Source organism: Gigantopelta aegis, chromosome 5 (assembly GCF_016097555.1).
Source record: "Gigantopelta aegis isolate Gae_Host chromosome 5, Gae_host_genome, whole genome shotgun sequence".
Taxonomy (NCBI): Eukaryota; Metazoa; Mollusca; class Gastropoda; order Neomphalida; family Peltospiridae; genus Gigantopelta; species Gigantopelta aegis.
Genome location: NC_054703.1, coordinates 39,817,054 through 39,887,129, shown reverse-complemented (window position 1 = coordinate 39,887,129; position 70,076 = coordinate 39,817,054). Strand labels below are relative to the sequence as shown.

Genomic DNA, 70,076 nt, shown 5'->3' with positions numbered 1-70,076 from the left:
AACATAACCGAGTTAATAATAATCATACGATGCACACGTGTAATAACAAGTGTAATGACGTAATTTTGGGAAGCGACGTCATAACACGACGTTGTTTCTCCAGTCCTAACGCAAACTCTGCATTTGAAATATGACGTCATTTCGTCGTCTTCTAGTTGTGGCTGAAACATTTTGAGTTGGGTCTTGCTATTCATAATATGGATAATAAAGAAATTATTATACTCGCGTGTGAGTCGTACTGATTTTACGAAACTCGTGTCAGGATTCATGTATTACCCTCGCTCTCGCTCGGGCAATACAAAAATCCTGACACTCGTTTCGTACAATCAGTACGGCACACACGCTCGTATAATAATATCTATGTATTAACCCTGTTAATAACGGTGTGCAAATTTGCAAGGTCTCAAGGTAATGTATTGCTGTGGATGGGTCATTTGCTTACAAGCCAACAAGACCCGTGTACCTAAGGGTAACATTTTCAAAGATTTAATTACAATGCGTGACGTCAAACTAATTTGTGCCAATCGTGATGACGTCATATTACCGATGGCGGCGACTTTAGTACTGTGATTTAGTAAAAACTGAATTAAAATATTATTTTAGAAGTGGTGTAGGTAAATAGAATTCGCTACTCGTGTTACCAGTACAATTTTTACAGTCCTTGTTACCAATACAAGTTTATAGCCCTAGTTACAAATACACGTTTACAGGCCTAGTTACCAATACAAATTTGTAGGCCTAGTGATCAATAAAAGAGTATAGACCTAGTTATGAATGCAAGCGTATAGGCCTAATTAACAATACAAGCATTATGGGTCTAGTCACTAATACACGTTTATAGCCCTTGTTACCAACAAACGTCTATAGGCCTAGTTACCAGTACAAGTTATAGGCCTAGTTACCAGTACAAGTTATAGGGCTAGCTACCAGTACAAGTTATAGGGCTAGTTACCAGTACAAGTTATAGGTCTAGTTACCAGTACAAGTTATAGGGCTAGCTACCAGTACAAGTTATAGGTCTAGTTACCAGTACAAGTTATAGGTCTAGTTACCAGTACAAGTTATAGGGCTAGTTACCAGTACAAGTTATAGGGCTAGCTACCAGTACAAGTTATAGGTCTAGTTACCAGTACAAGTTATAGGTCTAGTTACCAGTACAAGTTATAGGGCTAGCTACCAGTACAAGTTATAGGTCTAGTTACCAGTACAAGTTATAGGTCTAGTTACCAGTACAAGTTATAGGGCTAGTTACCAGTACAAGTTATAGGGCTAGCTACCAGTACAAGTTATAGGTCTAGTTACCAGTACAAGTTATAGGTCTAGTTACCAGTACAAGTTATAGGGCTAGTTACCAGTACAAGTTATAGGGCTAGCTACCAGTACAAGTTATAGGTCTAGTTACCAGTACAAGTTATAGGTCTAGTTACCAGTACAAGTTATAGGTCTAGTTACCAGTACAAGTTATAGGGCTAGTTACCAGTACAAGTTATAGGGCTAGTTACCAGTACAAGTTATAGGGCTAGCTACCAGTACAAGTTATAGGGCTAGCTACCAGTACAAGTTATAGGTCTAGTTACCAGTACAAGTTATAGGTCTAGTTACCAGTACAAGTTATAGGGCTAGTTACCAGTACAAGTTATAGGGCTAGCTACCAGTACAAGTTATAGGTCTAGTTACCAGTACAAGTTATAGGTCTAGTTACCAGTACAAGTTATAGGTCTAGTTACCAGTACAAGTTATAGGGCTAGTTACCAGTACAAGTTATAGGGCTAGTTACCAGTACAAGTTATAGGGCTAGCTACCAGTACAAGTTATAGGGCTAGCTACCAGTACAAGTTATAGGTCTAGTTACCAGTACAAGTTATAGGTCTAGTTACCAGTACAAGTTATAGGTCTAGTTACCAGTACAAGTTATAGGGCTAGCTACCAGTACAAGTTATAGGTCTAGTTACCAGTACAAGTTATAGGTCTAGTTACCAGTACAAGTTATAGGGCTAGTTACCAGTACAAGTTATAGGGCTAGCTACCAGTACAAGTTATAGGTCTAGTTACCAGTACAAGTTATAGGTCTAGTTACCAGTACAAGTTATAGGTCTAGTTACCAGTACAAGTTATAGGGCTAGTTACCAGTACAAGTTATAGGGCTAGTTACCAGTACAAGTTATAGGGCTAGCTACCAGTACAAGTTATAGGGCTAGCTACCAGTACAAGTTATAGGGCTAGCTACCAGTACAAGTTATAGGGCTAGCTACCAGTACAAGTTATAGGGCTAGCTACCAGTACAAGTTATAGGCCTAGTTACCAGTACAAGTTATAGGGCTAGTTACCAGTACAAGTTATAGGTCTAGTTACCTATACATGACAAGTTAGTCTGGCTCCATCTTTGTGTGACATCACATGTCGACGTTGTTGTTCCGTTAAACATGACGTAACCAACGCTGCAGCTGTAGATTGCCACCGAATTAAGGACGGTTCCATTCACAGTCTTACTGGTGTTTGGAACATCAGGGGGTTCACCGCAATTAATTTCTATAATATAATATAATATAATATAATATAATATAATATAATATAATATATATAATATAGCATAGAATAGCATAATAATACAATATAATGTAATGTAATGTAACGTAACGTAACGTAACGTATCATAGCATAGCATAGCATAGCATAGCATAGCATAGCATAGCATAGCATAGCATAGCATAACCATAACATAACATAACATAACATAATATAATTTATACCCTAGTTACCAATACACTTTTATAGGCCTAGTTACCAATACAAATGTATGGGCCTAATAACCAATACACGCCCATAGGCCTAGTTACCAATACACGCCCATAGGCCTAGTTACCAATACACGCCCATAGGCCTAGTTACCAATACACGCCCATAGGCCTAGTTACCAATACACGCCCATAGGCCTAGTTACCAATACACGCCCATAGGCCTAGTTACCAATACACGCCCATAGGCCTAGTTACCAATACACGCCCATAGGCCTAGTTACCAAGACAAGTTCATAGGCCTAGTTACCAAGACAAGTTCATAGGCCTAGTTACCAAGACAAGTTCATAGGCCTAGTTACCAAGACAAGTTCATAGGCCTAGTTACCAAGACAAGTTCATAGGCCTAGTTACCAATACACGCCCATAGGCCTAGTTACCAATACACGCCCATAGGCCTAGTTACCAATACACGCCCATAGGCCTAGTTACCAATACACGCCCATAGGCCTAGTTACCAATACACGCCCATAGGCCTAGTTACCAATACACGCCCATAGGCCTAGTTACCAATACACGCCCATAGGCCTAGTTACCAAGACAAGTTATAGGCCTAGTTACCAAGACAAGTTCATAGGCCTAGTTACCAAGACAAGTTCATAGGCCTAGTTACCAAGACAAGTTCATAGGCCTAGTTACCAAGACAAGTTCATAGGCCTAGTTACCAATACACGCCATAGGCCTAGTTACCAAGACAAGTTCATAGGCCTAGTTACCAATACACGCCCATAGGCCTAGTTACCAATACACGCCCATAGGCCTAGTTACCAAGACAAGTTCATAGGCCTAGTTACCAATACACGCCCATAGGCCTAGTTACCAATACACGCCCATAGGCCTAGTTACCAATACACGCCCATAGGCCTAGTTACCAATACACGCCCATAGGCCTAGTTACCAAGACAAGTTCATAGGCCTAGTTACCAATACACGCCCATAGGCCTAGTTACCAATACACGCCCATAGGCCTAGTTACCTAATACACGCCCATAGGCCTAGTTACCAATACACGCCCATAGGCCTAGTTACCAATACACGCCCATAGGCCTAGTTACCAATACACGGCCATAGGCCTAGTTACCAATACACGCCCATAGGCCTAGTTACCAGTACAAGTTCATAGGCCTAGTTACCAATACACGCCCATAGGCCTAGTTACCAATACACGCCCATAGGCCTAGTTACCAATACACGCCCATAGGCCTAGTTACCAATACACGCCCATAGGCCTAGTTACCAAGACAAGTTCATAGGCCTAGTTACCAAGACAAGTTCATAGGCCTAGTTACCAAGACAAGTTCATAGGCCTAGTTACCAAGACAAGTTCATAGGCCTAGTTACCAGTACAAGTTCATAGGGCTAGTTACCAATACACGCCCATAGGCCTAGTTACCAAGACAAGTTCATAGGCCTAGTTACCAATACACGCCCATAGGCCTAGTTACCAATACACGCCCATAGGCCTAGTTACCAATACACGCCCATAGGCCTAGTTACCAATACACGCCCATAGGCCTAGTTACCAATACACGCCCATAGGCCTAGTTACCAATACACGCCCATAGGCCTAGTTACCAATACACGCCCATAGGCCTAGTTACCAATACACGCCCATAGGCCTAGTTACCAATACACGCCCATAGGCCTAGTTACCAATACACGCCCATAGGCCTAGTTACCAATACACGCCCATAGGCCTAGTTACCAATACACGCCCATAGGCCTAGTTACCAATACACGCCCATAGGCCTAGTTACCAATACACGCCCATAGGCCTAGTTACCAATACACGCCCATAGGCCTAGTTACCAAGACAAGTTCATAGGCCTAGTTACCAATACACGCCCATAGGCCTAGTTACCAAGACAAGTTCATAGGCCTAGTTACCAATACACGCCCATAGGCCTAGTTACCAATACACGCCCATAGGCCTAGTTACCAATACACGCCCATAGGCCTAGTTACCAATACACGCCCATAGGCCTAGTTACCAATACACGCCCATAGGCCTAGTTACCAATACACGCCCATAGGCCTAGTTACCAATACACGGCCATAGGCCTAGTTACCAATACACGCCCATAGGCCTAGTTACCAAGACAAGTTCATAGGCCTAGTTACCAATACACGCCCATAGGCCTAGTTACCAATACACGCCCATAGGCCTAGTTACCAATACACGCCCATAGGCCTAGTTACCAATACACGCCCATAGGCCTAGTTACCAAGACAAGTTCATAGGCCTAGTTACCAAGACAAGTTCATAGGCCTAGTTACCAAGACAAGTTCATAGGCCTAGTTACCAAGACAAGTTCATAGGCCTAGTTACCAAGACAAGTTCATAGGCCTAGTTACCAATACACGCCCATAGGCCTAGTTACCAAGACAAGTTCATAGGCCTAGTTACCAATACACGCCCATAGGCCTAGTTACCAATACACGCCCATAGGCCTAGTTACCAATACACGCCCATAGGCCTAGTTACCAATACACGCCCATAGGCCTAGTTACCAATACACGCCCATAGGCCTAGTTACCAATACACGCCCATAGGCCTAGTTACCAATACACGCCCATAGGCCTAGTTACCAATACACGCCCATAGGCCTAGTTACCAATACACGCCCATAGGCCTAGTTACCAATACACGCCATAGGCCTAGTTACCAAGACAAGTTCATAGGCCTAGTTACCAATACACGCCCATAGGCCTAGTTACCAATACACGCCCATAGGCCTAGTTACCAATACACGCCCATAGGCCTAGTTACCAATACACGCCCATAGGCCTAGTTACCAATACACGCCCATAGGCCTAGTTACCAATACACGCCCATAGGCCTAGTTACCAAGACAAGTTCATAGGCCTAGTTACCAAGACAAGTTCATAGGCCTAGTTACCAAGACAAGTTCATAGGCCTAGTTACCAAGACAAGTTCATAGGCCTAGTTACCAAGACAAGTTCATAGGCCTAGTTACCAATACACGCCCATAGGCCTAGTTACCAAGACAAGTTCATAGGCCTAGTTACCAATACACGCCCATAGGCCTAGTTACCAATACACGCCCATAGGCCTAGTTACCAAGACAAGTTCATAGGCCTAGTTACCAAGACAAGTTCATAGGCCTAGTTACCAAGACAAGTTCATAGGCCTAGTTACCAAGACAAGTTCATAGGCCTAGTTACCAATACACGCCCATAGGCCTAGTTACCAAGACAAGTTCATAGGCCTAGTTACCAATACACGCCCATAGGCCTAGTTACCAATACACGCCCATAGGCCTAGTTACCAAGACAAGTTCATAGGCCTAGTTACCAAGACAAGTTCATAGGCCTAGTTACCAAGACAAGTTCATAGGCCTAGTTACCAAGACAAGTTCATAGGCCTAGTTACCAAGACAAGTTCATAGGCCTAGTTACCAATACACGCCCATAGGCCTAGTTACCAAGACAAGTTCATAGGCCTAGTTACCAATACACGCCCATAGGCCTAGTTACCAATACACGCCCATAGGCCTAGTTACCAAGACAAGTTCATAGGCCTAGTTACCAATACACGCCCATAGGCCTAGTTACCAATACACGCCCATAGGCCTAGTTACCAATACACGCCCATAGGCCTAGTTACCAATACACGCCCATAGGCCTAGTTACCAATACACGCCCATAGGCCTAGTTACCAATACACGCCCATAGGCCTAGTTACCAATACACGCCCATAGGCCTAGTTACCAATACACGCCCATAGGCCTAGTTACCAATACACGCCCATAGGCCTAGTTACCAAGACAAGTTCATAGGCCTAGTTACCAATACACGCCCATAGGCCTAGTTACCAAGACAAGTTCATAGGCCTAGTTACCAATACACGCCCATAGGCCTAGTTACCAAGACAAGTTCATAGGCCTAGTTACCAATACACGCCCATAGGCCTAGTTACCAAGACAAGTTCATAGGCCTAGTTACCAATACACGCCCATAGGCCTAGTTACCAAGACAAGTTCATAGGCCTAGTTACCAATACACGCCCATAGGCCTAGTTACCAAGACAAGTTCATAGGCCTAGTTACCAAGACAAGTTCATAGGCCTAGTTACCAAGACAAGTTCATAGGCCTAGTTACCAAGACAAGTTCATAGGCCTAGTTACCAATACACGCCCATAGGCCTAGTTACCAAGACAAGTTCATAGGCCTAGTTACCAATACACGCCCATAGGCCTAGTTACCAATACACGCCCATAGGCCTAGTTACCAAGACAAGTTCATAGGCCTAGTTACCAATACACGCCCATAGGCCTAGTTACCAATACACGCCCATAGGCCTAGTTACCAATACACGCCCATAGGCCTAGTTACCAATACACGCCCATAGGCCTAGTTACCAATACACGCCCATAGGCCTAGTTACCAATACACGCCCATAGGCCTAGTTACCAATACACGCCCATAGGCCTAGTTACCAATACAAGTTCATAGGCCTAGTTACCAATACACGCCCATAGGCCTAGTTACCAAGACAAGTTCATAGGCCTAGTTACCAATACACGCCCATAGGCCTAGTTACCAAGACAAGTTCATAGGCCTAGTTACCAATACACGCCCATAGGCCTAGTTACCAAGACAAGTTCATAGGCCTAGTTACCAATACACGCCCATAGGCCTAGTTACCAAGACAAGTTCATAGGCCTAGTTACCAATACACGCCCATAGGCCTAGTTACCAATACACGCCCATAGGCCTAGTTACCAAGACAAGTTCATAGGCCTAGTTACCAAGACAAGTTTCATAGGCCTAGTTACCAAGACAAGTTCATAGGCCTAGTTACCAAGACAAGTTCATAGGCCTAGTTACCAAGACAAGTTCATAGGCCTAGTTACCAATACACGCCCATAGGCCTAGTTACCAAGACAAGTTCATAGGCCTAGTTACCAATACACGCCCATAGGCCTAGTTACCAATACACGCCCATAGGCCTAGTTACCAAGACAAGTTCATAGGCCTAGTTACCAAGACAAGTTCATAGGCCTAGTTACCAAGACAAGTTCATAGGCCTAGTTACCAAGACAAGTTCATAGGCCTAGTTACCAAGACAAGTTCATAGGCCTAGTTACCAAGACAAGTTCATAGGCCTAGTTACCAATACACGCCCATAGGCCTAGTTACCAAGACAAGTTCATAGGCCTAGTTACCAAGACAAGTTCATAGGCCTAGTTACCAAGACAAGTTCATAGGCCTAGTTACCAATATTAGTTATAGGTCTAGTTATCAATAAATGTTATATGCATAGTTACCAATACACGTTTATAGGCCTAGTGACCAATTCAAGTTTATAGGCCAAGTTACCAGTACACTTTTATAGCCCTTGTTACAAATACAAGTTTATAGCCCTAGTTACCAATTCAAGTTTATAGGCCTAGTTACCAGCACGCGTTTATAGCCCTTGTTACAAATACAAGGTTTTGTTGCCTTAGTTACAAATACACGTTTACAGACGTAGTTACCAATATGAATTTCTAGGTCTAGTAACCAATACAAGCGTACAGGCCTAGTTACGAATAAAAGACATAGGCATAATTACAAATACAAGCTAATAGGCCTAATTATCAATACACGTTTTTAGCTCTAGTTATTAATACACGTTTATAGCCCTAGTTACCAATACACGTTTATAGCCCTAGTTACCAATACACGTTTATAGCCCTAGTTACCAATAACTGTTTATAACTCTTGTTACCAATACAAGTTCTCAGGCCTAGTTGCCAACACACGTTTATAGGGCTAGTTACCAATACACGTTTATAGCCCTAGTTACCAATACACGTTTATAGCCCTAGTTACCAATACACGTTTATAACTCTTGTTACCAATACAAGTTCTCAGGCCTAGTTGCCAACACACGTTTATAGGGCTAGTTACGAATACAAGTTATAGGCCTAGTTACCAATAACAGTTATAGGCCCAGTTATCAATATAAGTTTATAGCCCTAGTTACCAATAAAAGTTATAGGTCTAGATACCAATACAAGTTTATAACCCTAATTACCAATACAAGTTATAGGCCTAGTTACCAATACAAGTTATAGGCCTAGTTACCAATACATGACAAGTTGGTCTGGCTCCATCTTTGTGTGACGTCACATGTCGACGTTGTTGTTCCGTGAAACACGACATAACCCACGCTGCAGCTGTAGATTGCCACCGAATTAAGGACGGTTCCATTCGAAGTCTTACTGGTGTTTGGAATATCAGGGGGTTCACCACAATTAATTTCTATAATATAATATATATATAATATAATATAATATAATATAATATAATATAATATAATATAATATAATATAATACTTTATCCTATAACTTACCCATGATATCCATGTCATAAACTCATGTGATAATTTACTTTATTAACCCGGTTAATAATGGTATGCAAATTTGCAAGGTCTCTAGGTAATGTGTTTCTGTGGATGGGTCATTTGCTTACAAGCCAAGAAGACCCGTGTACCTGAGCGTAACGTTTTCAAAGATTTGTTTAAAATGCGTGACGTCAAACTAATCTGTGCTACTCGTGATGACGTAATATTATCGACGGCGGCGACTTTAGTACTGTGATTTACTAAAAAATTAATTAGAATATTATTTTAGAAGTGTTATAGGATAAATAGAATTCGCTACTCGTGTTTTTTAATATGTAAAATATCAACCTCATCTAGTTAATCGGTATTTGTCTCGGCAGAGCCTCGACAAATACCGATTAACATAGACTCGGTTGATATTTTCCATATTAAAAAATACTCGTGACGAATCCTCTATATACAATACTATACTACTATAATGTACTATACTATACTATACTATACTATACTATACTATACTATACTATATTATACTATACTATACAATACTATACTATATACTATACTATACTATACTATACTATACTATACTATACTACTATAATGTACTATACTATACTATACTATATATATACTATACTATATACTATACTATACTATACTATATACTAATGTACTATACAATACAATACTATACTATACTATATACTACTATAATGTACTATACTATACTATACTATACTATACTTATACTATACTATACTACTATAATGTACTATACTATACTATACTATACTATACTATACTATACTATACTATACTATACTATACTATACTACACTATCTTATACTATACTATACTATATACTATACTATACTATACTACTATAATGTACTATACTACTATATACTATACTATACTATATCATACTATACTATATTATACTATACTATACTACTATAATGTACTATACTATACTATACTATACTATACTATACTATACTATACTATACTATACTATACTATACTATACTACTATAATGTACTATACTATACTATACTATACTATACTATACTACTATAATGTACTATACTATACTATACTATACTATACTATACTATACTACTATAATGTACTATACTATACTATACTATACTATACTATACTATACTATACTACTATAATGTACTATACTATACTATACTATACTATACTATACTATACTATACTATACTATACTATACTACTATAATGTACTATACTATACAATACTATACTATACTACACAATACAATACTATACTATACTATACTATACTATACTACTATAATGTACTATACTATACTATACTATACTATACTATACTATACTATACTATACTATACTATACTATACTATACTATACTATACTATACTATACTATACCTATGGTATGGTATGGTATGGTATGGTATAGCATAGCTTTAATAATATACTATAATTTTTATAAAGTTTATAGGCCTAGTTACCAATATTAGTTATATGCCTAGTTATGAACAAATGTTATATGCATAGTTACCAATACACATGTATAGGCCTAGGTACCAATTCATATTTATATGCCTAGTTACCAGTACACGTTTATAGCCCTTGTTAAAAATACAAGTTTATAGCCCTAGTTACCAATACAAGGTTTTTGTGCCCTAGTTACAAACACACGTTTACAGGCCTAGTTACCAATATAAATTTCTACGTCTAGTAACCAATACAAGCGTATAAGCCTAGTTACGAATACAAGACATAGGCCTAATTACAAATAAATGCTAATAGACCTAATTATCAATACACGTTTATAGCCCTAGTTACTAATAAAGGTTTATAACTCTTGTTACCAATACAAGTTTATAACTATTGTAACCAATACAACAAACGTTTATAGGGCTAGTTACGAATACAAGTTATAGGCCTGGTTACCAATAAAAGTTATAGGCCTAGTTACCAATACACGTTTATAGCCCTAGTTACCAATACAATTTATAACTTAATAGGCCTAGTTACGAATTCAAGTTATAGGCCTAGTTACCAATAAAAGTTATAGGCCTAGTTACCAATAAAAGTTATAGGCCTAGTAACCAATAAACGTTATAGGCCTAGGTACCAATTCAAGTTTATAACCCTAGTTACCAATACAAGTTGATAACCCTAATTGCCAATACAGGTTTATAGCCCTAGCTACCAATAAAAGTTATAGGCCTAGTTACCAATAAAGATTATAGTGTAGTTACCAATACAAGTTTATAACCCTAGTTACCGATACATGACAAGTTAGTCTGGCTCCATCTTCGTGTGACGTCACATGTCGACGTTGTTGTTCCGTTAAACACGACGTAACCAACGCTACAGCTGTAGATTGCCACTGAATATAGGAAGGTTTCATTCGCAGTCTTACTTGTGTTTGGAACATCAGGGGGTTCACCGCAATTAATTTCTATAATATAATATATAATATGATGTGATGTGATGTGATGTGATGTGATCTGATACAATATAATATAATATAATATAATATAATATAATATATAGAGGTTATTACCCTCGTGTGTTTCGGTATGGTCAATATTATATTAGACATACATATTGTATTATGCTCGTCTCTATAATACATTATGTTATTCCTAATATATGATATTGACGATACCGCAACACACGAGGGTAATAATCTCTTTATCTTATAATCTCAAACTTAATGCAACGTATTTTTGTCAATTGTATAAACCTCTAAAAACCGGACCCTCTGTAAACCGGACTTCCCTCAAAACCGGACGTTTTTCATGGTCCCATTTTAAATATCTTTACAGAAGAGAACCTCTCTAAATCAGATATTTCTTTAAACCAGACTTTTTATTTGGTCCCGAAGGTGTCCGGTTTAGAGGAGTTTCACTACACACACACGCACGCACGCACGCACGCACGCACGCGCACGCACACACACACACACACACACACACACACACACAGGCATACAGCCCTATAATTCCAGTTAGACAGACACACACACACAGACACACACACCTATAATTCCAGTCAGCCATCGATTGATATTCAAATGACGTATGAATATGTGATGAGGTGGCGTTTTGAATGGAAACGACGTCGGATATCCTTACATACAAATAAAGTAGTGCATGACGGTTGCTTGTTTTCATAAGATTTAATGTAAAGTTGCTATTGACTTGTCTTTGTTTGACGACTGCATACGTCAATTCTGAAGTGTCGCCGTAGTACGTTTGGTTAAATGTCAATAAACTTTACGTCGCGAAATTACTACCGTACTATTCCATAATTTATGTATGCATTCATAGTCGTCATTCAAAAACATTTAATTAGCAACCTTACATTGAAAGCTGTCCAGCGTTCAGAAAAAACAAAACGTTCAGCACTAGTTAATATTTATGTAAGGGTATCCAAAATGACGTCATTCAAGTTTGAAGTCATTTCCATTCAAAAAGACACCACATCACATATTGTTACGTCATTTAAATATAAAGTAATGGCGGACTGGAATTAAAGTTGCATGTACAGTTTACAAAAAGAAAACACGTTCTATTAAGTTTGAGATTATATGATAAAGAGATTATCATCCTCGTGTGTTTCGGTATCGTCCATATCATATATTAGGAATAAAGGTAATGTATTATGCTCGCCGTCTGCTCGCACAATACAATTTATATTCCTAATATATGATATTGACGATACCAAAAAACACTCTGGAAGGACTATTGGGGTCAGAAGTGAAATTTGAAAGTCGACTGTTTTTTTATCAGTAGATCACAAATTCAAACAATTAAAAATGACTACAAACAAAACATTAACAACTGTATGATCAACAGAATAAAAAAAAATTGACAGAAATAATGTTCCACAGTGATTAATGGACCTTCCTGGAAATGGTCGAAATCGAGAATGACACCCCACGCACGTGTACGGGACAACTGCGTGACGCAAGTGCAAACTATGGAGTGTATTTCTGTGTGTTGATAAACTGACCTGAACGTTCTTTACTAGGGTGTCTGTGGTCAAAACGTATGTTCGGTGTAATAGTTGATATTAATATTAATATGTCAGGTTCTCGTACTTTGTTTTAAGAGTGAGGAGGTGTGGGTTCTTGAAAAATAAGTGTCGTGAGTGCTAGCCTCCACACGTCTGTGCACAGGTAACCATACAACATACACTTACATATATACATGTTTATTGGTGTATTTTAAGTGGGGAATATCTTCACAACTCTCCATTCCTGACAAATAATGTAATCTACACCTAGAACAATAGTGTGACGTCACAGATATGAGTTAAAACATACACTTACATATATACATGTTTATTGGTGTATTTTAAGTGGGGAATATCTTCACAACTCTCCATTCCTGACAAATAATGTAATCTACACCTAGAACAATAGTGTGACGTCACAGATATGAGTTAAAACATACACTTACATATATACATGTTTATTGGTGTATTTTAAGTGGGGGATATCTTCACAACTCTCCATTCCTGACAAATAATGTAATCTACACCTAGAACAATAGTGTGACGTCACAGATATGGGTTAAATTTCGCGTATTGATACCTTCTGTCAAGCAGTTCTGTCGGGAATCCACCTCAGTACAGGCTTGAGTGTCTTCACATAAGTTGCGTTCACAAACACCGGTATTCTGAAGAAGAAAACAGTAATAACAAAGACAACACCATTAGCTTGAAATAACAGAAGTGCTTGTGAATATGGTAGTACTAAACAAATAACTTCCGGCTGGGTCAAAGTTCGAGGTGCACCGAACTTTTCATAGAGAAGTTAATACCACAAGTCCTGTGATTGGTGATAAAATTAATGTGAGTGTGTTGGTTGTAAAAACAATGAGTTTCATCTGGGCAAAAAATGTATGCAATTTTATTTAATCATGTACTACTGTGTCAAATAGCCCTGTGCTTGAAACATGTATGGGATACCTGTAAACAAAGTACTCAAATTTTGTGTGGAACTAGGGTTGTCATATATGCCACCAGTTATCTCAGAAATGAGCAGCTTGACCCCCAATTATTTTCTGATTCACTTTAAGAGTGATAGATGGCAGTATTCATATGCATAGTGTTTATGTCGATTGATACGCTGCAGGTAGGAGTTTTAGTCTGATATGTTAGTACACCCATATGAAAGACTATTTAGAGAAAAAAAACTAAACAAAACAAAACAAAACAAAACAAAACTTCCCTCAAATTGTTTTAAAACTTTGTTTTGTTTAACGACACCACCAGAACCCATCGATTTATTAATCGCGGCTATTGGATGTCAACCATTTGGTAATTCTGACATATCATCGTAGAGAGGAAACCCGCTTCATATTTATATTAGTAACAACGGTCTTTTATATGCACCTTCCCACAGACAAGACAGCACATACCACGGCCGTTAATATAACATTTGTGGTGTACTGGTTGGAATGAGAAATAGCCCAATGGGCCTACCGACTAGTAGACCAAGCGTGCACTTTAGTACTGGGCTTCGTCCCACCCCTATATGAGAGAGAGAGAGAGAGAGAGAGAGAGAGAGAGAGAGAGAGAGAGAGAGAGAGAGAGAGAGAGAGAGAGAGAGAGAGAGAGAGAGAGAGAGCGCGAGAGAGAGAGAGAGAGCGCGAGAGAGAGAGAGAGAGAGAGAGAGAGAGAGAGAGAGAGAGAGAGAGAGAGAGAGAGAGAGAGAGAGAGAGAGAGAGAGAGAGAGAGAGAGAGAGAGAGAGAGAGCGAGAGAGAGAGAGAGAGCGAGAGAGAGAGAGACACACACACACACACACACACACACACACATAAAGACACACAGCATACATAATATACTATTAAAATATGAAGAAACATCTTTAAATACTGCTAATAACTAACAACTTATTACCTGTGGCATTAGAGGTTTTTCTGCATACACTATTGCTGGTACGTCATACTGCAAGGATGTTGTAGACGTCGTGACGTCACGGAAGTTTGACGTACACTCTCGTGTTCTCGTATTGTAGTTGACAGATTTACACAGAGATCGGCGATCACACAGACTCTTACACTGTAGAAAATTCTTCACAATCTCAGTAGCGAACTCTGACCCCTCCAGACGATGAGATCGTCCTTGAATGCCATTAAGTGAAAATCCAGTCACCAGTGTAAGAACTGCAGAAATCAAGAGCACTGTTTGAAAAGATTTCATTGTAGAAAGAAAGATAAAGAAAGAAAGAAAAAAAGAAACAAAGACGGATCGACTGTTTTCAAGAGCAACGGCGGATCTTCCTTCTTTCAATACTGAACGACACTTCTAACTGATTGGGCTCCTCTACAGGGCACAAATTTATCTTCAACTTATCAAAGTGAATTTTTCAGAAAAAAATAACACTGTTTGGAATCCTCTGTGTTTTGCGATGGAATCAACCACTCTTTTGCGATGGAATCAACCACTCTTTTGCGATGGAATCAACCACTCTTTTGTAATGGAATCAACCACTCTTTTGCGATGGAATCAACCACTCTTTTGCGATGGAATCAACCACTCTTTTGCAATGGCATCAACCACTCTTTTGCCAAATTCCCATTCAACTCTGTTTTGTACAGAGATACGGTATTGATCGCGGATTTACGGTTTCTCGTTCAAATTGTGAGAGGCGGGTTTAGCTTTGTTGGTAAAACGTTCGGCTGAAGCACTTTGGTCTTGGGTCGAACGTTCCAGGAGAAACCATTTTGTTTTTCACCGTCTCAACCAGTTTTCCCACGATTGGTTTATCATAGTCCGTGGTGTGTGCTGCCCTGTCTGTGAGAAAGTACTTACAAAATATCCGTTGCTGCTAATGGAAGGAACAAATGTAGCCGGTATGGTATGCAGTGTACGTGTTACAACTGCTGGACAAGATACTTTCATACAAATGTTTGACATCCAACAGATGACGACTACTTAATCAATGTGCCCGGATATTGTTAGACAAACAAACACACTTGAACTATCGGTGATGAGTATTCCAGCATGATGTTTGAAATGCTACATAAAGTGATGACAGCTTGAACCCGTTTCTACCTCTTGCTTCGTTTAATCGTGTTCAACAAATGTGGTCATACATTCAAGTGTTAATCGCCAACTAATATAGAACCACACCCAACAAAGTACTTTATGAATAATTGAACCGAGTTTGATTAAATATATACCTTATACGACTATTGATGTTGAAATTCTTTGTAATAAGCTTCACCCCGTGACCACTGTAGCTGCGAAAACAGACAGCCGGCTACTGCATCCTTCTCTGAAACTTTGTTCTTTTGGCGAACTCTTTGAAATGGAACAATATATATATTATTCAATACCCATACAATATTTTCTGGAGATCAATGTCCTTGAGTGTGTCGCTATTATCGAATTCTTCTCATCTATAGATCCTTTTTTAACGATTAAAAGTATTATTAAATGCATTTCCCACCCCCTTTCCATCTCCGCTTCTCTTTTCATGTTAAATTCTATACACACGTATGAACTTCACATACGTTGTTTTGGGTTCCTATTTATTGAACGAGTTTATGTTGAAAGTTCTTGTGCAAAATAAACGAGTGTAATAAACAGGAGTCGAAAACAACGTATGTGACGTTCTGTATTTATTAAATACCATTTTTGTTTTTCTGGGTATCTTTTTACAAAAACGATTTTTAATTTAACGTCATAACTACACTTACTTCAATCTATAATCAATGTTCCTTTCAAAGATTTATTTTGGATGTCCTTACATAAAAATAAACTAGTGCTTAACGCTGGACAGCTTTCAGTGTAAAGTTGCTATTGAAATGTTTTTGTGTGATGACTATGAATGCACACGTCAGTTATGAAGTGTCACCGTAGTATGTTTGCTTAACTATCAATAAACGTAGTGCCGTGACCTACATTAATTTACATCTAATTTGCAAAGTTATCAAATTCCGAAAATATGTGATCTGAAAAATATAAACTCATATACTTTGATTACACTGGATATGCTGGATATGCTAGAATATATATATATACAGTCGAACTGCCACCTGCCCATAACGGACACCCAGACCCCCCCCCCCCAACGCATTTCTTTCTTTATTTGACCTCTCTAGAGCGGCCACCTGTCCAACGCGGCCAGCGACCACTATTTTTCAGCAAAAATTAGGTCTGAACCTGCATTAGCGGCCAAAATATCCCCCCCCCCCATTTTTTTCAAATTCTTCCCACCATATATAATCGTACAGCGATTTAGTTCCCGATAAATCCCATCGTTTTCTGCAGTGCCGCTATTGTTGTGTCACGTGACCGGAAAGTTTGGCGATTTGATTCGACCCAACAAATAATAAATTATTTTGATGTTATCATATGATGTTATTGTCGTAAACAAATATACGTTTACTAATAGTAACCATTATTTTAATCCTAAATTTAGCAAAGATGAAGCAGGACGTGTGTGCCTGCTCTCTCGAGCTAGCCCCCCCCCCCCCCCCCCCACCTGGGGGGACTCATTGCTTCATACGGGACGTTACTGGAATACCGCGTCGCGTACACCGGGTCACGGGCAACCGTGACTTTGGTGTACGACGACCCGGTAAAGAAACCAACTAGGAGGAGAAGGAGGAGGAAGACGGACGCGCCAGGGGCGGACCGGGGGAGGTCAAAACCGGTAGCTCAACTACCGGCGGCGACTTTTCCCGTTGAACCCCCCAAGCCCAAGTCAATACCAGCGAGGCCAGCTGATCCAGCTTTGCAGGATACAGTCGTCGACTCGCCAGTGGCGGACACGGTCCCTAACCAGGCCCAGATGGAGTCGCCACCAACAACTCCGACTACTTCAACCCCCGGGATTCCAGCGATGCCACCCCCACCCAGGAAGAGTGGCGCTGTAGAGACCCAGGCCCGACTGGTACTCGTTGGAAAACGAAAGGCGATGGTGTCACCAGGCGACCAGACAGCCAAGCCAAGTCCGCCGATACAACCGCCCCCACCTACATCATCTCCAGTGAACGACCAGCCCCCTGAAGAACCTTGGTCACTGCAGGCCGGCAAGCTCCCAACACGCTACTCCAGGCTGGTCAAGACCAACATTGGGGATGTCCGTCAGCTCCTTTGTGGACCGACTCCGGAGTCCTACCAACCTCTGCCACGAACTGAGGGAGAGTTCTCGGTGCGTAGGATCACGATAAACGATGGGCGAGGGATCTGCCTTACCGTTCGCCGGAAGGGACTTTTCAACCAAGGGATGCTTCTCGATGAAATGGACAACCCGACCATCCACCGCGTCATCAAGACCGTTGCCGGGGATGACTACCGTCCAATCACCGAGAGCATCGCCAAGTCCGCAAACCGGTACGCCCTCACCCATCTGGACTCGTCCCTATTCATCGCCTCTCCGTGACGACATCCCCGCTAACAACCTTTCCTAGGACAGGTAACAACCTCTTTTTTTTGGGCTAGTTAGACTTTAAACGTTTTGGAAGCAGTTCTAAATTCTTATGTTTATTTTTTTATAAGTAGTCTAACGCATTTTATTTTGGCGCCCGTTCAATTGCTCAAAATCACCTTAAAAACCTTTTGGCTGAGCAGTCTTAACTATTTTTGGTTAAATTTTAGAGTCCGGACATGTTTTGGATGCAGTTACTCTTTGTAGACTTAGGTAAAATACAGGCTTCACCGAGGAATCGAAATTCAGCCAATCAGAGCACGGCTCCCACTCGGTGTACTTCAAGTTTACGAAGTGTCTGCTATTTGGTCCGCGCTCGCGTCGACCTTACTAAATGGCTTTATTCCAAATTCCGCCCACCTCAAACTTACCCCCCCCCCCCCCCCCCCCCCCCCCCCCTCCTGCTCCGGAGTTAGTCACTGGCGAAGTCAGAGGCTAAATCCGTGGTGGGCGTGCCTGAACCTCTGTGGATAGGGGCACGTAAAAAGAGTTTCCCAGTTCCCATTAACTGGTCATAATTGTTGTTCACAAGCAGTTTGCACCAAGCGGCAAACATTAATGAATTTAGTTAAGCCGGTATGCTTTGGCAAATCGCGACCTTTGTTTACCAAAATTGTTTTGTTTGCGGTTCGCGACGTAATCCCAGTGCAAGTACCGTACCAACGGATTAGCGGCAACATAAAACTAATAATGAGTAGAACATGTCACTTAAGTAATACATCCCAATTAAATAAAAGTAAATTTCAGTTTTGTTTTATTTATTTATGAACAAACTATCAAACAAAATGCCACCGAAAAATCGTTCTGCCTTAACTTTAGAACAACGAGTAGAAGTTATCAGGATGTCCGAGAAAGAACGTTTAAGTGCTAGAAAGATAGCAGAGCAATTTGGAGTGGGTCGTACGCAAATTGCCGGCATTTTGAAAAGGAAAGCAGATGTTATAGCCGACTTTGGTAAATTATATTGATTGAAAGTGCTTATTTTATTATCTTAAATGATATGGAGGCAAACGTGCAAAATGTTTTAATAAATACAATTACATGTACTTTTATTGTTTTATGTTGTTTTTCTTTTCTTGAGGGTATTGGAATTAACAAAGGAACTCAAACTGTTACAACAGTTAATAATAAGATTTTATAGAGAAATAAATCAGGGTTTCGATTGATTATTTTGGGACCTCTATATAAAGGCCACCTGTCCATAACGGCCACTTTCTGTTGGTCCCTTGAGTGGTTGTTATATACAAGTTCGACTGTATATATATATATATATATATATATATATATATATATATATATATATATATATATATATATATGTTATTACCAGAGTGTTTTTCAGTATCGTCATTATCATATATTAAGAATAAAAATTGTATTATGCGAGCCTCCTAATACTTGCATATGATATTGACGATACCGAAGCACACGAGGGTAATAATCTCTTTATCATATAATCTCAAGCTTAATACAACTTGTTTTTGTAAACTGTACACGCAACTTTAATTCCTGTCCGCCATTACTAGATATTCACATGACGTAAGGATATGTGGCGCGGTGTCTTTTTTAATGGAAATGACGTCAAACACGAATGACGTCATTTTGAATGTCCTAGCATCAAAATAAACTAGTGCGTAACATTTTTTGTTTTCAGAACGCTGGACAGCTTTCAGTGTAAAATTACTATTGAAATGTTTTTATTTGATGACTATAAATACGTCTATTATGGAGTGTCACCGTAGTACGTTTGCTTAAATGTCAATAAACCTAGTGCCGTGACCTCGATAATATTACATCTAATTTGCAAAGTTATCAAATTCTTAAAGTATGTGATCTGAAAAAAAATCACATACTTTGATAGCACTGAAAATGTAAGATATATCTATCTATATATCTATATATATCTATCTATCTATATCTCTCTCTCTCTCTCTCTCTCTCTCTCTCTCTCTCTCTCTCTCTCTCTCTCTCTCTCTCTCTCTCTCTCTCTCTCTCTCTCTCTCTCTCTCTCTCTCTCTCTCTCTCTCTCTCTCTCTCTCTCTCTCTCTCTCTCTCTATATATATATATATATATATATCAGGGTTGAAAATTAGCAATCGCCCGGTCGCCCGTGGCGACCGTTATTGGCTAAGGGCGAGTATGGTACCAGTTGAAAATGAAAGACACTGAAACTGAATCGAATGCGACAAAATACACTGTGTCTGTGTTGGCGCGAACTACAGATCTGGCAGAAGAGACATAGAACATGCTCTATATTTTGACAGTGCCAGACTCAGCTTCTGTGATTATGTGTCGGGTCTTTCTAAAAATGTATTGCATGTTTTTTTGAAAATCTGGAAGTCGTCGGCTTATAATTGGAGTGGACAAAATAAGCCATAATTATCTAGTGGAGCTACTATTTCACAATTGTTATTCAATGTTATGGTAAAAAGGAATCATATTTAATTAGCTTACATTATTTTGGAACAAAATCAAATTCTATTTTGTAATTTTAACTCACACTAAAGTGAGCGCATGTCAGCATATAAAAATAACAATGACATTTTCCATTACTACAGGGCTTATTCCCAAGGTCAATTAATTGACAGACAAAGTACAGTTAATAACTAACAATAATAATAATAATAATAATAATAATAATAGTAATAATAAAACATAATTGTAGATGAATAACACAAAATTGAGCTACAGAAACGAATGGTACGTACATAGAAATAATACAGGTAGAGAAATGTAACAGTACTAATAAGTTTCAAAATGTTTAGTGCTTACAATAAAGTGATGAAGGGATTTATAAATGTCTATATTTTCCTGATTAGTTAAGTGTAGATGTTATAGTTAACATGTAGATATTTCTGTAGATGGGTATTTCGATGCACCCTGAACAGAGAGCAATGACACAAGAAATGTTCGGCATCTTCCACATGATGCCCACAAACACATATTGGATTATCCAAGATATGACGCTTAAAGTTATGACCATTTAGGTTACTGTTACCCATTCTAAGTCGACAGTGAAGTATCTGCTGACGTCTTTCACCATAATAAAAGTATGATGGAATAGGTTCAGTTACATTAATTGCATGTTCGAACCTAGTTAGTGATTTACAGTTTTTGATGTTAGAAGACGTATTATTCCATAATTTAACTGACGAAGGGAAGACGGAATTTGCAAAGAGTGTTGTACGACAAAAGTAAGTATTCAAGTGAGCTGCATTACGTAAAGAGTATTGATTTGTTTCACCGATAGGTCGTGGTAAATGAAGAGCTAAATAAGTAGGTAGCAAGTTATTTGACAGTTTAAACATCATGCATAATTTGTGTTGTTCACACGCCTTTTTGAGAGTGGTGCGAAACCGGTTTCTTTATAAATAAGATCGTGTGAAGTTCCCCTAACAGCACCACAAATTGTTCTGAGAGCATCTAACTGAATATTTTCATGGTTTTGTGCTAACTGAAAAGAACAGTTATCCCAATAATATCAGCATAATCACATACGGGAAGAATAAATGACTTATATATTATTTCTAATGACTTTCTAGAAAGACGATATTTAAAAGACCTGAGGCAGTTTATCATTTTACTTGTTTTATCAATAAGACTGTTTATGTGATAATGCCAGTCTCCTGATCGCTGAAATCTGAGGCCCAGATGCTTATGAGATTAAACGTCCGATATCGGTACGTTATCTAAAAATAGGGGTGGATTATTTGTAGCAGAACATTTTCGACTAAATATGATAGTTTTAGTTTAGTTAAATTTAACCAACCACGTTTTGGCCCAAGTATTAATTAGCTCAGGATCTGTGTTAAAAATATTTGCACAGGCCTCTGAGTTTTCGACTGAGATATAAAGAGAAGTATTGTCAGCGAAAAGTCGTATGTTGGATGTAATTCCATTTACAATGTCATTGGTATAAATCAAGAACAAGATTAGACCAAACACAGAACCCTGAGGGACACCAGAAGGAATTTCCTTTGCACTCGAAGAATGGCCATGTATTACTACACACTGTTTACGACCAAACACAGAACCCTAAGGGACACCAGAAGGAATTTCCTTTGCACTCGAAGAATGGCCATGTATTACTACACACTGTTTACGACCAAACAAATAGCTTTCAAACCATTTTAGAGGTTTACCATTTATACCAACAGATTCCAGTTTGTGAATTAGACCCTTGTGCCAGACCCTATCAAATGCTTTACTTATATCACAGAATACTGCTCTGGCCTTTTCACCTCCATCCATTTCTTGACAAATGAAGTAGTTAAAATCAATAACTTGGTTAACTGTTGAATCACCAGGAATGAAACCAGATTGGAACTGTGTTTTGATTTTATTATCTTTAAAGAAGTTAAAAATACATTTGAAGATACATTTTTCAAAACGTTTTGAAATATTACTCGTAAGAGAAATTGGCCTATAGTTAGAAAGATCATATATACTTCCTTTTGTGTGAATGGGGCTCACATATTGAAATTTCCAAGAGGACGGAAACAGAGACTGTTCCAAAGATAAATTGAAGAGACGAGTAAGAGGATAAGATATTTCAGTAGCGAGTTGAGGTCAATTAATTGATTGGTGTTGTTGGTATTGTTTTAATTTTATAGCGATCTACATGAAATAAGAACAAATCACAAGAAAACTGAGAATGTTTTAATATTGGATAAAATTACGTAACACTACAAATTGTATTCTAGGGGGTATATATGAAGAAATGGCACACTATAACGATAATTGGTTAATTAACATTAGGCACGAATTGTATTCACTTGGATTGAACTATATTTGGAATTTGTCGTATGTTGACGACAGTATTTACATTATAATCAAAGAAAGGATATTAGATACTTTTAAGCAATTATGTTACAGCAAAACAATGTCAACGTCTAGAGGACTTTTATATCAACATTTATTAAATGAATTTAGATTACAAACATATTTAAGATTGCCAATGGAAACGCGTTATATAAAAGAAATATGTAAGATTAGAATATGCGCTCATAAATTAAATGTAGAATCTGGCAGGTATCGAAACATTGAACGATCAGAAAGAATATGTACTCTGTGTAACGCTAATGCCATAGAAGACGAATATCACTTTATAATAGAGTGTCCACAATACAAAGATTTGCGTTGTAAATATATAAAAATGTATTATTATAAGCGGCCAAGTGTTCATCGTTTTATACAGTTATTAACCACCGGTAACAATAAGGACTTGAATAACCTAGGAAAATATTTAGTGCAAGCGAACACAATTATTAGAGATCGGTTAATGCAGGATGATAGTTAATGTAATAAATGTAACTTACATCACTTCATTTGTCCATGATTATATATAAACCACACCCACCATTGTTTTGCACGTGTGTATTTTGTATAACTATGTTGTATTATTTATGTTATGTATTCAGCTGATGAGTTGTAAAACTCAAAGCAAATAAAGAACTTGAACTTGAACTTGATCTAAAGGCTTGTCACCAAGACTTAAACGATGACATAACCGTCCAAATATTACTGTAATAAGCAATAAGTACGTTTTTTTTATGTTTTGTAATATGATAATTAAGTACTTCGTATATTTTGGTAAAATGTTCTTTTTGCAGATTTCGTTCGATATTTATTCTATTACTAGCCTTCTACTGTAGCATATGCAATATCCAAATTAAACGCACACGAGTGCGTGCTTCGTCTGCAGGAAGACAGCCACTTCCGAGGGAATCCTTTACTGGAGATTTTACCCCCTCTTGCATCGCCACAAAGTTTATTTCATCCCTCTTGCATCGCCACAAAGAAGACTGCCATCCAGTTTATATTCTACAGCACGCGCAGTTCTACCTTTATTCTCTTAGTGCTGCATTATTTGTTTTACTTCAGAGACAATGCAAGTCAAGCTGCATAAATTGGCTGTTCTAGCATTTTGTCTTCACTCCTGTATTTAAAACGAATTTCAAATAGATGATTAGAGGGCTATTTGTAAAGACATTTGATTTAAGGGATTTCTTTTACGATTTTTTTGAGTTGGTATGCCCTGCTGGCGACCATGGTTTTCATGCATTTTTTCAACCCATTATAGGTACATATATATATATCCTTATGAAACAAATATACATATACGGTGATACATCAACATATACATATACATTACATTTGGCTGTGCCGTTAAATTCACATATGATGATTAGAGGGCTAGTTGAATTTAAACATACGACAACTAGCCCTGCATGGCGACCATGGTTTTCATGTTAATTTTCAACCCTGATATATATATATATATATATATATATATATATATATATATATATATATATATATATATATATATATGATTCACCCAGGCATTTGACAGAAAAGCTATCAAAGTACTTTAAAGCAAAGAAAATGAAACTAATGTGTAATTCTGTTATCTTTATTGACATCGTTGTAACAAAACACAGCTTAAAATCAACAAGAATATCGACTCATGCAATTCAATTCCGAGTTATTTCTTCCCGAACTATGTTTCAACTCTTTTTTTGCTGTCTATCTGCACATCCCAGTCCTTGTATATACTGAACTGCAACGAAAACACAAGATACAAGCCTTTCTTATTCCCGATCAACATCACGCCCATGGGATTGCGAGGATCACCTCTACCAAGGTCGACTATAGACAGCCAGTCTACAGTGTTGTGGTGTTCAGCGGGAATGTTTTGATGAACGTAAACGACAATCATAAATCAGTTTAATATCCCTGACAATCATAAATCAGTTTAATATCTCTGACAATCATAAATCAGTTTAATATCCCTGGCAATCATAAACAGTTTAATATCCCTGGCAATCATAAATCAGTTTATTATCCCTGGCAATCATAAATCAGTTTAATATCCCTGACAATCATAAATCAGTTTATTATCCCTGACAATCATAAATCAGTTTATTATCTCTGACAATCATAAATCAGTTTAATATCTCTGACAATCATAAATCAGTTTATTATCTCTGACAATCATAAATCAGTTTATTATCTCTGACAATCATAAATCAGTTTATTATCTCTGACAATCATAAATCAGTTTATTATCCCTGACAATCATAAATCAGTTTATTATCCCTGACAATCATAAATCAGTTTAATATCCCTGACAATCATAAATCGGTTTAATATCCCTGACAATCATAAATCGGTTTAATATCCCTGACAATCATAAATCGGTTTAATATAAATCAGTTTAATATCCCTGACAATCATAAATCAGTTTATTATCTCTGACAATCATAAATCAGTTTAATATCCCTGACAATCATAAATCGGTTTAATATCCCTGACAATCATAAATCGGTTTAATATCTCTGACAATCATAAATCAGTTTATTATCCCGGACAGATGAAGAACATTGCTGAAGTCAGTCTTGTATTATGGACCGAAAATATAAGTCGGAATATAAGACTAGATGCACTACAAGGGAATAATCAGTGGCGGATCCGGAAAATCCATTTTGGGGTGGGGGAATCACACGGGGCTAAGGCCACAAACGTTCCTATAGGCATTCCTCGGATTCCACAACGTTTTATATATATATATATACATACAGTGAAACCTCTCTAAAACGGACATCCATGGTTCCAAGTATTTTGTCCGGTATTTAGAGATGCCCGGAGTCCAGGGGTTTGCATTGATACAAAAGCTTTTGTTGTACTCTCTAAACCGGACATCTGTGGGACCAAGTATTTTGTCCTGTATTTAGAGATGCCCGGTTTCCAGGGGTTTGCACTGATACAATAGATTTTGTTGTTCTCTGTCGTTTGTTTCCGTTGGTGCCTATTAATATTCGGCTTTATTTATATACTTTATGTTCAATACTTCGATGTTTAGTTGCACGTTCCATAATGGAAAACTACAGACATCTTTTTGACACCGCGAAGCCAACATTACGTTTGCTTACTCTTTATGTTGCGTCATAAACGGTTTTAAAATAGAGTTACATTCAAGCAATAGGTAACCAGAGGATTAAATTGATTGTCCTTTTGTCTATCCTGGAAAAAACCCTAAACATGTTTGCGAAGAACATCAAAGCTGCCGCGCTGTCATCTTTAATTGCTTAATTGTTACTTGCCTCACGTACCAAGTGATATGTAACGGCGATTACGTATTCAATAGCTCACCTGAACAAGTGCATATTATCGAAGCTATTTTCACAGTCCGGTAATCCGACCGAAGACGAGAAGTAACAATAAACTAAACAATATTTGTCGCGCCATAATGATTGACAACTGTATGATCGTCCGATTTTCAGAGGTAAAGTTACACTAAATAAAGAGTTTGGGACTGAATCATTCGTCTGGTATTCAGTTTAGAGAGGTTTCCGGTTTAGAGAGGCAGACTTTAGTGTTAAAAGATGCGTAAATGACGGGACCATAGAAAACGTCCGATTTTTAGAGACTTCCGGTTTAGAGAAGGTCCGGTCTTAAGGAGTTTCACTATGTGCGTGTTTGCGTTTGTTTGTGTGTCTATACACACACACACACACACACACACACACACACAATAACCACACATACACACACACACACACACATATATATATATATATATATATATATATATATACACACACACACATATATATATATACATGTATATATACATACATACATACATACATACATACATACATACATACATACATATATATATATATTGATTGATTGATTGATTGAAACATATTTTATTGCTTTTTAAAGAACAAATGGATTAGGCACAAGTTACATACCTTACTAGGCCTCCTCCAAAATACATACATATTACGACAGTAATATATTTCTGCATATATATATATTGAAAACATATTTTATTGCATAAACATCAAAATGATTGGGCACAAGTTTTCCAACTTACTAGGCCCTCTCTTAAATAAATACAATATAATGGCGACAATTACTTAATTATAATATAATAGTAATATATACATAAGATTTGTATACAAATGTATTTTAATAACAAATTGAAGAAAAGAGAATATTATGTACAACAGGATTTTGAAAGAAACTAGAAAAGAAACAAAGAAGTACACGTGCCTTCAGACCATCAGACTATTTTAACCAAAACGATGTGTTTGTTTAATAAAATGTGCAATACAAATAAATATTTTGTTTATTACAGAGGTCACTTAGAGGCCGTCCATAATTGTCAACATTTTCACAAGTGTACAAAGCGTACGCCTTTGACCACCACCCTCGCCCCCCCCCTCTAAAAGTGTACATCCCCAAAATTAAAAATGTTGATCGACATTTTTCATTTTCAAAAGAAGTGTACGCTGGCATGATAATGAATAGAAACAGTTAATAAAAAATGGATATTAATGTTGAATTCTAACTCTATTTTACTTTTTTGGTTATAGTATACCACAAAATAATGTTAAGAAACGATTACAATGTCAAAGAAATAACTATTAATATGTATGAAAAAAAATGCAGTCATCGAGTGGACCAATCGTTCGTGGACGAATTGTCCAGTGGACCGTATGGAAAGCACGTTTTTAATGTTATTTATTTTTTAATATTGACGTTTTGCATTAATTACCAACGACTTTCCATTTGTTTCTTACAAGTCAGTAGTATTACAAATTTTTTTTTCGTTAAACTAAGCGATACGAATGGACGCATTTTAAAAGAAACAAATAGAAATGATGCCGATAACAATTTCAAGATTTTATAATAATGTTCTTTTTTTTCTTCTTTTTTTTCAACTTCAGCAACTTTTTGATCTTGTCTTTTTTCTATTGCCTTCGGCTTGGCAAGCCTTCTGATCGTTCTAGCATTTAGGGTTAGGGTCACTTGTACTTATAGCTATAGAGATCTATAGATGTTGGAAAGATCGGAACTTTGTCCATTAGTCAACTCGCCCCAACCCAAGCATTATACTCATAATACTGTGATGGTGCAATTTTATGGGTATCTGGTCGTTTCGGCCGGTTGCTAGTCACTTCGTACCTTGGTCCTTTCGTACCATAATCATTTCGTAGCTTGGTTCTTTTGTACCATAGTCATTTCGTACCTAATTTGGTCCTTTCGTACCATTGCAAAATTGAAAGTCATATCGTACCCAATCTAATTAGGCATATAAGATGGAAACACCACCTGCAACTGACTTTATAAATCATTAAATATTTAATTTTGTCCCTAAAAAAAGATCAAGTCATTTCGTACCATACACTGAAACAAATTTGTTGTTAATTTAAGGGCGTTTCTGATCAGCAAAAACAAAAAACATATTGTCATTGTGTATTAGTAATAAACATGAGCAATTGGCTGATTTGGTAATCGATAGGGTAGTCAATGTTTTCAGTGGTTGTTATTGTTTATTTCTTAAACAAATAAGATAATAAGTAATAATAAGTAATATTCGACCATTTCAGCTGATAACTGAAAAAAAATTGTTCATATTTATTTATTTATTTATTATTATTAGCATATTTATTAATTATGAATGTAAAAAAAGCACACTTTGGTCAATTGGAGCCAATTTCAGAAAACATCGAAGTTGGCCATTAGTAGTACATACCAAATACGGCTCTTGTCAGGAAAAATGGAAATAACAGTTGACAGGTGTTATGGTAAATCAATAACGATATGTTGAACAATAATGTGTTCTGATTTTCAAACTGTCAAAGTAAATTTAAAAAAAACAAAAAAAACCACTGCTTTTATGCTATGGTCGATTCGTTTTTTATATACTGGTATGAAATGACTATGGTATGGAAAGACTTCTCACAATGGTACGAAATAACTAAGGTACGAAATGACTTTTTGCCATGGTACGAAATGACTAGGGTACGAAATGACCAGGCAGCATGGTATTTACATGTGCTCTACGTCACAAAAAGGTCACGTGATGCGCTTCAAATGCATGACAAGTCGAAGGGAATCCGCCGTCTAAAAATAGACTTTATTTGACGGTTGAAGGGAAAAATAAATTGATACGTACGAAAAAATATTTGGCAAAAATGCATATTGAGCTACTACGAACATTTGGGGGACCAAAAACACATTGGATATACAGATATAGATATTCTGGACAAGGAAATGTAAGTAAATTGTCATTCTATACCATTAAAAAAGGTTTTATTAGCCGGAAACGTTATAGCATTGCAACAAAGTCAGGAATGTCCCTTTAAGCATAGTACATCATATTCTGGCTTTTCTTCTTTCACTTAGAGTAGTCAAAATGTTTCAATACATAACGAATTATACGAGGCAAATGTGGGCATGCCATTGATTTCTCTAGCTGCTTCTAACTGTACTTTCTCTAATTTATCTGTATCTAATTGAGAACAGCCATCCCATACCTCAGAAACATATCGAAAATAGGTCGTATGAAAGCTATATATATATTATCATTAAAGTTAGACGATTTAATAACAATTTGTATATCCTTAGTACCGAAATCATTACTGACGCTGATTTACACACAGTTTGAATAAGACAGGACCATTTTGCATCAGCTGACATGGTTACATCTAAATATTTATGTATTTTGGATAGTTTTAAAGTTGTGCTACCAAACTCAAGATGTGGTTCATTGAGCACTTTTTTTGAGACAATAACAATACATTAGTTTTGTTCGGATGAAACGTAACTAACCATTTTTGCGACCAATCATAAAGTTTGGCTAAATTAATATTAAGATTATGTTCTAGATTTGAAATATCTTTACATGATGTTCCAATAGTGGTATCATCCGCAAATAGTCTCGATGCACAGTCTAGTTCGTGTGAAATATCGTTAGTATAGACTAAAAATAGAAAAGTTCCCAGAACGGAGCCTTGCAGCACTCCAGCCTTCAGAATACCATTCATATGCACTTACAGTTTTCTATCAGAAATATAATTGCTAATCCATTTTAAAAGACTACCATTGATCCCATATTTTTTAGGTTTGTAGATTAATCCTCTGTGCCATACCCTATCGAAAGCTTTGGTCATGTCACAAAATACCGCTCAAAAACATTATTTATTGTCTAGTGATTTACAGATTTTATTATATATTTCAACTAGTTGATAAACAGCACTATGATCTGGTCGGAAGGCACACTGAAATTTGTAAAGTAAATGGTTGAATATAAAATAATTGTACAGCTTTTGAACACTATCCTTTTTAACATTTTCCCAACAGAGCTAACTAATGAAATTAATCTGTAGTTATTTGGTAAACTTTTATCGCCTTTTTTAAATAATGGTTTTACGTGGGCAAGTTTCCATCTACTAGGAAATACGGGTGAAACTAAAGTTTAGTTAAATAGTACTTGAATTTGAATTGGCTATACGTTTTAATAATTTTTGACTATTTCATCCGGGCCACTTCCTTTATTAGAAGCTAAAATTTTAATCATATCTATTATTTCTTCCCTTGTTACTCTTATTGTTTCCAAAGAGGTTCTGCAACGTTGTCTAAAAAAGGAAGTACAGTATTTGCGTCATCAATGGAGGAAATCGATAAAAAGTAATTATTTAACGTTTCAGCGTTTTCGTCACTTTCTGAGTTACCGGACTCGGTGGCGTCGGATCTCAGTCGAGGCATGGGATTTTTAATCCAGATACCGACTCCAAACCCTGAGTGAGTGCTCCACAAGGCTCAATGGGTAGGTGTAAACCACTTGCACCGACCAGTGGTCCATAACTGGTTCAACAAAGGCCATGGTTTGTGCTATCCTGCCTGTGGGAAGCGCAAATAAAATGTCCCTTGCTGCCTGTCGTAAAAGAGTAGCCTATGTGGCGACAGCGGGTTTCCTCTAAAACACAGTGTCAGAATGTCCATATGTTTGACGTCCAATAGCCGATGATAAGATAAAAAATCAATGTGCTCTAGTGGCGTCGTTAAATGAAACAACTTTACTTTTACTTTACTTTCTGAGTTCGCATATAATTGCCATGGTTCGTTTGTACCTTGTGTAATTAATTCGTCTAATATTTTCAAAATCAACTTCATTATAAGGCCATAGTTCTTTTTCATATGCTCTAGGTGTACACTGAAAGTCATTACGTATAACGTATGTTGCTTTATGGTTACTAACCATCAAGTGTAACGGAATTTATTACCCCAGCAGCCACTCATAACGGGGTAAACAAAAATCATAATTTCTCATTGAGAAATTATCATGCATTGGTTTAACGTATACTACTGTTGGACGATTTGACGCCAACAAACCAATCACCTTGTCGGTACTAAATATGACGTCATCACGATTTGGCAAATCATACACACGTAGTTTAAAGCGTTTGCATTTACGTATTTCTGGTTTGAGTGTTAAACTTGTAATAAAATGGTAGTTTAATGCAATTATAGATTTTTTTTACAAAATATATAAAACTTTGGGTTTTGAAAATGATCTGTGAATCGTGAATAAAATACTAAGTTAAAGCAATACCCAGAACAGTAAAGTAGTTTACGTCGTTTCTATATACATGGACGTGTAGCCGATGTAAGCTATATCGAAAATAAAGGCTTAAAAACATCCCCAAAATAGCTGGGGTAATAAATACAATAACAAACTCTAATTTATTTTTTTACATTAACGTCCACAAATACTACAGTTATCCCCTAATTAGAATCCCAGTTTATTTAAAGAGACAGTCCTGAGTTTACAACCATTGTAAAATATTTCGGACTAATAGAGCCTTTTCGATGATGTAACATACAAAGTAAATACATTTTCATATTTAAAATATCAATGTCTTTATTTACAAGATGTTTGTTGTTGTCCTAATGCTTATAGTAGCCCCGACTGGATTTTACCTCCCAATAATTTTGTACATATGAAAAAATACATATCACGAATTAAAGTAAAAACTGAGTGCTACAAACATCAGTATATGTCCGCAATTACATACAAACACTGGTATTCTAAACAAGAAAATGTATTTAGCATGAAATAGTATTGGCCATCAAGGCTCTGTTATCGCAAACATCTTACAATGGCTGCAAACTCAGGACAGTTCCTTTAGACATAAAGTGGAAATACTCACCTTATCTCCACTGTATAATCCTAAAGTGACAGTTCATATGGAGGACCGGGGAAATAATTGTGACATTAACCGTGGGAAATAATTGTGCTAAAGGTAGTAGTACTAAACCAACTAACATCCAGCTCGGTCAAAGTTCGAAGTTCACCAAACTTTTAATAGATCAATTGCTATCAAATGTTCTGACATTGATTATAAATGTGACTGGTTTTCGTCATAAAATTTAGTTTCATCTGGGCAAAAAATGTATGCAAATATATTTCATCTAGTACCACAATGTCAAGTAGACTTGTGCTAAAAACGTGTCTGGAGTACCTGTAAAACTAACTACTAAGGTTTTTTTTTATTGCGAAACTAGAGGTGTTTTAACAGCATTCGGTTATATCGAGTTCTACCTTCTTCAGTTAATACTTTGAGGGAAGGGTTGTGGTACTGATATTTATGGGTCGTAGTTTGGTTGATATATTGCATATGGCGAGGGGGGGGGGGGGGGGGGATGTGATAAAGCGATCGCCTAATGCACGATCGGTCTGAGATCGATACCCGTCGGTGGGTCCATTGAGCTATTTCTCGTTCCAACCAGTGCACCACGACTGATATATCAAAGGCCGTGGTATGTGCTATCCCGTCTGTGGGAAAATGTATATAAACGATTCCTTGATGCTAATCTCAATATCTGTGTGGTCCTTAACCATATAAAAATAAAATGTATTGAGCATAGACACCGGAAGATGGCAGCAACTGGGGGGGGGGGGGGGGGGGAGGGGGTCCACTTATTAAATGCGAGGTCATACTGTGCATATTGTGACCCCCAAGTTGCAGAGATGGAGGGCCAGTTCCCCCCCCCCCTCGTTTCCGACGCCTATGTTGAGTGCGATGTTAAATAAAACATTTCCGATCAGACATGATAATAAATCTCTATATTTTAACTCGTTCTCTGTTCAGTAGATGAATTTGAGAAGGTGAATGATCCGATCAGACGATAATAAATCTCTATATTTTCAACTCGTTCTATGTTCAGTAGATGAATTTGAGAAGGTGAATGATCCGATCAGACGATAATAAATCTCTATATTTTCAACTGGTTCTCTGTTTAGTATATGAATTTGAGAAGGTGAATGGTGAGATCAGACATGATAATAAATCTCTATATTTTCAACTGGTTCTGTGTTCAGTAGATGAATTTGAGGTGAATGGTGAGATCAGACATGATAATAAATCTCTATATTTTCATCTGGTTCTGTGTTCAGTAGATGAATTTGAGGTGAATGGTGAGATCAGACATGATAATGAATCTCTATATTTTTAACTGGTTCTGTGTTCAGTAGATGAATTTGAGGTGAATGGTGAGATCAGACATGATAATGAATCTCTATATTTTCAACTGGTTCTGTGTTCAGTAGATGAATTTGAGGTGAATGGTGAGATCAGACATGATAATAAATCTCTATATTTTCAACTGGTTCTGTGTTCAGTAGATGAATTTAAGGTGAATGGTGAGATCAGACATGATAATGAATCTCTATATTTTCAACTGGTTCTGTGTTCAGTAGATGAATTTGAGAAGCTGAATAGTGAGATCAGACAGTATAGTTAATCTCTCTATATTTTCAACTCGTTCTATGTTCAGTAGATGAATTTGAGAAGGTGAATGATCCGATCAGACGATAATAAATCTCTATATTTTCAACTGGTTCTGAGTTCAGTAGATGAATTTGAGGTGAATGGTGAGATCAGACATGATAATAAATCTCTATATTTTCAACTGGTTCTGTGTTCAGTAGATGAATTTAAGGTGAATGGTGAGATCAGACATGATAATGAATCTCTATATTTTCAACTGGTTCTGTGTTCAGTAGATGAATTTGAGAAGCTGAATAGTGAGATCAGACAGTATAGTTAATCTCTCTATATTTTCAACTCGTTCTATGTTCAGTAGATGAATTTGAGAAGGTGAATGATCCGATCAGACGATAATAAATCTCTATATTTTCAACTGGTTCTCTGTTTAGTATATGAATTTGAGAAGGTGAATGGTGAGATCAGACATGATAATAAATCTCTATATTTTCAACTGGTTCTGTGTTCAGTAGATGAATTTGAGGTGAATGGTGAGATCAGACATGATAATAAATCTCTATATTTTCATCTGGTTCTGTGTTCAGTAGATGAATTTGAGGTGAATGGTGAGATCAGACATGATAATAAATCTCTATATTTTCAACTGGTTCTGTGTTCAGTAGATGAATTTGAGGTGAATGGTGAGATCAGACATGATAATAAATCTCTATATTTTCAACTGGTTCTGAGTTCAGTAGATGAATTTGAGGTGAATGGTGAGATCAGACATGATAATAAATCTCTATATTTTCAACTGGTTCTGTGTTCAGTAGATGAATTTAAGGTGAATGGTGAGATCAGACATGATAATGAATCTCTATATTTTCAACTGGTTCTGTGTTCAGTAGATGAATTTGAGAAGCTGAATAGTGAGATCAGACAGTATAGTTAATCTCTCTATATTTTCAACTGGTTCTGTGTTCAGTAGATGAATTTGAGAAGGTGAATAGTGAGATCAGACAGTATAGTTAATCTCTCTATATTTTCAACCGGTTCTGTGTTCAGTAGATGAATTTGAGAAGGTGAATAGTGAGATAAGACATGATAATAAATCTCTATATTTTCAACTGGTTATTAGTTCAGTATATGAATTTGACAAGCTGAATGGTGAGATCATGCATTATAATTACTCTCTCTATATTTTCAACTGGTGCTGGCACAGTGAAGTTGTGTACTCCTACTCCATCAATAATGTACTGAAAATAAAAGCAGTTCTGTTTACAATTATTCAAAGTGGTTTTTCCATGTTAAAAACAAACAAACAAAACCATATTTCTGATATCACCCGCATTTAATTTTTAGCGGGTTTCCTCTCTTAATATCTGTGTGGTCCTTAACCATATGTCTGACGCCATATAACCGTAAATAAAATGTGCTGAGTGCGTTGTTAAATAAAACATCAGACTCCTTCCTTCCTTCCATTTCTAAAACAAAAAATTAACCGCTTGGATAAAAAATTAAATTGTCTGAATGCGCACACAGATGTACTTAAATTAATATTGCAAAGAAGGAACTTGACGTATATTTATGAAAAAAATTGTGTGGTGGTGTTTAGTTTTTTTTTGTATGCACGCACATCTTCAGCGGGTGCGTATAATACTGTTGTTTTATACAATAATGGATATATGGGGATAGGTGCACAGAAAGAGAGAGGTAAAACGAGGGAGAGGAGAGAGAGAGAGAGAGAGAGAGAGAGAGAGAGAGAGAGAGAGAGAGAGAGAGAGAGAGAGAGAGAGAGAGAGAGAGAGAGAGAGAGAGGGGGGGGGGGGGGGCACCGAGGGAGATAGTGTACGAGCCACATTAAGTCAATACTTTTCTTAACGTGCACGGTGAGTTGCTTCCCTCTACTTGGCAAATTTAAAATAACGCGGCAATGTTTTATGTTGTTGGACGATTTGCAAGTACTCAATCTGGATTTAGTAAGTACGGTAGGTTATACAGTTTTGGTTTATGTGTCCATTTGTTGCACTATTTCGGTTGAGAAATGGTTGAAACATGGTGCCACAAGTTTTGAATGCAAGCTATATATAGGGTATGTAACGAGATCCGGACGTAAAAAGAACTACACTTTTTACGTGCTTTAGGACTACGAGGGAGAGAGAGAGAGAGAGAGGAGAGAGAGAGAGAGAGAGAGAGAGAGAGAGAGAGAGAGAGAGAGAGAGAGAGAGAGAGAGAGAGAGAGAGAGAGAGAGAGAGAGAGAGAGAGAGAGAGAGCGACAGAGAGAGGAGAGATATATATATAAGAAACGCACTTTCTACATTCCTTAGGACTACGAGGGAGGGGGCACAAAGGGGAAGAGAGAGAAGGGGGAGGCATTGAGAGAGAGGGGGGGGGGGGGGGGGGGGGGGGGGATAGGCGGGGGAGGGGGGGAGGGGACCAGTCCAGAGAGATACTGGGAGAAATCGAAAGCCACACAGACAAACACATTACCTCGAGTACATTTGACTGAAGCTGTATTCGGAGTTCGAAAGGAACGAGAGGGTCAAACGGAAATGACGCAAGGAACTTCAAGTCTTTGTTCCACGATCCAAGCTTGTAGTCAAACAAAGCTTTCCTTACTTTGCCAGCAGCGTCAAATCTGACATCGAAGTGGGCGTACACGTCCGACAAATACACGAGGTTTATAGTAAAACTGAAATGCAAAATAATAATTACATATGGAGAACATTAGTGCAGGGCGCACATTAAGTGAATACTTTTCTTAATGTGCAGGGCGAGTTGCTTCCCTCTATTTAGCAAATTTAAAATGGCGGGGACAGTTTTGAAGGTTGTCGTCTGAAGATTTATTTGGTTAATAATAACGCAAGTACTTCAATTGGGATTTAGTGAGCACGATAGGTTATACATTTTTGGTTTATGTGTTGGACTATTTCGGTTGAGAAAATGATGAAAAATGGTGCCACAACGTTTAGAATACCACCTATATACAGGAGTAATGTAATAATTTTCGGACGTACAGAGAACCACACTTCCTTTCTACGTCCGTTCGGACTGAGAGAACTGGGCCCGGTAACATAAAGCACTCGTAACACTTACGTCAGACGTACACCATACATAATGTGTGGCGTTTTTCTGACGTAAATATACGAATACTTTGTGTTACCGGGCCCAGGCCACTTAAACGACCATGGCATAATATTGCTGTGTCTGGACCAAGTGGGACACACACACACACACACACACACACACACACACAGACACACACACACACACACACACACACACACACACACACACACACACACACACTATCTCTGTCTCTCTCTCTCTATCTGTGTCTCTCTGTCGCTCTTAGTGTCTCTCTCTCTCTGTCTCTCTCTGTATCTCTGTGTGTGTCTCTCTCTCTCTATCTGTGTCTCTCTGTGTCTCAGTGTTTCTCTCTCTGTCTCTCTCTGTGTGTGTGTGTGTGTCTCTCTACAAATGTAGCAAATCTCTCTGTCTCTCTCTGTATCTCTGTCTGTCTTTCTTTCTCTGTCACTGTCTCTCTGACTCTGTTTTTCTCTTTCTGTCTCTCTGTCTCTTTTCCGCTATCACTGTCTCTCTCTGTCTGTCTGTCTGTCTCTCTCTGTATGTGTCTCTTTCTTTTTTCTCTGTCTCTGTGTCTCTGTCTCTCTCTCTCTCTCTCTCTCTCTCTCTCTCTCTCTCTCTCTCTCTCTCTCTCTCTCTCTCTCCTTTATATTAGCTACAAGTGCAACGGCTGTAAATTATTTTTAGTTAGATACCATTTGTCTCACAACTCGTTTAAAAACGTATCAAACGCGCTTTCGCTCGTTAGATACCTTTTAAAACTCGTTGTATCTCTCTCTCTCTCTCTCACACACACACACACTACCACCATGCGCGCGCACACACATATATACACACGCACGCACACAGGTATCCACATACAGACACATATACACATACACTATCACTGTCTCACACGAACAGACAAAACATGTCGTTTAACGACACACATTGATTTATTAATAATCGGTTATTTAATGTCAAACATTTGGTATTTTGATATGTAGTCTCAGAGACAGTAGCAAAGGATCTGTTATATGCACCATCCCACAGACAAGATATCACATACCACGGCCTTTAATATACCAGTCGTAGTACACTGACTGGAAAGAGAACACGCACAGCCATTAGAAGTCACACGGTGTTCTACCCAACGAATGGTATACTAAAATACGTGGTATGTGCTATCCTGTCTGTTGGATAGTGCATATAAAATATCCCTTGCTACTAATGGGAAAATGTAGCAAATTTTCTCTCTAAGACTATATGTAAAAAATACCAAATGTTTGACATCAAATAGCCAATGATTAATATATCAACGTGCTCTAGTGGTATCGTTGTACAAGACAAACTTCAACTTTCAACAATAGGGCAATAAACGTAGAGCTCTGCATATCGAATGGATGAAAATCTAGTATACAGCCTTTGTGTAAAACTATATTGTTTGTTGATCCATTTCGGTCTGTTTCAGTATTTTGTCGGACCTTGTGAAATGGCAAACAATGGAAGACAGACATCGATGAGCATCATGTTTTGTAAATGCTTAAATATTAAAAACTAATATTTTAAAACACCTTGGAGATCGATATGTTCTCGTCATAACACTATACACGCAGAGATCTTTGCAAATGGAAAGGTGTTAATTTTTAATAAATTGCTTTAGTTATGTCGGTAAACAAAGCAAAACTTTTTAACCTCAGCCCGAGTACTCTGCCGTTCGAGAGCTAGATGAAAATTTGAGCTGTTGTCATAGATCTTGATATACAGTTATCTTTGACTAACCACTAACAACTAACCCACTGTCCTGGACAGACAGCCCAGACAGCTGAAGTGTGTGGCCAGGTCAGGGGCGTAGGCTGGGGGGGGGGGGGGGGGGGGGGGTTCGGGCGACCCCCCACAGCCCCACCCCACCCCGCGCTGAAACAAATAGTCCGCTTTCAGAACTAAAACATACAGGTTTATACATATGGAGTTTCCGGTGGTGCAAAAACAAAATAGAAAAGGTCCACTTGATTCATATTCGACCCCCCCCCCCCCCCCCCCCGCCCCCGGTCCAGCTCACGCTACACCCCTGCAGGTACAGCGTGCTTGAAAATTAATTGGATATAAGTACGGAAATAAATTGAAAGAAAGAAAAAAAACCCGGCAGAAAGCGATCTTAAGCGTCTTAGAATAACAGAATCTATCACCGTTGTGAGGTATAGATGAACAGAATCTATCACCGTTGTGAGGTATAGATGAACAGAATCTATCACCGTTGTGAGGTATAGAATAACAGAATCTATCACCGTTGTGAGGTATAGATGAACAGAATCTATCACCGTTGTGAGGTATAGATGAACAGAATCTATCACCGTTGTGAGGTATAGATTAATAGAATCTATCACCGTTGTGAGGTATAGATGAACAGAATCTATCACCGTTGTGAGGTATAGATGAACTAAATCTATCACCGTTGTGAGGTATAGATGAACAGAATCTATCACCGTTGTGAGGTATAGATTAATAGAATCTATCACCGTTGTGAGGTATAGATGAACAGAATCTATCACCGTTGTGAGGTATAGAATAATAGAATCTATCACCGTTGTGAGGTATAGATGAACAGAATCTATCACCGTTGTGAGGTATAGATTAATAGAATCTATCACCGTTGTGAGGTATAGATGAACAGAATCTATCACCGTTGTGAGGTATAGAATAATAGAATCTATCACCGTTGTGAGGTATAGATGAACAGAATCTATCACCGTTGTGAGGTATAGAATAATAGAATCTATCACCGTTGTGAGGTATAGATTAACAGAATCTATCACCGTTGTGAGGTATAGATTAACAGAATCTATCACCGTTGTGAGGTATAGATTAACAGAATCTATCACCGTTGTGAGGTATAGAATAACAGAATCTATCACCGTTGTGAGGTATAGATTAACAGAATCTATCACCGTTGTGAGGTATAGATTAATAGAATCTATCACCGTTGTGAGGTATAGATGAACAGAATCTATCACCGTTGTGAGGTATAGAATAATAGAATCTATCACCGTTGTGAGGTATAGATGAACAGAATCTATCACCGTTGTGAGGTATAGAATAATAGAATCTATCACCGTTGTGAGGTATAGAATAATAGAATCTATCACCGTTGTGAGGTATAGATGAACAGAATCTATCACCGTTGTGAGGTATAGAATAATAGAATCTATCACCGTTGTGAGGTATAGATGAACAGAATCTATCACCGTTGTGAGGTATAGATTAACAGAATCTATCACCGTTGTGAGGTATAGAATAACAGAATCTATCACCGTTGTGAGGTATAGATGAACAGAATCTATCACCGTTGTGAGGTATAGAATAATAGAATCTATCACCGTTGTGAGGTATAGATGAACAGAATCTATCACCGTTGTGAGGTATAGAATAATAGAATCTATCACCGTTGTGAGGTATAGATGAACAGAATCTATCACCGTTGTGAGGTATAGATTAACAGAATCTATCACCGTTGTGAGGTATAGATTAACAGAATCTATCACCGTTGTGAGGTATAGAATAATAGAATCTATCACCATTGTGAGGTATAGATTAACAGAATCTATCACCGTTGTGAGGTATAGATTAACAGAATCTATCACCGTTGTGAGGTATAGATTAACAGAATCTATCACCGTTGTGAGGTATAGATGAACAGAATCTATCACCGTTGTGAGGTATAGATGAACAGAATCTATCACCGTTGTGAGGTATAGATTAATAGAATCTATCACCGTTGTGAGGTATAGATAAGGAAATTCCAACACGAGGGACAAAAAGTGTTTTTATGAGGGCCGAGGTTTACCGAGGTTTACCGAGGTTTATCTTAGCTCTACGATGTAGTAAAACCGTCGTAAGCTATGACGTCACAGCGACAAATGCCACAGCCTACAACGGATTTAGGATATCGTAACGCTAAGATGGCTTTGAAAATCTGGACCTTTCGTTTTTAACGCCTGCTAGACTGGTTGTTACGTTAAAACAGCTACTGAATGACCAGAATTAATCGTAAAGTTTTAAAAACACTTTGACTTCTAAGAAAGTTTTAAAATATACTTACCTTGATTTTATGTGTTGTATTGTACTTTTTACCCACAGCTCCTTACACTGTGGTTTTATATAAATATATATAAATAATATTTTCATATACTTACCATTTGTGACACCCAATAGGCGATGTGTATTTTTGTGCTGGGGTGTCGTTAAACATTCATTCATGCATTTAGTTTGCAAACGTTTAGGTAAAAGTATACAGTTAGCTCCCTTGTGTACCATTGTGTACGCACAAATAGTTCGCTTGTTGGTTTTGCACAGATCCATGTTTGAGAGAGAGAGAGAGAGAGAGAGAGAGAGAGAGAGAGAGAGAGAGAGAGAGAGAGAGAGAGAGAGAGAGAGAGAGAGAGAGAGAGAGAGAGAGAGAGAGATAGAGTACCCTTTTAACATGCCCCTATACCACTAAGGTTTCAGGCATGTCCAGCCCGGGCCCGGCCTCTGGATAGCCAGTGGTCTGGTCCAGGACAGAATCCATGTTTGAAGGCTAATTATTTGGAACCTGAAGTAAATACCTAAGCTGTTACCAACAGTGCAAACGGTTTAGTTGTAGTGAGGCTTGGTATTAATACACCGGGTTTTCCTTGTGACAAAAGTGGGATGTGATCATTTTGGGTAATTTTCAAACAAGCTGATTTCGTGAAAACTTGAATAGCTAAACCTTTATTCAAATAAAGGTTTTTGTAAGGTTTGATGGAAAAGTTTCCACAAGTATATGTGTAATATCCGCCAATTCCCGCTTGGGTGTGATTTGTATGTGTGTGAACATTGCTAAAACTATTTCAAATAAGTCCTCTTTATAATTATGACGGTATCTTTCTTTATTTTTAAACCATAGGTGGGCTGGTATGCATAAATCTCAGCTGAAGATTCACAAATAACTGTGGTCTTCTACCTTAACGAAAAACGGCTGAACGTATGCCAGGGCCCGTGCTTATAAAACGTTGAGTCCAGACTCAATCTTTAATGACGTCACACACGTATAATTTGTATGGCGTTGCCATGACGTTCACGTCTAGACTCTAAAAACGTTATAAGCGCCAGGCTAGCCCTCAGGTTAGCCAGCCGTTTGCAAACTATTTTGACTATATCCCGAAGTGGTCATTCTGTTTAACGTGAAGCGCATAAACCAGTCTATGCTCGGTCTGGCTGAACTCGGCTCAGTTCGACTTTACAGTCTGTCAGCATGCATCAGTCTGCGTCACATTTTATGGAAAGAAAGAAATGTTTTATTTAACGACGCACTCAACACATTTTATTTACGGTTATATGGCGTCAGATATATGGTTAAGAACCACACATGTATTGAAAGAGGAAACCCGCTGTCGCCACTTCATGGGCTACTCTTTTCGATTAGCAACAAGGGATCTTTTATATGCACCATCCCACTGACAGGGTAGTACATACCACGGCCTTTGATATGCCAGTTGTGGTGCACTGGATGGAACGAGAAATAGCCCAATGGGCCCACCGACGGGGATCGATCCCACACCGACCACACATCGAGCGAGCGATGTACCACTGGGCTACATCCCGCCCCATATTTGATGGAAACCAGATGTAAGAAAACTCGATTCGTACCGCTTGGCGTCACTTGTTGGTGTTGCACGCAGTATCATTTCCCAACCATCTTTGATAGGTTCCGGTAGAAAAGCTGTGAACTTAGGATTCTGAAATAAAATACGAAGAAAACCTCTTTAATGTAAAAACATGTTTAATGTAAAAACCTCTTTAATGTAAAACCTGTTTAATATAAAGTATACGGATTCGTAATTGTAAAAAGAAGAAAAAGATAAAAAAGAAGAAAGAAAAGAGAAGAACGAAGAAGAAAAAGAAGAAATTTAAAGTTTGTTTTGTTTAACGACACAACTAGAGCACATTGATTTATTAATCACCGGCTATTAAATGTCAAACATTTGGTAATTCTGAAATATAGTCTAGATAGGATAGCACACACCACGGCCTATGATACACCAGTCGTGGTGCACTGGCTGGAACGACGGGGATCGACCCTAGACCAACCGCACATCGGACGAGTGTTTACCACTGGGCTATATTCCTCCCCCAAAAGAAGAGGAAAAGAAGAAGAAGAAGGAAAAGAAGAAAAGGAAAAGAAGAAGGAGAAGAAGAAGACAAAAATAAGACGAAGAAGAAGAAGAAAGCAAAGAAGAGGAAGAGAAAGAAGAAAAAGAGGAAGAAAAAGAAGTCAGAGAAGAGAAGAAACAGAATAAGAGGAAATGAATACAAGGAAAAAGAAGAAGAATAAGAAAAGAAAAAAGAAGAGGACGAAGAAAAAAGAGAAGTATAAGGAGAAGAACAATGATAATAAGAAGAAGAAAGAGAAGAAGAGGAGACAGAAGAAGCAGAAGAAGAAGAAGAAGAAAAAGGAGACGAAGAAGAATAATAAGAAAATGATGAAGAAGAAGAAAAAGACGGAGAGGAAGAAGAAACAGAAGGAAAAAGGAAGACGACGAATAAGAAAACAAAGAAGAAGAACAAGAAAAGACGAAGAACAAGAAAGAGGATGAGAAGATCGAGTATCTTCTAACTATGGTCTCGTGAGGAAAAAGCTAGAAGCAGAAGCAGAAGCAGAAGAATAAGAAGCAAAAGAAGAAGAAGAAGAAGAAAAAGAAGAAGAAGAAGAAGAAGAAGAGAAAAAGACGCCAGAAGAAGATCACCTCATTCCTCCATTCCACCTGTCTGCAGTCTCCACCCAGACCGTTCCACTGTCCTGTAGCGTCACACCTCACTGAGCTACTGTTCCCAAAAAACCGAAAGTCTGCGTCACACTCCACTGATCCATTGCTGCCCAAAGTGGTGGACTCATTATTAAAGACGCCATTGGATACAGTTAGGACGCCACAGTCAACTACAATATCCCATCAGTTAAAAAGGTAATCATTCTTCCAATATTAAATCAGCACACTATCCATCAAAACATGCATTCAACTAGTAAACAAACTAATGCCTAGTTGCAAATATAGGGTTATATGCCTAGCTACCGATACGATTGTATAGGCCTAGTTACTAATACAAGTGTATAGCCCTAGTTACCAACACAAGTTTATAGACATAATTACCAATTCAAATTTATATGCCTAGTTACCACTACAAGTTTATAGCCCTAGTTACCAATACAAGTAGTTTTTGCCTTAGTTACAAATACACGTTTCTAGGCCTAGTTACCAATACAAATTTATAGGCCTAGTTTACCAATACAAATTTATATGCCTAGTTACCAATACAGGTTTATAGCCCTAGTTACCAATACAAGTTGTTTTGGTCTTAGTTACAAATACACGTTTATAGGCCTAGTTACCAATACAAGTTATAGGCAAAGTTACCAGTACAAGTTTATAACCCTAGTTACCAATTCAAGGATATAGCCCTAGTTACCAATATAAATTGTAGGCCTAGTTACCAATACATGACAAGTTAGTCTGGCTCCATCTTTGTGTGACGTCACATGTCGAGGTTGTTGTTCCGTTAAACATGACGTTACCTACACTGCAGCTATAGATTGCCACCGAGTTAAGGACGGTTCCATTCATAGTCTTACTGGTGTTTGGAACATTAGGGGGTTCACCACATTTAATTTCTATAATATAATAATATAATACAATATAATATAATATAATATATACAGAACTTCAAATACGTTAATAACGAGTACAATAAATAGGAAGCGAAAACAACGTACGTGAAGTTCTGTATTTATTTACATACCTTCTTTTATGTTTTACAAAAACGGTTTTAAATTTAACGTCATAACAACACTTTGTTAAATCTATGATCAAAACTCCTTTCATGGATTCATTTAACGTTGAGATTCATACTCTGCGGCATCCTTGTGTAATGTTTTAAATACGATATGACGTCATTTGTAAATCATATATGACGTCAGTAAATAAAAGGCACTAACTGCAGTAAAAAGAAAAAGGGAATTCCCCATTTAAAAGTTCCGGTCCAGAGTGCACATATGTGCGATACAGGATAAATTTATTACACGGTTTCAAAAGGCCTTTATCACTATAGTAAAATTGAATAGGTATGTAATATAATATAATATAATATAATATAATATATTATATAATATAATATAATATAATATAATATGACATGACATGACATAACTTACCTATAATATCCATGTCATAAACCCATGTGATATTTTTGGTGTATTATCCCGGTTAATAATGGTATGCAAATTTGTAAGAGATCAAGGTAATGTGTTGCTGTGGATGGGTCATTTGCTTACAATACAACAAGACCCGTGTACCTGAGCGTAACGTTTTCAAAGGTTTAGTTAAAATGCGTGACATCAAACTAATTTGTGCCAATCGTGATGACGTCATATTAGCGATGGCGGCGACTTTAGTACTGTGATTTAGTAAAAACTGAATTAAAATGTTATTTTAGAAGTGTCTTAAGATAAATAGAATTCTCTACTCGTGTTACCAGTACAATGTTTATAGTCCTTGTTACCAATGCAAGTCTATAGCCCTTGTTACCAAAGAAAGAAATGTTTATTATAGGCCTAGTTACCAATACAAGCTATAGACCTAGTTACCTATACATGACAAATTAGTCTGGCTCCATCTTCGAGTGACGTCACATATCGACGTTGTTGTTCCATTAAACACGACGTAACCAACGCTGCAGCTGTAGATTGCCACCGAATTAAGGACGGTTCCATTCGCAGTCTTACTGGTGTTTGGAATATCAGGGGGTTCACCGCAATTGATTTCTATAATATAATATAATATAATATAATATAATATAATATAATATAATATAATATAATATATGCCCTAGTTACCAATACACGTTTAGAGTCTTATTTACCAGTACAAGTTTATAGCCGTAATTACCAATACACGTTTGTTTTGCCCTATTGCCCAATACACGTTTATAGCCCTAGTTACCAATGCAAGTTATAGGCCTAGTTACCAATACAAGTTACAGGCCTAGTTACCAATACATGTTATAGGCATAGTTACCAATTCAGGTTTATAACCCTAATTACCAATTCAAGTTATAGGCCTAATTACCAATACAAGTTATAGGCCTAGTTACCAATACATGACAAGTTGGTCTGCCTCCATCTCTGTGTGACATCACATGTCGACGTTGTTGTTCCGTTAAACACGACGTAACCCACGCTGCAGCTGTAGATTGTCACCGAATTACTGGTGTTTGGAATATCAGGGGGTTCACCACAATTAATTTCTATAATATAATATATAATATAATATAATATAATAATAATATATAATATAATATAATATAATATAATATAATATAATATAATATAATATAATATAATATAATATAATATAATATAATATAATATAATATAATATAATTATAATATAATATAATATAATATAATATAATATAGCATAGCATAGCATAGCATAGCATAGCATAGCATAGCATAGAATAGCATAGCATAGCATAGCATAGCATAGTATACCATAGCATAGCATAATATAATAATATACTATGATGTTTATAAAGTTTATAGGCCTAGTTACCAATATTAGTTATAGGCCCAGTTATCAATAAGTGTTATATGCATAGTTACCAATAGACGTTTATAGGCCTAGTTACTAATTCAAGTTTATAGGCCTAGTTACCAGTACACGTTTATAGCCCTTGTTACAAATACAAGTTTGTAGCCCTAGTTATCAATACAAGGTTTTTGTGCCCTAATTACAAACACACGTTTACAGGCCTAGTTACCAATACAAATTTCTACGTCTAGTAACTAATACAAGCGTATATGCCTAGTTACGAATACAGGATATAGGCCTAATTACAAATACAGGCATAATTATCAATATACGTTTATAGATCTAGTTACCAATAAAAAGTTTATAACTCTTGTTACCAATACAAGCTTATAACTCTTGTTACCAATACAAGTTTAAGACTCTTGTTACCAATACAATTTCTCAGGCCTAGTTGCCAATACGCGTTTATAGGGCTAGTTACGAATACAAGTTATAGGCCTAGTTACCAATGAAAGTGATAGGCCTAGTTACCAATACAAGTTATAGGCCTAGTTACCAATGCAAGTTTATAACCCTAAGTACCAATACAAGATTATAGCCCTAGGTACCAATACAAGTTGACAGCCCTAGTTACCAATAAAAATTATGGGCCTAGTTACCAATACAAGTTATAGGACTAGTTACCAATACAAGTTATGGGCCTAGTTACCAATACAAGTTATAGGCCTAGTTACCAATACAAGTTATAGGCCTAGTTACCAATACAAGTTATGGGCCTAGTTACCAATACAAGTTATGGGCCTAGTTACCAATAAAAGTTATGGGCCTAGTTACCAATACAAGTTATAGGCCTAGTTACCAATACAAGTTATAGGCCTAGTTACCAATGCAAGTTTATAACCCTAATTACAAATACAAGATTATAGCCCTAGGTACCAATACAAGTTATAGCCCTAGTTACCAATACAAGTTATAAGCCTAGTTACCAATAGAAGCTGTAGGCCTAGTTACCAATAAAAGTTATGGGCCTAGTTACCAATACAAGTTATAGGGCTAGTTACCAATACAAGTTATAGGCCTAGTTACGAATACAAGTTATATGCCTAGTTACCAATAAAAGTTATGGGCCTAGTTACCAATACAAGCTATAGGCCTATTTACCAATACAAATTATAGGCCTAGTTACGAATAAAAGTTATAGGCCTAGTTACCAATACAAGTTATGGGCCTAGTTACCACTACAAGTTATAGGCCTAGTTACCAATACAAGTTATAGGCCTAGTTACCAATACAAGTTATATGCCTAGTTACCAATACAAGCTATAGGCCTAGTCACCAATACAAGCTATAGGCCTAGTTACCAATACAAGTTATAGGCCTAGTTACCAAGAAAAGGTATGGGCCTAGTTACCAATACAAGTTTATAACCCTAATTACAAATACAAGATTATAGCCCTAGGTACCAATACAAGTTATAGCCCTAGTTACCAATATAAGCTATAGGCCTAGTTACCAATACAAGTTATAGCCCTAGTTACCAACACAAGTTATAGGCCTAGTTACCAATACAAGTTATGGGCCTAGTTACCAATACAAGTTATAGGCCTAGTTACCAATACAAGTTATGGGCCTAGTTACCAATACAAGTTATAGGCCTAGTTACCAATACAGGTTTATAGCCCTAGTTACCAATACAAGTTGTTTTGGTCTTAGTTACAAATACACGTTTATAGGCCTAGTTACCAATACAAGTTATAGGCAAAGTTACCAGTACAAGTTTATAACCCTAGTTACCAATTCAAGGATATAGCCCTAGTTACCAAATTATAGGCCTAGTTACCAATACTATAGGCCTCCAGTTACCAATACAAGTTATAGCAGCCTAGTTACCAACCAAGTTATAGGCCTAGTTACCAATACAAGTTATGGGCCTAGTACATTAGGGGGTTACAAGTTATAGGCCTAGTTACCAATACAAGTTATAGGCCTAGTATACCAATACAAGTTATAGGCCTAGTTACCAATACAAGTTATAGGCCTAGTTACCAATACAAGTTATAGGCCTAGTTACCAATTCTTTTATAGGCCTAGTTACCAATACAAGTCATAACAACACTTTGTTAAATCGGCCTAGTTACCAATATTCATTTACGTTGAGGCCTAGTTACCAATACATGTTATGGGCCTAGTTACCAATACAAGTTATGGGCCTAGTTACCAATACAAGTTATAGGCCTAATTACCAATACAAGTTATAGGCCTATTCCCCATTTAAAAGTTCCGGTCCTAGTTACCAATACAAGTTATAGGCCTAGTTACCAATACAAGTTATGGGCCTAGTTACCAATACAAGTTATAGGGCAATATAATATTATATAATATAATTATTAATACATATAATATAGTAATTACCAATACAAGTTATAGGCCTAATTACCAATACAAGTTATAGGCCTAATTACCAATACAAGTTATAGGCCTAGTTACCAATAAAAGTTATGGGCCTAGTTACCAATACAAGTTATAGGCCTAGTTACCAATATAATTTATAGGCCTAGTTACCAATACAAGTTATGGGCCTAGTTACCAATACAAGTTATGGGCCTAGTTACCAATACATGTTATGGGCCTAGTTTCCAATACAAGTTATGGGCCTAGTTACCAATACAAGTTATAGGCCTAGTTACCAATACAAGTTATAGGCCTAGTTACCAATAAAAGTTATGGGCCTAGTTACCAATGCAAGTTTATAACCCTAATTACAAATACAAGATTATAGCCCTAGGTACGAATACAAGTTATAGCCCTAGTTACCAGTGTTCTAGCTAGCAATAAATAGAGGGGCGCTGCGCCCTGCTCCCGTTTTGTGCCGCCCTGCCGTGTTTGTTCCGCACCGCCCCAGATTATCGCCGCCCTGCCCTAATTCATTGTCAAACAAAAATACAAAATCTTGCTTTCCTCTCAAAGCGTGTACAGTGTTGTTACGAGTCTGAATTCCCAAATAAAAAACGTTTGACAATACATTGTTTGGCCACAGTTGTGAAAGCCGACAGCAGTAACGTGATATTTTTTTTGTTTTCTATTGTTAGTCGATATTACTGCAGACGAGCGGACAGGCAGTCTTACAAAGCTTGAATGCGAAGTAATCCTCACACCGTCACGCACATAACCACACACCACCTAGCAAACACCTAGTTGAAAGTAGACCATCATGATAAACTTTGACAGAACATCAAATGCGAAATTTAAAGCTATTTAATGAAATCTATCTAGACCTTGACATGCAATAATAGCCATTTTTAAATGCAGTGAGCAACTTGTTACAAATATATCCTTATGTCAATTTTTTTATTTGTTTGTTCTTTTATTTCTTTATTTCTTTTTATTTATTTCTAATCATTCTCTTTTTTTCATTTCTTGATTTCTTTTAATTATTTCATTTATTTATTTTAAATTACATTTGGGCATGATATTAAATGGTATAAATACTATATATAATAAAACAAAGAAGACGATTTTGTTTAGGTGATCTAACCTTTTGTAAAACATTTTAATAGTTAAAGTTTGATTTTATTTAACGACACCACTAGAGCATATTGATTTATTAATCATCGGCTATTGGATGTCAAACATTTGGTAATTTTGAAATTTAGTCTTAGAGAAAAACCCGCTACTTTTTTCCATTAGTTTCATCGTTTATATACACCATCCCACAGACAGGATAGCACATACCACGGCACATTCCAGTCGTGTTGCACATGCTGGGACGAGATTGTTTTAATAGTGTCTATATTTAGTACATCAGTACAATAATATTGCATACGGCGATGAATGTACTGTTTCATCAAAAATCCAAATTTAAGAATAATAAATTTGGGTTTAGAAATTGATTGTCCCCCTCCCTCCAAAAACGTTTTGTAAATTAAAACCAGCATAGATATTCTTACATATATGATATTTATGAATGTAAAAAAATCGATGATATCCAGCACTTGCCTCAAAAATAAGATTTTCGCGTTAAAAATTCCCTACAATTAAATTAGCGCCCTGCCCCATCAAAATCCTAGCTAGAACACTTGTTACCAATACAAGTTATAAGCCTAGTTACCAATACAAGTTATAGGCCTAGTTACCAATACAAGTTATAGGCCTAGTTACCAATAAAAGTTATATGCCTAGTTACCAATAAAAGTTATAGGCCTAGTTACCAATAAAAGTTATGGACCTAGCTACCAATACAAGTTATAGGGCTAGTTACCAATACAAGTTATAGGGCTAGTTACCAATACAAGTTATGGGCCTAGTTACCAATACAAGTTATGGGCCTAGTTAGCAATAAACGTTATAGGCCTAGTTACCAATACAAGTTATAGGCCAAGTTACAAATAAAAGTTATGGGCCTAGTTACCAATACAAGTTATAGGCCTAGTTACCAATACATGACAAGTTAGTCTGGCTCCATCTTCGTGTGACGTCACATGTCGACGTTGGTGTTCCGTTAAACACCATGTAACCAACGCTGCAGCTGTAGATTGCCACCGAATTAAGGAAGGTTCCACTCGCAGTCTTTCTGGTGTTTGGAACATCAGGGGGTTCACCGCAACTAATTTCTATAATATAATATATAATGTGATGTGATGTGATGTGATATAAGGATTTATCACAAAATTTGGATTTAGGGACGGGACGAAGTCGTGTCCCTAAATCCAAACACTGTGATAAATCCTTATAGTTAACAATGGAAACAGAGTGATATTATCTTTATTCTAATACTACACTTATTAGGAGTATATGTAAGCAATTTTATTGTGTTTTTATTAAAGAAACCCTACAAATATTAAAAACCTAAGTATTACTTACGATATTCGATGAAAATGCTTGTAATAAGTAAAAGTATGACGTAATTTTTGTTTCGTTCTCTTCACATGACGTCACTGACTTAGGAGTGAATCAAAGGCAATTTTTGGGGGGCACACACACACAGACACACACACACAAACACACACAGACACACACACACACAGACACAGACACACACAGACACACACACACACACACACAGACGCACACACACACATACACACACACATGCACACACACACACACGCACACACAGACACACACACACACAGACAGACACACACACACACACACAGACACACACAGACACACACGCAGAGACACACACACACACGCACGCACACACACACACAAACACACACACACAGACACACACACACCTATAATTCCAATAATTCGCACAGTACAATTTATATTCCTAATATATAATATTGACGATATCGAAAAATTCTCTGGAAGGACGATTGGGGTCAGAAGTGAAATTTGAAAGTTGACGTTTTTTATCAGTAAATCGCAAATTCAAACAATAAAAATGACTAAAAACAAAACATTAACAAATGTATGATCAACAGAATGAAAGAAATTGGCAGAAATAATGTTCCACAGTGATTAATCGACCTTCCTGGAAATTGTCAAAATCGAGAATGACACCCCACACACGTATACGAGGCAACTGCGTGATGCACGTGCAAACTATGGAATGTACTTCTGTGTGTTGATAAACAGACCTGAACGTTCTTTACTAGGATGTCTGCGATCAAACGTATGTTCGGTCTAATAGTTGATATTAATATTAATATGTCAGGTTCCCATACTTTGTTTTAAAAGTGAGGAGGTGTGGGTTCTTGAAAAATAAGTGTCGTGAGTGCTAGCCTGTGCACATGTAACCATACAACATACACTTACATATATACATGTTTATTGGTGTATTTTAAGTGGGGGAATATCTTCACAACTCTCCATTCCTGACAAATAATGTAATCTACACCTAGAACAATAGTGTGACGTCACAGATATGAGTTACATTTCGGGTATTGATACCTTCAGTGAAGCAGTTCTGTCGCGAATCCACCTGAGTACAGACTTGTGTGTCTTCACATAAGTTGCGTTCACAAACACCGGCATTCTGAAGAAGAAAACAGTAATAACAAAGACAGCACTACTAGCTTGAAATAACAGAAGTGCTTGTGAATATGGTAGTACTAAACCAAATAACTTCCGGCTGGATCAAAGTTAGAGGTGCACTGACGTTTTCAAAGAGAAGTTAACACCACAAGTCCTGTGATTGGTGATAAAATTAATCTGAGTGTGTTGGTTGTAAACTGGGCAAAAAATGTATGCAATTTTATTTCATCTTGTACTACTGTGTCAGGTAGCCCTGTGCTTGAAACATGCATGGGATACCTGTAAACAAAGGACTCAAATTTTGTGCGAAACTAGGGTTGTCATATATGCTACCCGTTATCTCAGAAATAAACAGTTTGACCTGATATAACATTTGTGGTGTTCTGGTTGGAATGGGAAATAGCCCAATGGGCCTACCGACTACTAGACCAAGCGTGCGCTTTACTACTGGGCTACGTCCCGCGCCTATGAGAGAGAGAGAGAGAGAGAGAGAGAGAGAGAGAGAGAGAGAGAGAGAGAGAGAGAGAGAGAGAGAGAGAGAGAGAGAGAGAGAGAGAGAGAGAGAGACACACACACACACACACACACACATAAAGACACACAGCATATAATATACTATTAAAATATGGTGAAACATCTTTAATTACTGCTAATGACTAACAACTTATTACCTGTGGCATTAGAGGTTTTTCTGCATACACTATTGCTGGTACGTCATACTGCAAGGATGTTGTAGACGTCGTGACGTCACGGAAGTTTGACGTACACTCTCGTGTTCTCGTGTTGTAGTTGACAGATTTACACAGAGATCGGCGATCACACAGACTCTTACACTGTAGAAAATTCTTCACAATCTCAGTAGCGAACTTTGACCCCTCCAGACGATGAGATCGTCCTTGAATGCCATTAAGTGAAAATCCAGTCACCAGTGTAAGAACTCCAGAAATCAAGAGCACTGTTTGAAAAGATTTCATTGTAGAAAGAAAGATAATGAAAGAAAGAAAGAAAGAAAGAAAAAAAGACGGATCGACTGTTTTCAAGAGCAACGGTGGATCTTCCTTCTTTCAATACTGAACGACACCTCTAACTGATTGGGCTCCTGTCCAGGGCACAAATTACCTTGAACTTATCAAAGTGATTTTTTTTTCAGAAAAAAAAGACAACACTGTTTGGAATCCTCTGTGTATTATCCAGACGTGTGGTATATGTTTTGCGATGAAATCAACCACTCTTTTGCCAAATTCCCTTTCAAGTCTGTTTTGTGCAGAGATACGTTATTGATCACGGATTTACGGTTTCTCGTTCAAATTCTGAGAGGTTTGGGTTTAGCTTGGTAGGTAAAACGTTCGGCTGATGCACTTTGGTCTTGGGTTGAACGTTCCAGGAGAAACCATTTTGTTTTTCACCGTCTAAACCAGTTTTCCCACGACTGGTATATCATAGTCCGTGGTCTGTGCTGCCCTTTCTGTGAGAAATATCCGTTGCTGCTAATGGAAAGAACAAATGTAGCCGGTTTACTGTGAAGTGCACGTGTTATAACTGCCGGACAAGATACTTCCATACAAATGTTTGACATCCAACAGATGATGTCTACTTAATCAATGTGTCCGGATATTGTTAGACAAGCAAACACACTTGAACTATCGATGATGAGTATTCAAGCATGGTGTTTGAAATGCTACATAAAATGATAATAGCTTGAACCCTTTTCTACCTCTTGCTTCGTTTAACCGTTTTCGTCAAATGTGATCATACATTCAAGTGTTAATCGCCAACTAATATAGAACCACACTCAACAAAGTACTTGATGAATAATTGAACCGAGTTTGATTAAATATATACTTTATACGACAATTGATGTTGAAATTCTTTGTGATAAGCTTCACCCCGTGACCACTGTAGCTGCGAAAACAGGCAGCCGCCCACCATATCCTTCTCTGAGACTTTGTTCTTTCGGCGAACTCTTTGAAATGGAACAATATATATATTATTCTATACCCATACAGTATTTCCTGGAGATCAATTAATCGTCAAGACAATGTCCTTGCATGTGTCGCTGTTATCGAATTCTTCTCATCAATAGATCCTTTTATAGCGACTAAAAGTATTATTAAATGCATTTTCCACGCCATTTCCATCTCCGCTTCTCTTTTCATGTTAAATTTTATATGCATGTATGAACTTCAGATACGTTCTTTTTGGTTCCTATTTATCGAACGAGTTTATTTTAAAAGTTCTTGTGCAAAATAAACAAGTGTAATAAACAGGAGGCGTAAACAACGTATGTGAAGTTCTGTATTTATTAAATACCTTTTTTTTTTTCTACACTTACTTCAATCTATAATCAATATTCCTTTCAAGGATTTATTTAACGATAAGAATCATACTCTGTAGCAATCTTGTGTAATGTTTGAAATATGATGCGATATAATTTCTAAACCATACGAGTATATGACTTAAGTAACAAAAAGGCGCTAACTCCAGTGAATATAAAAAGGAATATCATATATTAGGAATAGAAAATGTATTATGCGAGCCTCTGGCGAACATAATACATTATTTTTATTCCTAATATATGATATTGACGATACCGAAGCACACGAGGGTTATAATCTCTTTATCATATAATTTCAAGCTTAATACAACTTGTTTTTGTAAATTGTACACGTAACTTTAATTCCAGTCCACCATTACTATATATTCAAATGACGTAAGGATATGTGGCGCGGTATCTTTTTCAGAACGCTGGACAGCTTTCAGTGTAAAATTACCATTGAAATGTTACTTGATGTCTATGAATGCATACGTCAATTATGGAAATGTTTTATTTAACGACGCACTCAACACATTGTATTTACGGTTATATGGCGTCAGACATGGTTAAGGACCACACAGATATTGAGAGAGTAAACTGGCTGTCGCCACTTCATGGGCTACTCTTTTCGATTAGCAGCAAGGGATCTTTTATATGCACCATCCCACAGACAGGATAGTACATACCACGGCATTTGTTACACCAGTTGTGGAGCACGGGCTGGAACGATATATATAATTACAAACTTTCCGAATTTATACGATTTACTGTATTCTGATTGGCTGACGTCACTAAAAAACCAAGCGTTATCCTTCCATAAACCTCATAAAAATACGTCATCACGGAAGACCAAGATCGAAATAACCGCACAACACCAACAGTCACTACATGTAAACAAAAGTTAATATCAAGGTCACTTTGCGATAGAAAAACACAAGACAAATCTGCACATGAAATTGTTTCATTTTTTAAAAAGAAGTTATAATAAAGATATATACACTGTTTTTGTTGATTCAATACTTATTTAATACGCGATTTTATACCATTTGTGACTTTATACATCGATAAATTCCTAAAAAAATGAGAAACAATTCTTATATATATTTATCATATATCTTACATTTTCAGTGCAATCAAAGTATGTGATATTTTTCAGATCACATATTTTAAGAATTTGATAACTTTGCAAATTAGATGTAAATTAGTCGAGGTCTCGGCACTAGGTTTATTGACATTTAAGCAAACGTACTTGGGTGACACTCCATGATTGACGTATGCATTCATAGTCATCAAATAAAAACATTTCAATGGCAATTTAAGACATCCAAAATGACGTCATTCAAGTTTGACGTCATTTCCATTAAAAAAACACACCGCGCCACATATTCTTACGTCATTTGAATATCTAGTAATGGCGGACTGGAATTAAAGTTGCGTGTACAGTTTACAAAAACACGTTGCATTAAGCTTGAGCTTATATGATAAAGAGATTATTACCCTCGTGTATTTCGGTATCGTCAATATCATATATTAGGAACAAAAATAATGTATTATGATCGCCTGAGGCTCGCATAGTACAATTTTTATTCCTAATATATGATATTGACGATACCGAAAAACACTCTGGTAATAACCTCTATATATTATTGGATAAGGGCGACCAAGAGTTTACAAAGGTAGTCCGTTGGAGGACCATCGATTTTAGTGTTTGGCGAGTATCGTACCAGTTGAAAATGAAAAACACTGAAACTGAATCGAATGCGACAAAAGACACTGCGTCTGTTTTGGCGCGAACTACATATCTGGCAGCAGAAGACATCGAACATGCTCTATACTTTGACAGCGCCAGACTCAGCTTTTGTTATTATGGGTCAGGTCTTTCTAAAAATGTAATGCATGTATTTTTAAAATCTGGAAGTCGTCGGCTTATATTTGGAATGGACAAAATAAGCCATAATTATCTAGTAGAGCTACTATTTCACAATTGTTATTCAATGTTATGGTAAAAAGGAATCATATTTAATTAGCTTACATTATTCTGGAACAAAATCAAATTCTATTTTGTAGTGATCTAAAGGCTTGTCACCAAGACTTACACGATGACACAACCGTCCAAATATTACTGTAATAAGAACAACTCTGATCTAAAGGCTTGTCACCAAGACTTACACGATGACACAACCGTCCAAATATTACTGTAATAAGAACAACTCTGATCTAAAGGCTTGTCACCAAGACTTACACGATGACACAACCGTCCAAATATTACTGTAATAAGAACAACTCTGATCTAAAGGCTTGTCACCAAGACTTACACGATGACACAACCGTCCAAATATTACTGTAATAAGAACAACTCTGATCTAAAGGCTTGTCACCAAGACTTACACGATGACACAACCGTCCAAATATTACTGTAATAAGAACAACTCTGATCTAAAGGCTTGTCACCAAGACTTACACGATGACACAACCGTCCAAATATATTACTGTAATAAGAACAACTCTGATCTAAAGGCTTGTCACCAAGACTTACACGATGACACAACCGTCCAAATATTACTGTAATAAGAACAACTCTGATCTAAAGGCTTGTCACCAAGACTTACACGATGACACAACCGTCCAAATATTACTGTAATAAGAACAACTCTGATCTAAAGGCTTGTCACCAAGACTTACACGATGACACAACCGTCCAAATATTACTGTAATAAGAACAACTCTGATCTAAAGGCTTGTCACCAAGACTTACACGATGACACAACCGTCCAAATATTACTGTAATAAGAACAACTCTGATCTAAAGGCTTGTCACCAAGACTTACACGATGACACAACCGTCCAAATATTACTGTAATAAGAACAACTCTGATCTAAAGGCTTGTCACCAAGACTTACACGATGACACAACCGTCCAAATATTACTGTAATAAGAACAACTCTGATCTAAAGGCTTGTCACCAAGACTTACACGATGACACAACCGTCCAAATATTACTGTAATAAGAACAACTCTGATCTAAAGGCTTGTCACCAAGACTTACACGATGACACAACCGTCCAAATATTACTGTAATAAGAACAACTCTGATCTAAAGGCTTGTCACCAAGACTTACACGATGACACAACCGTCCAAATATTACTGTAATAAGAACAACTCTGATCTAAAGGCTTGTCACCAAGACTTACACGATGACACAACCGTCCAAATATTACTGTAATAAGAACAACTCTGATCTAAAGGCTTGTCACCAAGACTTACACGATGACACAACCGTCCAAATATTACTGTAATAAGAACAACTCTGATCTAAAGGCTTGTCACCAAGACTTACACGATGACACAACCGTCCAAATATTACTGTAATAAGAACAACTCTGATCTAAAGGCTTGTCACCAAGACTTACACGATGACACAACCGTCCAAATATTACTGTAATAAGAACAACTCTGATCTAAAGGCTTGTCACCAAGACTTACACGATGACACAACCGTCCAAATATTACTGTAATAAGAACAACTCTGATCTAAAGGCTTGTCACCAAGACTTACACGATGACACAACCGTCCAAATATTACTGTAATAAGAACAACTCTGATCTAAAGGCTTGTCACCAAGACTTACACGATGACACAACCGTCCAAATATTACTGTAATAAGAACAACTCTGATCTAAAGGCTTGTCACCAAGACTTACACGATGACACAACCGTCCAAATATTACTGTAATAAGAACAACTCTGATCTAAAGGCTTGTCACCAAGACTTACACGATGACACAACCGTCCAAATATTACTGTAATAAGAACAACTCTGATCTAAAGGCTTGTCACCAAGACTTACACGATGACACAACCGTCCAAATATTACTGTAATAAGAACAACTCTGATCTAAAGGCTTGTCACCAAGACTTACACGATGACACAACCGTCCAAATATTACTGTAATAAGAACAACTCTGATCTAAAGGCTTGTCACCAAGACTTACACGATGACACAACCGTCCAAATATTACTGTAATAAGAACAACTCTGATCTAAAGGCTTGTCACCAAGACTTACACGATGACACAACCGTCCAAATATTACTGTAATAAGAACAACTCTGATCTAAAGGCTTGTCACCAAGACTTACACGATGACACAACCGTCCAAATATTACTGTAATAAGAACAACTCTGATCTAAAGGCTTGTCACCAAGACTTACACGATGACACAACCGTCCAAATATTACTGTAATAAGAACAACTCTGATCTAAAGGCTTGTCACCAAGACTTACACGATGACACAACCGTCCAAATATTACTGTAATAAGAACAACTCTGATCTAAAGGCTTGTCACCAAGACTTACACGATGACACAACCGTCCAAATATTACTGTAATAAGAACAACTCTGATCTAAAGGCTTGTCACCAAGACTTACACGATGACACAACCGTCCAAATATTACTGTAATAAGAACAACTCTGATCTAAAGGCTTGTCACCAAGACTTACACGATGACACAACCGTCCAAATATTACTGTAATAAGAACAACTCTGATCTAAAGGCTTGTCACCAAGACTTACACGATGACACAACCGTCCAAATATTACTGTAATAAGAACAACTCTGATCTAAAGGCTTGTCACCAAGACTTACACGATGACACAACCGTCCAAATATTACTGTAATAAGAACAACTCTGATCTAAAGGCTTGTCACCAAGACTTACACGATGACACAACCGTCCAAATATTACTGTAATAAGAACAACTCTGATCTAAAGGCTTGTCACCAAGACTTACACGATGACACAACCGTCCAAATATTACTGTAATAAGAACAACTCTGATCTAAAGGCTTGTCACCAAGACTTACACGATGACACAACCGTCCAAATATTACTGTAATAAGAACAACTCTGATCTAAAGGCTTGTCACCAAGACTTACACGATGACACAACCGTCCAAATATTACTGTAATAAGAACAACTCTGATCTAAAGGCTTGTCACCAAGACTTACACGATGACACAACCGTCCAAATATTACTGTAATAAGAACAACTCTGATCTAAAGGCTTGTCACCAAGACTTACACGATGACACAACCGTCCAAATATTACTGTAATAAGAACAACTCTGATCTAAAGGCTTGTCACCAAGACTTACACGATGACACAACCGTCCAAATATTACTGTAATAAGAACAACTCTGATCTAAAGGCTTGTCACCAAGACTTACACGATGACACAACCGTCCAAATATTAATGATAATTTGTAAAGAACATTTTTATTTATACTGGATTTCTTTTTCAAAACATTATATTTGAGTTGGTATGGATTTATAACTTAAGATCATGTTTTATATGAATTTTAACTTTATTCATTATGAAAATACATGCCAATTCATCGGTTTCCTTTTGAAGCAAACAGACTATATGCGGTAAGCACATGGTTATTATTCAACAAAGAACATTCTAATTTTTATTTTGGCTGTGCCGTTAAATTTCAGTGCGATAATTGGAGGGCTATTTGAATTTGAGAGGGGCCAGTAAGATTTTTCTTCAACTGGCCCTGCTGGCGGACATGGTTTTCATGTTAATTTTCAACCCTGAATATATATATATATATATATATATATATATATATATATATATATATATATATATATATATATGATTCAATTCATCACGAGTATTTTTTAATATGGAAAATATCAACCGAGTCTATGTTAATCGGTATTTGTCGCAGGGGCGTAGCGTGATCTGGAACTGGGGGGGGGGGGGGGGGGGGGGGGGGGGGGTGTTCGAATATGAACCAAGTGGACCTTTTTGTATTTTGTTTTTGTCTAACAGCTAACAATTTCATCGCCGACGACACCAAAATTTTGGATCAGTCAGTTATTAAACCACACTGTCAACTGTCAAATTGAAAAATACTTATAACAATTTTGTTTTTTAATTTCCCATTGGAAAAGTTTATCGAGCTGTTGTATTAAATAAAATTATCACTTCACAGTTAAACATCTAATTGTTCTGGCGAATAATGTGATTGTTAAATCTTCGAATTCAGATTTCCTAGAAATATTATCAAACACTCAACACATGAACACATGTTGTGACGTCATCATGGAATGTAGTGACATCTCGTGAATCATCGCGGCCGTGGGTCTTCAAGAATAAAGCAATCCTCACTGGAGGCTCCATTTGTAACAGCTAACAATTTCATCGCCGACGACACCAAAGAATAGCACAACGACTCGCTGTAAGGGGTTGAGAGGTTCTTTATTCTAGTAGTGGCTCAAGTTACGACAAAACATCAAATCGTTGAAATACAAATAAAAACACCCTGAAAGGATCAAATACAATATTGTCAATATCACTTCCTGACACTACCTAATTCATACAAATACATTACTCTACATACTAATTGTTATGCAGCACAATATTACATTCCATACCTTAATGTACTATTTAATTTCCACTTACACCTTTGACAGACAGCTACAGTCATCAATAAACATCTAGATTTTATCTAATCCTAGTACATATTGAAATAATACATATCTATAACAGTATACAAAATGTCCATGTATAAAACATTACATAAATACAACTCACCCGTTCAAGAAACCAGGTGACCGATACATGTTTCTTGAAACCATCAACCCACGAACGCCTTAAATAAAATACTCATGTATAAAATACAATTACCTGACTAAATAGACCACTTTAAATCAATATTCAGAAAGGCATTAACAATATAAATACACTAACATTAATTTTATCATTGTACCGCTAACTCGATACCCTAACCCTATCCTGTCAAAACTAGTAACAACTAATGTATTATAAACTACAACAAGCGTAACATTAGCAAATGATATATTCATACCTCCACAACTACAACACATTACTCTGTACGTATTATCAATGTACAGTTTAATAAACTTACACTATGTCTTTGTGTAACTATACAAATTATGTACATATAACTATGAGAAATAAAATGTTCCAACACTAACCTCTCCGACAATTCCGTCCACCACCACGCCGAATTATACTGAAATGACAGCGAAACCAAACCACAAGATACATAAGATACAAGCCTTTCTTATTCCTGATCAACATCTCGCCCATGGGATTGCGAGGATCACCTCTACCAAGTCTACTATAGGCAGCCAGTCTACAGTGTTGTGGTCTCCAGTGGGGATGTTTTGATGAACGCAAACGACAATTATAAATCAGATGAAGAAAATTGCTGAAGTCAGTCTTGTATTATGGACCGAAAATATACGTCGGAAAATAAGACTAGATGCACTACAAGGGAACAATCAGTGGCGGATCCAGAAAATCCACTTTGGGGTGGGGGAATGACACGGGGCTAAGACCACAAACGTTCCTCGGATTCCACAACGTAACACACACACACACACACACACACATATATATATATATATATATATATATATATATATATATATGCAAATTTACAAGGTCTCTAGGTAAGGTGTTGCTGTCGATGGGTCATTTGCTTACAAGCCAACAAGACCCGTGTACCTGAGCGTAACGTTTTCAAAGATATATATATCTGTGTGTGCGTGTGTGTGTGTATGGGTATGTGTATGTGTATATGTATGTGTATGTGTATGTGTATGTGTATATATATACGTATGTATGTACATACACAGTGAAACCTAAAACAGACATCCATGGTACTACGTATTTTGTCCGGTATTTAAAGATGCCCGGAATCCAGGGGTTTGCATGTATACAAAAGCTTTTGTTGTACTCTCTAGGTAGTACTAAACCAAATAACTTCCGGCTGGGTCAAAGTTCGAGGTGCACCCAACTTTTGATAGAGAAGTGAACACCACAAGTCCTGTGATTGGTTATAAATGTGAGTGTGTTGGTTGTAAAAAATAAGTTTCATCTGGGTAAAAAAAATGTGCAATTTTATTTCATCTAGTACCAGTGTGTCAAGTAGCCTTGTGCTTGAAACATGTATGGGGTACCTGTACAAAAAAAGTACTCGAATTTTGTGCGAAACTAGGGTAGTCATAGACGCTACCCGTTATCTCAGAAACGAGCAGCTTGACCCCCATTTTTTTCTGATTCACTTTAAGTGTAAGGGGTGGTAGTATTTATATCCGTGGCGTTTATGTCGGTTGATACGTTGCAGGTAGGAGTTTTAGCCACATATGTTACTATTGTCGTCTATGGGATTTGATTTGGTAGTATACACCCTATAGCACACATTCAGTGCATAATAAAAAATATTATGATTTTGTCATTTTATTTAATTAAACTATACTGGTTGATTAATTAGCCATCAGTCGATCATGCAAGTTCACAATGACCTTGACCTTGACAATAATATCTGTACATGGCTCTGAATGGAGTTTGAATCAAAGTTAGCACTGAAGAAAAGTTGGTTTTGGCCTATAATTCATACTGTAAAGATTTCAATAATTTCTTTTTACATGGTATTTGACTTGCCATATACAACTGCTCTTAAATATGGTATTATATATAGGCAACCTGAACTAAGATTTTAATAGCAATTTATTTTTATATTAAAAATAGCATGTGCCAATAGTGGGTTAATGTCTTTAGTTTCCATTAACATTGTTAATCTTTTATGTATGAAATTCTGAAAACTCAAATTTGTAAAGAAGTTGATTTTTATTGTCATTTTGACATATTTATAGGGTGCTAAGTTATATTTTAGACAAATTTGTAGTTTTATGCAAAATTTAAAGTAAATTTGAAGAAAAACTTTACCAAAAAAAGAATTAAATTTGTTGTCACTATTGTGCCTTCTGTTCTTATTTGTACATAACACCAAGGTTGTTAAACATATACTTAGATCTCCAGATCATTTTTTTTCTTAATAATCACTTAGTTAGCTCTCATGAAAAGCATCTTGAGTTTTATACTAGATTCAGAACCATTTTTTTCAGATTTGATTATCTGCCTTGGATTAAGTTGATAATTTATTTTATTGTTAAAGCTATATTACCTAATGTTACTAGCTAAATAAAATGCTGGATTACAGATTGTAGGAATACATCTAATGTACATATTGTATTCATCCGGATTAGAAAATAATGCAAGAAAAGAGATGTTCGGGTAATTTTGTCATTTAAAAATAGTTTTTTTCAGTAATTAATCAAAAATAAATGTGTTAAAGCTGCATGATTATTCCAGATATCACAACTATTAAAACCTCCAACTACAGTAGGCTATAAATAAAATATAGTCAGGAATATTGGTGGCTGCCAATAGTTTTCATGGTTCATTATGGATTTGAAATTGCCACACCTGGTAACTTGAAGACACCCACACCCAGCAAACAGGATTTCCTCCCAACACTAATGTTCAGGACATTAAGTCATTACTTCATACAGGTACAGTCATGTTTGTGTTTCCTTCCTCAGACAGTGTATTTTTTTAATACTGATATTTCTTTGATGTACCTTTTAAGGTCTTCATAATCTAGGGGTCAATCAAGTGCATGTGTTTTAATGGAATTCTTTAAAGGGGTAGAGGTACTCTGACTATCTTTGTTGTCTCTACATATATACCTGAGTACACACACCCAACTGAAAGTAAATATCTTCAGGAGTTTTATTTTAAAACATTTTGTTGTTTAATATGACATATTGCATTTGTACAAAACTATATGCAATATATATGCTTTTTGAGGTGTACATTATATTAGGTTGCACTGTAGAAACAACAGTTTCAGTGAGGTTGTCAGTTTATGTCAGAATACACCAGATCCTGGTTGTCATAAAGACACATAGCTGGACACTTTTTGAAAAATGTATGTTGTCAGTATAGGTAGTACTAAACCAAATAACTTCCGGCTGGGTCAAAGTTCGAGGTGCACTTAGCTTTTGATAGAGAAGTGAACACCACAAGTCCTGCAATTGGTTATAAATGTGAGTGTGTTGGTTGTAAAAAATAATAGTTTCATCTGGGTAAAAAAAATGTGCAATTTTATTTCATCTAGTACCAATGTGTCAAGTAGCCTTGTGCTTGAAACATGTATGGGGTACCTGTAAAAAAAAGTACTCGAATTTTGTGCGAAACTAGGGTAGTCATAGACGCTACCCGTTATCTCAGAAACGAGCAGCTTGACCCCCATTTTTTTCTGATTCACTTTAAGTGTAAGGGGTGGTAGTATTTATATCCGTGGCGTTTATGTCGGTTGATACGTTGCAGGTAGGAGTTTTAGCCACATATGTTACGATTGTCGTCTATGGGATTTGATTTGGTAGTATACACCCTCTAAACCGGACATCTGTGGGACCAAGTATTTTGTCCAGTATTTAGAGACTTTGTCCAGGGGTTTGCACTGATACAATAGATTTTGTTGTTCTCTGTCGTTTGTTTCCGCTTGTGCCTATTTATATTCGGCTTTATGTCGTTTGTTTCCCCTGTTACTTATTTATATTTGCCTTTATGTCGTTTGTTTCCCCTGTTACTTATTTATATTCGGCTTTATGTCGTTTGTTTCCCCTGTTACTTATTTATATTCGGCTTTATGTCGTTTGTTTCCCCTGTTACTTATTTATATTCGGCTTTATGTCGTTTGTTTCCCCTGTTACTTATTTATATTCGGCTTTATGTCGTTTGTTTCCCCTGTTACTTATTTATATTCGGCTTTATGTCGTTTGTTTCCCCTGTTACTTATTTATATTCGGCTTTATGTCGTTTGTTTCCCCTGTTACTTATTTATATTCGGCTTTATGTCGTTTGTTTCCCCTGTTACTTATTTATATTCGGCTTTATGTCGTTTGTTTCCCCTGTTACTTATTTATATTCGGCTTTATGTCGTTTGTTTCCCCTGTTACTTATTTATATTATACTTTATGTTCAATACTTCGATATTTAGTTGCACGTTTTGACACCGCGAAGCCAACATTACGTTTGCTTACTCTTTATTTTGCGTCATATACGGTTTTAAAATAAAATCACATTCAAACAATAGGAAACCAGAGGATTAAATTGATTGTCCTTTTGTTGATCCTTGAAGAAAACTATAAACGGGTTTGCGAAGAACATCAAAGCTGCCGCGCTGTCATCTTTAATTGCTTAATTGTTATTCACCAAACGTACCAAGTGATATGTAACGGTGATTACGTATTCAATAGCTCACCTGAATAATTATATATTATCGAAGCTATTTTCACAGTCCGGTAATCCGACCGAAGACAAGAAGTGACAATAAACTAAACAATATTAGTCCATAATGATTGACAGCTGTCTGATCGTCCGAGTTTCAGAGGTAAAGTTACACTAAATAAAACGTTTGGTGATGATGATAACTAGTTTAACGTACCCATATACCACTAGGGTTTCGAACACGCCCATCCCGAGTCCGACCTCCGATAAGATCGGTGGCCTCACTCGGGATGGAGGGGCGTTGAAAATGGGCAGAATTATGAAAATAGCAATTAGTAAAAAAGTTAATAGATTAAATAAAAAAATTATAAAAAGATTACAAGCCAAAAAAAAAAAAAAAGAATTGACTGCTCGGTCGAATATTTATATAATTTGGAGCATTTTAGAAGGACAGTCCAAAATTAAATAACAGAAAGAAGAGAGGATCGGACTATTAATAATATTTAAAAAAAAGAAGTAATTGGGACAGAATCATTCGTCTGGTATTCAGTTTAGAGAGGTTTCCGGTTTAGAGAGGCAAACTTTAGTGTTGAAAGATGCGTAAATCATTGGGCCATGGGAAACGTCCGGTGTTTTGAGACTTCAGGTTTAAAGAAGGTCCGCTCTTGAGGGGTTGCACTATGTACATGTGTGTGTGTGTGTGTGTGTGTGTGTGTGTGTGTGTCTGTGTGTGTGTCTGTGTGTGTGTGTGTCTGTGTGTGTATATGTGTGTGTGTGCCTGTGTGTGTGTGTCTGTGTGTGTGTCTGTGTGTGTGTGTGTGTCTGTGTGTGTGTGTGTGTGTCTGTGTGTGTGTGCGTGTGTCTGTGTGTGTGTCTGTGTCTGTGTGTGTGTATATGTGTGTGTGTGTGTCTGTGTGTGTGTGTGTTTGTGTGTGTGTGGTGTGTGTGTCTTTTGTGTGTGTGTGTGTGTGTGTGTGTGTGTGTGTGTGTCTGTCTCTCTGTCTGTCTGTCTGTCTGTCTCTCTCTTGTTTAGCTGTCGTTTGTGGTTACCCTAGTTTGTGACACATCCATGTTACATAAGTACGCTGCATACAAGTCTGCGCATGTTAATTACGTTTCATTTCAACTTATTTTCGTGCGTATATCCAATTAAGATTCAAGCACGCTGTCCTTGGCAGACACATCTGCTATCTGGGCTGTCTGCTAGGAAACTGGGTTAGCAGAGAGTGTAGTGGCCTTACACCTAGTGGCGTAGCGTGGGTTGCCAGCACCCGGGGCACGGCGCCCTGTGCGAGGCAAGTATTGCGATCCCTAACCAGCGTACCGATAACACTCCCCGAGTCCCTTCCACCAGTCCAGAGTTTTGCGCCCGGGGCAACGCCACTGATTACACCTACCAATTGAGTCGTTAAAACTTGCTCTGTTGGGAGCCGGTACCAAGCTACGAATCCTGTACCTATCAGCGTTATGTCCGATAGCTTAACCACGACGCCACCGAGGCCTGTGAATTGCATTACATTATGTCTTGAAACAAGTGTTACGGTATGTTTGTAACGTGGATTTAATTCATAAAACAATTGTAAAATAACACATCTTGATTGTGAATGTATGTATAAAACTGATATTTAAATTTTTTATTGAATAAAGCTCTGAATTAATGCACACTTTTTGCCAGCCTCAATCAACGTGTTTTTGTATCATCTGTCAACGCGTGGCTGTCACAGCTGTAATGATCAACGTGTTTTTGTATCACCTGTCAACGTGTGGCTGTCACCGCTGTAATGATCAACGTGTTTTTGTATCACCTGTCAACGTGTGGCTGTCACCGTTGTAATGAGCAACGTGTTTTTGTATCACCTGTCAACGTGTGGCTGTCACCGTTGTAATGAGCAACGTGTTTTTGTATCACCTGTCAACGTGTGGCTGTCACCGCTGTAATGAGCAACGTGTTTTTGTATCACCTGTCAACGTGTGGCTGTCACCGCTGTAATGAGCAACGTGTTTTTGTATCACCTGCCAACGTGTGGCTGTCTGTCACCGCTGTAATGATCAACGTGTTTTTGTATCACCTGTCAACGTGTGGCTGTCACCGCTGTAATGATCAACGTGTTTTTGTATCACCTGTCAACGCGTGGCTGTCACCGCTGTAATGATCAACGTGTTTTTCTATCATCTGTCAACGCGTGGCTGTCACCACTGTAATGATCAACGTGTTTTTGTATCACCTGCCAACGTGTGGCTGTCTGTCACCGCTGTAATGATCAACGTGTTTTTGTATCACCTGTCAACGTGTGGCTGTCTGTCACCGCTGTAATGATCAACGTGTTTTTGTATCACCTGTCAACGCGTGGCTGTCACCGTTGTAATGATCAACGTGTTTTTGTATCACCTGTCAACGCGTGGCTGTCACCGCTGTAATGACCAACGTCTTTTTGTATCACCTGTCACCGCGTGGCTGTCACCGCTATAATGATCAACCTTGTATATCAACTTACACAATTTTACAGAGACGCTTCAATACATACCCTAGTGTAATTTATGAATCCATAAATGAAATAAATGTTTTATTTTTTCTGTGAACTTAAACATCCAAGCATACCTTGAATTTCCCTCCGAGTGACACAACACAACGAGTATGGCTGCCCAGACTATAAAGCTTACAGTATGGCCTATTTTGTTTTAGCCATGGTATGTTTCATAATTATCATCGATAATTATAATCTATATGGTTGACGGAAACACTATTTGTATCTTGTATATCGGACCAAAAATATAAATCAAACATAAGACTAGATACACTAGAAGGGAATAGTCAGTGGCGGATCCAGAAAATCCATTTGGGGGTGGGTAAATAACATGTGGCCAAGGCTACAAACGTTCCTGGGGGTATTCCTCAGATTCGCCAACGTAAAACATATTTTAATATAAAATATACGGTAAAACCCCACCTAACGATCACCCCGATACTTGTCTTGTCATGTCATGTCATAGGGTTTTACGTGAACATTCAGAACAAGCTGTTGTAGCGCACGCCTGTCGTGGGCACAAGAGCCGGCCTTGGCCGGCTCCTCCGTCCATGATAGGAAAGGTGGGGGGAGGGGAGAGGAGGGACCGCCTGCACTGGCAGGTGCAAGGGAGCACCAGCAGCCCGATCAAATCGGTAGCAGGCGGGTGGGGGTGGTGGTGGTGCAATGGAATTTGAATGGAGCAGTTAAATGCCAAAGAGAAAAGGGTGCGCAACTTTGATCGAGGGAATTTGGCGCAATTTTGAACGGTCGGTCGAAAGGTAAATGGCCGAGCTAATATAGGTTTTGATATTAGTGAATCGAGAGTAGCTCGCTAATTTTAGACCTCTACGATGCTGTGGTGTCTCCCTAGGTTGCCCATAGGGCCCTTATAAAGGGCCTGACCGCTTCCCCCGATACTAAGACCACCCGCTTTAAATACCAATATTTTAAAAACAAGATTATTCCTTATTATTTTACGCCAGTGATAGTCCTGCGCTACCGTTATGCTATGCAGATGCGGAACCAGGGACAGGGTGCTGCAGATGGTATATCGACAATTTCCGTTAAGTTACGAACATTGCCGACAACGTTACCATACCGTGACGTCAACAATGCGTTTGCGTTTTAATATGCTTATTGATGTCAAAGCGATACTACATTTTAACTTGAGAAATGTGCCAATAGAATATCTGTTTGACATTTATGAGCATATTTTTTATTTACTTTCAATGAGTATTAATTTAATGTATCTGTGGATGGATCTAATACTACGTAATGACGACACGTGA

The 70,076-nt window shown here is 37.4% G+C and overlaps 1 protein-coding gene across 1 annotated transcript; it reads right to left on the bottom strand.

Moving 5' to 3' along the window:
- Positions 1–25,013: 25,013 nt before the first annotated feature.
- On the bottom strand, positions 25,014–53,812 carry LOC121373183 (sushi, von Willebrand factor type A, EGF and pentraxin domain-containing protein 1-like). The gene is made up of 10 exons (XM_041499639.1): positions 53,510–53,812; positions 52,755–52,839; positions 51,287–51,463; positions 46,414–46,566; positions 45,908–46,084; positions 44,759–44,935; positions 44,016–44,206; positions 42,919–43,007; positions 36,673–36,874; positions 25,014–25,174 (listed from the first exon to the last, which is right to left on the bottom strand). Exons 1-10 carry the CDS (start codon positions 53,810–53,812, stop codon positions 25,115–25,117), a joined length of 1,614 nt encoding a protein of 537 aa, XP_041355573.1. The 3' UTR covers positions 25,014–25,114.
- Positions 53,813–70,076: the final 16,264 nt, after the last annotated feature.

Excerpts from the sequence above, each read along its gene's own strand:
- LOC121373183 (XM_041499639.1), bottom strand. The coding sequence starts at position 53,812 with ATGAAATCTTTTCAAACAGTGCTCTTGATTTCTGGAGTTCTTACACTG. Across the intron at positions 44,207-44,758 it reads GACTAACTTGTCATGTATTG|TTGACTGTGGCGTCCTAACT; the intron begins GTAACTAGGCCT and ends GGGATATTGTAG. Across the intron at positions 36,875-42,918 it reads CCAACAAGTGACGCCAAGCG|TTTTACTATAAACCTCGTGT; the intron begins GTACGAATCGAG and ends TTTGCATTTCAG.